The sequence below is a fragment of the Melanerpes formicivorus genome, unplaced genomic scaffold (assembly GCF_026170545.1).
Source record: "Melanerpes formicivorus ecotype bairdi unplaced genomic scaffold, bMelFor1.0.p_v2 SCAF_71, whole genome shotgun sequence".
Lineage (NCBI taxonomy): Eukaryota > Metazoa > Chordata > Aves > Piciformes > Picidae > Melanerpes > Melanerpes formicivorus.
In genome coordinates, this window is record NW_027142423.1 from 780,225 (window position 1) to 851,820 (window position 71,596).

At 45.3% G+C, this 71,596-nt stretch overlaps 1 protein-coding gene, 2 long non-coding RNA genes and 2 other non-coding genes across 5 annotated transcripts; 3 read left to right on the forward strand and 2 right to left on the reverse strand.

The window, feature by feature from the left end:
- Positions 1 to 343: 343 nt before the first annotated feature.
- On the reverse strand, positions 344 to 6,597 carry ARC (activity regulated cytoskeleton associated protein). The gene is made up of 3 exons (XM_068163193.1): positions 3,286 to 6,597; positions 2,536 to 2,704; positions 344 to 2,175 (listed from the first exon to the last, which is right to left on the reverse strand). Exon 1 carries the CDS (start codon positions 6,071 to 6,073, stop codon positions 4,859 to 4,861), a length of 1,215 nt encoding a protein of 404 aa, XP_068019294.1. The 5' UTR covers positions 6,074 to 6,597; the 3' UTR covers positions 344 to 2,175; positions 2,536 to 2,704; positions 3,286 to 4,858.
- A 188-nt stretch (positions 6,598 to 6,785) lies between these two features.
- On the forward strand, positions 6,786 to 39,214 carry LOC137453743 (uncharacterized). The gene is made up of 3 exons (XR_010990455.1): positions 6,786 to 6,850; positions 18,765 to 18,866; positions 38,814 to 39,214. It is a non-coding gene; the product is annotated as an uncharacterized lncRNA (long non-coding RNA).
- TRNAF-GAA (transfer RNA phenylalanine (anticodon GAA)) lies at positions 27,009 to 27,081 on the forward strand. The gene has a single exon. It is a non-coding gene; the product is annotated as a tRNA-Phe (tRNA).
- Positions 39,215 to 40,288: 1,074 nt separating the features above from the next.
- Positions 40,289 to 40,361, reverse strand: TRNAF-GAA (transfer RNA phenylalanine (anticodon GAA)). Its single transcript has one exon. It is a non-coding gene; the product is annotated as a tRNA-Phe (tRNA).
- A 27,630-nt stretch (positions 40,362 to 67,991) lies between these two features.
- LOC137453730 (uncharacterized) lies at positions 67,992 to 71,203 on the forward strand. Its single transcript, XR_010990449.1, has 3 exons — positions 67,992 to 68,036; positions 70,089 to 70,227; positions 70,637 to 71,203. It is a non-coding gene; the product is annotated as an uncharacterized lncRNA (long non-coding RNA).
- The last annotated feature ends 393 nt before the right edge of the window (positions 71,204 to 71,596 follow it).

Below are 71,596 nucleotides of genomic sequence, written 5' to 3' on the forward strand. Positions count from 1 at the left end.
GCTTTAATATTCCCTCAGTAACACCCCCCGGCTGAGTCTCATGAGAGCAGCAACCCACAGGGGACTGTTTCTCCCAGCCTCAGGGGCTACATTTGACTTGATCTGAGATGATAAACAAACCCCTTAAAAACACTTCCACATTTTCTCTATCCAACTCCTCCCCTTTGAAAGCCCAGTACATTTTTCATGTCCATCGCCCGTTTTTGCTGAGGAGGAATATTTTATGAGCCAAATAAAGCCCAAACAGCTGACAAGACCGCTTCTTCAGAGGGCAATAAACACTTGTGTCTCCCATGAACCAAGGAAGAGAGACCAGAAAGCAAGACACAAAACAATTGAAGCAGATATTTCAAAGTTTTATTATATAAATCTACAAAAGGCTTTGCTACCATAGCAAATAGAGTGTAGCACTATTCCATTGACAGGTTCTAGTGGCTTGCTATGATCTTGTAACTCCAACATGACACGTGAGGAATAAACTGCCTGATACAGTCAGATCTAGGGTGAGTGATGTCGGCTTACACAGACCTTTTGGCTTCATCCCCTATAACCTGCAGTAATTCAATGTGTTTGCCTTTTGTACAAGGTTGCTTTAATGAATAATATCTCTAGTAAAAATAAGAAAACCCAAAACCCTCTAAGGTAGTTTTGTCAGAGTCAAATGTAAAATTGCCTAAGGAAAACCAAAAGAAAAAGGAAAAAAGGGAAAAGAAAAGTTCAGTGGTCCAAGTCTGTGACAAATTCAGAGACACGACGCATACACACTTCTTCATTCACCTGACTCTGCCCCAGGAAAATAAACCACCAGTCCTTCCTGGAGAGGCTGGTGATATAAACCAGGGTGCTACAAATAAAGCTCCAATCTGCTTGGAGCAATAACTGAAATAAACAAAAAAAAAAAAGCCCCACAAAATCAGTCCAGGAGATACTCAGTTCTGCACACTCCAAAAAGTCAGCTGAAAATGCGTAAACCTCAGGACCCAAATGGCCAAGTAGCACAAACAGGTTAATTCACTAAAAGGCAGGAAAGCCTATGGAAAAATAAAGTGCCTTTTGAGGCAGCCCAGCCCCTCAAAGGGGACTGCAAAAATTAAGCATCTCAAAGTTCAACACCATTTGGACCTTGAGATGATGCCTGTGAAATCTGCCTTTCCAGGATTTTTGACATAATTTTCCAGTCCTGGTCATTTTTAGCTGAGCATAGTTGGAATGCACATTTGGCCCTATTGGCTGAGTTCAAATGCAACAAAACACCACAGAATTTGGTTAAGGTGGATTTGATTACTCAACAAATAGACATCCACTCCAACACACACTCATACCCAGGACAGTTGGCTCTGGAAGAGAGAGGAACCAACTTGACCTCTTCAGCTGAGATATGAACCAAAACTGTCTTGCTCAACTCGCTCCAGCTCTTGCCTTTTGCATGCCTCTTGTGCTCCCTGGGTCTGGATGGAAACAGTCACACCAAAGCCAGCACAAGAACTCCAGTTCTTGCAGTAACTCTGGCCCATGCAGATCCAGGAACAGCATGCTGTCTCACAAGTCTTCTTTCTGGCAAAACAGTTGGTCCAGTTGTGCAGGCTCAAGCAGTTCTGACAAGCATCTGGGTCGTGGGATGCTTCTCTGAACTTCCAGAGCCCTTTGAGGTTTGAAACTGATACCCGCATGAAATGAAGCTACCCTCAGCTCAGGAAAAAAGAGTTACAGCTTTAATAGCATGGAGGGTTCGTAGCCTAGGTAGGGTCAGTCATTTGGCAAAGTTAAACAGGATTTTTTTTTTTTTTTAACTGGTAAACTGGTGAAGATTTCTTGAGGTGAGTCCCAGTGGCCCCAGATTGCAGAGGTATGGTATTATCTCAACAGACAGTCACTACAAGCCCAGCATCCTTACTGTACCCAAAGCCCAGTCTTGGTTCTTCTGTTCTCCCTCTTGGTTTCTTTTTCCACTCTCAGCACTTTCTTCTGTGCTTTAGTTCCTGAACCAGCTCAGACTTCTTTTTGCCTTGTTGGAAATGGCTTTCCCCTTTCCTTCTGGTTCTCAGCATGTTGAACATAGCATTGCACTGCATTCAGGGGTCTTTGGTGCATGATTTGCCCTCTGTCTTCCTCTTTCCCAGAAAAGCAGGAATCTTGGACACAGAGAAGGAAACTCAGCAACAGCAGCAGGAATCTCTGTTAAAAATAAAAATGCAACAGCTCAGGTTAGACATGTAAAGTGGAGAGGATGGGGAATTTCTCAGGAGGTGGGGTCAAATTCAGCTGTGCCCTTTAAATGTCTGCAGCCTGAAGGTCCCACTAAGTCCCTGGTGCTAAGCATTTGCCAATGGTCCAGCAGAAAGTCATGATGTGCACTGTCCCCAGTGCATCAATCAGTGGGGCTGGTGCCTATCTGGTGGTGCCAGCCTCTTGCAACCACTGTGGCTGCAGTCTCAAGACCAGTGCAGATGTTTGCACCTGGGCTATTCAATGTCTTGGGTCAGGGCACTGGAGGGGCTAAGCAAGGTCCACAAGGGTAAGATGAGAGGTAATTACCAGTGCCAGTCTTTCCTTCAGACAGTGGATCCAGCAGCTGGTGGCTGGGGATCCTGACAGCATGTCTGATGTTGAGTCCTTGGTTTTGAAGCTTTTTCTCCTTGTCTTTCCTTCCAAATCCATAGCACTGTGAAGTGATTCCTTCTCAGAGGAGGATCTGAGTGAGTCACTGTAACAGAGAGAAGATAATGCTTGTAATGCACTCGGCCAACTCATCCTCGGCAGTGACACCCACGCCCCCACCACTCATCCCAGGTCATTAGTAAGAAATGCTCCCTTCTCTCTGCAGATACAGCTGCTGCCAAAGCACCTCACTCTGAAGAAGTGAGAGGAGGACCCCCACCACTCCTGAGATTGAGTCACTTCTAGAGAGGGTGCAGAGCAGACATGCATCTCCTATGGGCTCTGCATGGACCTGTGGTATGCTGTCACAATTGGGTACTCAAGACCAGAACTTCATGGGACATGTCCTTGGGCATGGTGAATGAAGAAGCTTCCCAGTTCCTCCCCATATTAATCAGAAAGTGCAATATACTGTCTTGTTTGGAAACTTTTCCCACTCACTGTCTTTTATTTCCCCTTGTCTGGGTCTTGGGTAGTCTTTCCCCCAACCCTAATCAATCACTTCAAATGCCTAATGCCTCATTTCAGATGTTTTTTTTTATCCCAGTGGGAGGTTCCTACTGGACAGGCTATGGCTAATTTAGGTCTGAAGGGTACAGAGAAGAGAATGCCAGAGTGCAGCCTTACCTTCAGCTTCCTGGAAGGAGGGACAGCAAAGGCTTTCCGAGCAACTGGTGACACTTGTCACTGCTGTAGTAGTGCCTGGAGCACCTCAGGAGCACTCCTGTTGCTGCATCCCTGCTGCATCTCTTGCAGAGGTTTTTATTTGTCCTGCTGGTGAATGCAGATGATTCTTGAGATGTGTCCAGCCTCAGGAAGCTTTGAACAGCCAAACTTCCCTCATCTCAAAGTCCTATCATCCGATGCCAGCCAAAGCAAGGTGAATGCTGAGCATTACTGCCTCAACATGGAAAACATCACAGAGTCCAAGTCCATCTCCATCCATGGCAAGATGTTGTAGAAAGTTCTTTGAGAACAGACAAGACTTTGTCCTCAGGTGCTTCACGACAAGGATGCCAAGCTTTCCAAGAGCATGAGTCTGTCTGTGCAAGCAGAAGCTCGTTGTTGTGCTGCATAGGCTAACACTGTGCTGGGACACACAGCTTCTCTTTTCACTTGCTGGGGTTTTTTTTTGGCTTTTACATGGCAAAAGCTCCTTTTGTCTCCACACATCAGCATGGACCCAAGCTGCTGCTCTGGGGATATTTTTGCTCTGGATTTAGCATGTGTTTGTTTGTTTCATTCAAAGCATAAAGATTTATTTCCCTTACCTCCCCCCACCCTCTCAGAATAGCTCTGGTGCCTCTTTTCTCCACCTTGACTCCCTCTTTTCTCCTGAAAAGAGTAGACTGTTGCCCCTTCAATAAAATGAGCTCAGAATTTCATTTGAAACTCCTGTTTCCTACAGAATGCACAGAAGAAAGTGCAGGGAAAGGGTGAGATTTGCCTCTGCACTGCAGCGGCCTTGATTGGAGTGAGCAGAAACTAAGCCAAGAAGTAAACCAGTAGGAGCCTCTTGAGAGGAAAAACCATTAAAGCAGGTATTAGGTGCAGGGAAATGAAAAAAAAGAAACAACACTCAAAATAATCCAGATTCTTAAAGTTTGCAGTTCCTGAAGTCATACAATTGCTTCTTAGAAGCAAACAAAGAAAAAAATAAATAATGACAAAATGTTATATAATCCTTTGGAGCAAGTCAGACCAGGAAATTGCCAAGTGAACAGAAGACCAATGGTAAATCATAAAAGGGCAAGGGTCAAAATACAGATGTCTCCTCAGGACAGACACCTCTTCAGAAGAGGGAGGAGAGAAGAAGGGAAAATCCAGATGGGTAGGAACCCTCAGCCAATTGCTGCACTTGTCCTTAAAAGCCACTTACTCTAAGTGGCTACTTCTGAAGTTGGGAATTGTCTCTAGTTTCTTGTCAGGGATGATATAAAATTGTCCATTCCCCTCAGTGGTGCATGCAGTGTCTCTAGCACCACCGTACTGCATGGCTTAGGTGAAGTGGGCAACCACATCCTGAGGTGCCTCTCCCCTATTGCCTCCCTCCCCCCACAAGCAAAGTTAATTCCTTTGCTATGGGCTGTTGGGCTGAGCACACCTCATGTCTTGTCTCAGCCAGAACCTCTCTCCAAGGAGAAGCCTCCTAAATAAGCCCCCTTCTAGTAACCCAGACTGCTGCCTAACCTGGATTAGCTCATATCACAGTAGCTGGGGGGCTGGGGGGCTCAGGTTGAGTCCCATTGCTTGGCACAGGACTGGCAGTGGTTGAGGGAGGCACGCTCTCTACAGAATCTCCTGACTGCACTTCAGGAGTCCTCTGTGGGCTGGGCTCATCAGAGTGGTCCATGTTGCCTTGGACTTCCTTCCCTCTTTGGATCAGCTGCTCTAAGGTCTTGGGCAAAGGATAACTCAAGAAGCGCTTCAGTTTGGGCTGGAGGGTGCCTACCACATACTGGATAATTTCCTCCTCATCTGCATCAACGTAGAGAGTCTGGTATAAGTCTCTCTTGCGCCAAAGGAACTGGTCCAGGGGCTCCCCCTCTTTCTGGGGCAAATCCAGCTCCCTTTTGATAGCATCCCGAGTCAGAGTCCCCTCACTGTACTGCAGGAACTCCTTCTTGAACTCGACCCAGTTTTTAACAGAGTCCTGCTTGTATTCCCACCACTTTTTAGCTGGCCCATTCATATGGTTCTGGATCTGAGACAGCCAGTACTCCTCTGTTCCACCCACCTGCTTTAAGTATTCCTCCAAGTGGCTTAAGAACTCCCGGGGATCCTCAAAGACCTGGGTCTCCACTGGGGAGGCTGGAGCATCCTCTGACACAGAAACCCACTGGTAAGAATCATGGGCCTGAGGGATGCTGGGCACCTCCCCAGGAGGAGGGGTCAGGGCATACATTTGGCTCATATCAAGTGCATAGTCATAAATCTCACCCTCACCTGGCCTTATCTCTGGGCCTCCCACCCCAACAGACACAGTCTGCTTGCCCTGGTCAGCAGGACAATATTTGCCTCCCATGGACTCCAGACGGTCCGCCCACTTCTCCAGACGGAAAAAGACCTCCTTCCAAACGTTCATCTCTCTCTTGACCCACCTCTCCAGATGGGCAATGGTTTCCTGGCATCTGGCCAGGCAGGCCTTAATGGACTTCTTCCATCTTTGGTTATCAGTTGGGACATGATCCTCTAAGTTATTCTCTAACTTCCCCACCGATTTCTGCAAGCCTTTTAGCTCACGCTCCACCTGCTTGGAGACCTCAGAGAGGAGGTGCCGGTGGGTCCTCCTGACATGCTCCAACATTTCTGCCCTGCATTTCCCTATCTGCAGGATCACATTGGGCTTGTTGGCAACTCCACGGTGTCCCTGGAAGGAGTGGATGCCGGCACTGGTGACATTATCCAGCTGCATGGCTCCGACCGTGTGAGTGTCAAACACAGAAAGAACTAGGTTGTAAGCCCTGGTACTAGAGTTACCTCCCAAAACCCCCACCACAACACTTCCCAAAAGACACACAGAGACTTCTAACCCCCCCTCAAAGGACTTTTGGACACAAACACAACCAAATCAGATATCACCACAGAGCGAGCAGTTTGGTCCCCGTGGATCCCAGAGAGAGTTGTAGCAAATTTCTCCTGGTGTCCAGCTGGAAACGCCGGTCTTACGTGCTCAGGGTGTCCCAAAGAGATCCAGGATCTTCAAGGAACAAGGAGAGGAGTTGACTAAGATGTCCAGCCCCACACGTGTGTCAGCTACCTGCTCATCCGAAGCTGAGAATCTGGAAAGGCTGAGAGTCTCTGCTGGAGAAAACCACACAGAGATGCACACTGAAGCTTGAAGCTGCTGCAAAAATCCTGGTGATTTCTCCTCTGGTAAAGTTGTGGATTCGAAAAAGAGAAAGAAGAGCTTTCACTAGAGATGCAAAGAGCTGCTTCTCTTCCCTGGCTGAACTGCCACTAGTGCAGGCTCTTCCATCTACTTATACCCCATACAGCTCAACATGTGGGTGGTGCTCTGCCTCCTCCTGCACTCTCAGCTCAATGTTCATTGGAGGAAAAGCAAGGCCGGTGTCTGTGGCAACCCAGAATCTTGGCAGCCTCTCCCCTCGCTTCCCACCCCCTCGCTCACGCCCCCGGACTCGACGCGAGAAGCAACTTGAAAGGTGGCTGGAGACAGTTGGGTAGATGGGTGAGTAATCGCACCTTCCGCCTTTCAGATTGCAGGAAAAACACTTATTCATTTCACAACTATTTACTCAGCAAGGTCACCATTAGCATCCTTCCCTCTGCCAGGATTTGCAGACGGGAGGGGAGATGAGGAGGGGATTCAGCGTGTCACACTAAGACAGACTCCCACCAGCCCCCCGCACAACCCCCTACGTGTGTGTGCACACACAGAGTGAGCTCACTCCTCATGCAAATGCTTGGGAACAGTGGCAAACCTGCAGGGAGAAATAAAAGGCAAAAGGAAAGGAAAGAAAAGAAAATAAAAGAAAAAAGGTGGGGGGAGGGGAGGGAGGGGAGGGAGGGGAGGAAGGGGAGGAAGGGGAGGGGGAAACTCTCAAAGGAGCCACTTCAATACAAATTTAAGCGCTCTGGACTTTCTAAAGCACTGGTAGGTGCGAGTCATCCCTACTGCTTAATTGCACCAGACCAACCACTGTCTTGAGAATATTCAGCTAAGGAAGGCGAGGTGGGGGGGGCTTGGGAGGGTATGGCATCCTGCTTTTCACACCAAATTAAATCCGCCCATCAAATTCTGTTCCCTACTTAGCCTGAATCAGATGCTTAATCAGTTAGCCAACCCACAAGCGCAGATGAAGCTACATTTGTTCTTTCCTCTTGACAAAGCAGGAAGAGCCAACCATAAAAGGAGTCTCCGGGTTTTATGTAAGCCAGAGATAAAAGGATTCCCTAATCTGAGAGAGTTCCCTGCCGGAACACCCTCATAGGGTTGCTGAGGATATCTGGGGCTTCTCGTCCTCTTCCTGTGACAGTGACCGGAGGCAGTGGGATGCTGATTCATGAATCTCAGCTAAAAGAGGAGGTTTAAACGTAGGGGAACTGAAGAGGTGCCCTGCCTCTGCTCAGGGTGATGCGCAGTGTACCAGGAGGCTTAGGATGGGTCCCTACCACTCCCACGGCTCTTGGCCATGTTTCCTGGTGGGACTGCAGCCAGGCTGATAAGAGGAAAATGCAGAGGATGGTCTTTCAGTGAAGCCCTGCTGAAAGGACATCTCAGGGATTTTATGCATTTGGTTAAAGCAGGGACCTCCTGCAGCAAATTAATCATAGAATTATGCAATGGTCTGGGCTGGAAGAGACCTTAACAATCACCTAGTTCCAACATCCCTGCTATGGGCAGGGACACATTCCACTAAACCAGATTGCTCAAGGCCCCATCCAACCTGACCTTAAACAATTCTAGGGAGGGGGTATCCACAACTTTCCTGGGCAACCTGTTCTAGTGTCTCAGAATCCTCACTGCAAAGAATTTCTTTCTAATCTCCAGTCTTGATCTCCCTTCTTCCAGTTTAAAGCCATTCCCCCTCATTCTGTCTATAAGACCTTGAAAAAAAGTCCCTCCCCAATGTTCTTGGTGGTGGCTAAGCTGAAAGGCATGAGGGAGAGGGCTGCACACTCCCTTTCCCCACAACATCTATAAAGGCATCTGTACCCTGCCAGATGATGGCACATGGAGAAACTCTACTGCAATATAGCTCTTTGGAAATGGAAGGGTTATTTATGGCAGCAGCAAGCTGACACGGTTTGGTTAAAGGTGGGGAGCAACAGTGAGTGTGGAAGGAGACAAAAGTGTCAGGATGTAAATGCAATGTTCTTAACCCAACAGGAATTCTCAATGCCACTTTAACATCACACACACACACACACCCCACCCCATAGCATGATAGTGATGATAGTGATTATCTAGAGAGCTTTGTCCTCTGCCTTGCTTACTTCTCCACCTCCACCCAGCTTTCCTAACTGCGAGGGTTTTGTCCATCTGTATCAGGGTCAAATGTCAGTTGCCTGGGGATTTGGGACAGATCTGGAGCCTTTTATACTGCTCTAGAAAGTCCGCCTTAAACCTACACTGCCAGTAAGAGATCAGGTGAATTGGGAGAGTCTGTTCAATCTCTATATCTGGATTAGTGCAAAGATATTATCCTGAAAGCTTTTCACCCAGGATCCCCATAGATGGCCTTTAGGAGATGCCAGTGAATGTGAGCAGTTTACAGGCTGGATTTAACTTGGCAAGGTGACTTGCTTTCAACCTCACCTTGTTCCATCAAATATCAGAATCTGAGATGAACTGGCTACAAAATGTACTCCACCAATTCTGTCTCTTTCCAGACCCTGCTTCCTCTCTTTCCTTGTTCTTTTATTTTCAGTGTGTGGGATACATCTCCCTCAGTGACCTCATTCAGCACTTAGGATTTCAGGATTAGTAAAACTGAAAGGAACCTCAGGAGGTTTCTGGCTCAGTCTCCTATTCTGAGTCAGCTGCTGGGTCAGATGAGGTGGTTCAGGTTACAGATCTTGAGAATTTTAGGGATGGGGATTGCTCAGCCTTCTTTGAGCAACCTACTTCAGTGCACGACTGTCCTCAAGAGGAAAACCTTTGGTCTCATACCCAGATGGAGTATGTCAGCAACTCTTCCATGGAGCTCTTCTCCTTATCTGTGTGGTGGTCTTCTGTGGGGGTGATGGGGAAGCCAGGAGAGGTGAGGAGGAGTGGGGGTTTTCCTTCTGGACCTTCTGGGGAATGACTTGCTGATTTTGACACAGTGACAAGCATTTCCTTTGTATTTCTAATTAAAGGAAGGTGTGTGGGTAGAGAAGGAGGAGATAGGGGAGCCGGAAGCAAAGGGAGGAGGGAAATGCAGAGCACTGGGAGCTGACAAAGAGGCAGTTTGAGGCAGACAGAATCTCCAGGCAGAGACAGACAGGCATGGAAGGACAAAAGCCATGGACTGGTACAGACTGGAGAGCAGGTTCTCATAGCAACAGCAGCTTTATCTCAGAGCTCCACAAAGAGCCCATCTCCCTAGTCACAGGGGATTTGGCAGTGGGATGGATGGAGGACAGTGCAGGACATGTGGTCCTCTGGGTGGCCACAGGAGAAAGCAAAAATGGAGGTGAGAAGTGAGTATAAGGGAATAGGAAAAAGGATGATCAGCGAACAAGGGTAGATCCCTCCAAAACAGCTTACTAGGAGCAAGGCATGGAGAGAAAACAGCAAAAGCCACATCTCAGAATCACTGAATCACACAGAATCACCAAGGTTGGAAAAGACCTCAAAGATCATCAAGTCCAACCTGTCACCACAGACCTCATGACTAGACCATGGCACCAAGTGCCATGTCCAATCCCCTCTTGAACACCTCCAGGGGCAGCACATTCCAATGGCGAACGACTCTCTCTGTGAAGAGCTTTCTCCTCACCTCCAGCCTAAATTTCCCCTGGTGCAGCTTGAGACTGTGTCCACTTGTTCTGGTGCTGGTTGCTTGAGAGAGGAAACCAACTCCCCCCTGGCTACAACCACACTTCAGGTAGCTGTAGAGAGCAATAAGGTCTCCCATGAGCCTCCTCTTCTCCAGGCTAAACAACCCCAGCTCCCTCAGCCTCTCCTCATAGGGCTTATGTTCAAGGCCTCTCCCCAATCTTGTTGCCCTTCTCTGGACACGTTCAAGAGTCTCAATGTCCTCCTTAAACTGAGGGGCCCAGAACTGGACAGAGGACTCAAGGTGTGGCCTAACCAGTGCAGAGTACAGGGGCACAATGACTCCCCTGCTCCTGCTGGCCACACTATTCTTGATGCAGACCAGGATGCCATTGGCCTTCTTGGCCACTTGGGCACACTGCTAGCTCATATTCAGCCAGCTGTCAGTCAGTACCCCCAGGTCCCTCTCTGTTTGGGAGCTCTCCAGCCACTCTGACCCCAGCCTGTAGCTCTGCATGGGGTTGTTGTGGCCAAAGTGCATCACCTGGCACTTGGATTTGTTAAATGCCATCCCATTGGACTCTGCCCATCTGTCCAGTCAGTTGAGGTCCCTCTGCAGAGCCTTTCTGCCCTCTAACTGATCAACATCTGCTCCCAATTTGGTGTCATCTGCAAATTTGCTGATGACTGACTCAATCCCCTCATCCAGATCATCAATGAAGATCTTAAAGACGATGGGGCCCAGCACTGATCCCTGGGGTCACCACTAGTGACTGGCTGCCAGCTGGATGTGGCACCATTCACCACCACTCTCTGGGCTCGGCCCTCCAGCCAGTTCCTAACCCAGCACAGAGTGCTGCTGTCCAAGCCATGAGCTGGCAGCTTAGCTAGCAGTTTGCTGTGGGGGACGGTGTCAAAGGCCTTGCTGAAGTCCAGGTAGACCACATCCACAGGCCTCCCCACATCCACCAGGCGGGTCACCTAATCATAGAAAGAGATCAGGTTGGAAAGGCAGGACCTGCCCTTCCTAAATCCATGCTGGCTGGACCTGAGCCCTTGGCCATCCTTCAGGTGCGCAATTATTGCTGCCAGGATAATCTGCTCCATAATTTTCCCTGGCACTGAGGTCAGTCTGACTGGCCTGTAGTTTCCAGGTTCCTCCATCTGACCCTTCTCATAGCTCAATAGAGATGGTGTCAATGTGAATTGTCTTCCTAGAGCTTTCTAAATTGCAGTAGATTAGGATCAGACCCAGAAAATTAGTAGAGAGAAAGAGAAAAGTCAATAGACTAATTACAGACAGACAAAAAGGAACATGTGGAAGCAAGCAGCAACAGAAAACTCCACTGCAGGGAGGGGGGACCAGATGAAGGGGACACTGAGTCATAGCCAGCACTAGCATCTTCCCCAGTGCTGTCACAACAGTGCTCTGCTGAGGACACAGTACACCCAGAGCCTGGTAGCACTTGCAATTTACATCTGTTCAGGATCTGGCCTTTTGCCACACCTTGCCTTAGAGCAAACTTGATGGGTATGGGGTTCTTTTTCTGATTGACATCCCTTTGCCACCTCATCCACATGAGAGTTTTTCTCGGCTCTACCTTATGGCAAGACGTGTAACTCCTTGGAGACGAGCCTGAGCTGTGAACCAGATGAACCTCGTGGGCGGGTGAGAAGGGGGGGATCCCAGGGCTTGGGAAAGTTTATGGTGCAGTTGATTTCTGCTGGGTTTTAGTAGTTTGTGTTTCAAAGAGCACTCCTAGATGCTGTATTAGCCTGCTGTCCTTCCCCAGTTATGTATTGCTACGTGCATTGCATTCCTCCTCTGAATCACTGTCTGGAGAACCTTGTCTTTCATCGAGTACTCTATAAAATGCCTGAAGTTAAGGTCTGAGGGCAATTAATCCCCTAGTTGTGTAGGAACAAATTTTTCCTGCTGGTGAACAAGGCACTTTCTCTGTTATCCTGTATCTGCCATGCTAGAATTTTCCCTTTTCCTTCCAGAATTGCTTCTACTTTCTAGAAGAAAAAAAAAAAAAGAAAGAAAATAAAAGAGAAAAAAAATCAAACAACAAAGCAACCAAAATCCCTTCCCTCTACCTCCAGTTCCCTCCTCCTTCAGTTCCTATAGATTATCCCCTACACTGGCAGAGAAAGCTGGCCAATCATTTGCTAGCAAAAACCCTCAAGAAAGGAATAAAATGAAGAGAACCCAAAATGTTGGGCTTTTTAATTTTATTAAATGAAAAGAAAAAAAAGGAGAAAGAGAATAACCCATTTAATTTGCACCATAGGCCTCTATTCATCCATCCCCAGCACCGGAACACTTTATTGCATTGATGCTGGCACTCACAACGCGCATTCAAAATGGTCCACGTCAGTAGCTCCATTGTTCCTGGCCCCCCATTGTCCTCCATGCCTAGGGCCCACATCTCACTTGCTGGGAGGGGTGGGCAAGCGAGTGGGAAATGGAAGGCAACCTGTTATCAATATTGACAATAATCCTAATAATAGTTGTTAGGGTTATTGGTGTCACTCCTCCTGGTGTGCCTGCAAGCTCTTTCCTGTCTTCTCCTCAGTGGGAAAGCCCTACTTTGGGGAGAAGATCACAGAGTGCATCAGGTCAGAAGGTGTCTTGGGTTGAGTGGACAGAAGCTGTTTTGCCCCTTCCGAAAGGAGTCAAATAAAAACCCTCTGCATAGGATTGGAAACTTAAATGGAAATAGTATTCACAAATATATGCAGATATAGAAAAGACTCAAATTCATATTCAGCCTTGGCACCATTCTCCAGCCTGGGCTTTTTCCAAAGCCTTCCCCCCAACCAGTCCAAACATCAGGCCTCAATGCCCCCTGCCTATTTTCCTTCTACCCCGCAAAACCAGGCCCAAATTGTATGGCTAAAACTGAGCTTTGCCAAGGCTGCAGAAGGCTGCAAACCTCCCCCACACTGCAAGAAGTAAGGGTCTGTGCTGGCAACAGAGAGAGAGAGAAAGGGCAGATTAGCCTGGGATGTTCCTTTATAGAGGGGTGCAGGGTGATGGGAATGACATAACAAAGATTACACTTTCTGGTGTTCACCTCTTCCTTGTACTTCTCTGGTACTTCTGGAAGACTTTTCTCTATGATCATCAAGTCTTAAACTCACCACAGAAGGGACTCTTGAAGGTCATCTTGTCCAACTCCCCTGAAGTGAGCAGGGACACCTCCAACTAGATCAGGCTGCTCAGCACCCCATCAAGTGTGACTTTGAACTTCATCAAGGGTGGGGCCTCAACCACATCTCTTGACAACCTGTTCCAGGTTTTCACCACTCTTACAGTAAGGAACTTCCAAACTAAATTTACTCTGCTCTGGTTTAAAACCATTGCCTCTCATCCTATTACTAAAAGCCCTTCTAAACAGTTCTTCCTCAACCTTTCTGATACATATCTGGTTTATGAAACCTCATTTGCCTTTATCCCACATGGCTGAGACCTGAATCTGATCTATGTTTGACTGTACACTTGACCCTCCCCGCTCTTGCCCCACTTTAGGATACCCCTCTAAGTGTTCTAGTAAAAGTTCCTCAATTTAGTGTATTTTTGCTCCTCCTCAGAAGTAAACACTGCAAATCACAGGTCTGCTAAATAAGGAAAAGCAGTGGGGTGGCTGTGAAGCTCACAGTCCTGGTTCTTCTCCCAGCATGTCTGGGCTGATGGAGTCCCACCAGTTCAGGAGAGGTGCACACCTCACCATCTGCCAGGGTGATGGACACATGCTACCCTCAGGACTCTTTATAGTCTGTGGAACCAGCACCCCACCCCCCCCACCCCCCCTACAGTGCTGGCTGTCTGTGTTTAACATTAACACCCCCAGGGCAAGGTCAGATGAGGAACCATGGGAGATTCCAGACACTCATGGAAAATTGGACATTGTCCTTTTGAATGGCAGATTGACAGACCATCAATCCATACCCTTGATCATATATATATTTATATATATAACACTCATTTTGTGGACATTGTTTCTTTATTTGCTTGTTTCTTATAATGCTTGGATAGTGATTTCCTCACCCATGGACCATGATCATCATTGAATCATAGGATGGTTTGGGTTGGAAGTGACTTCTAGAGGTCATTTAGTCCAACCCCCTGCAGTGAGCAGGAACATCATCTAAATCAGGTTGCTCAGAGCCCCATCAAGCCTGACCTTGAATGTCTCCAGGGATGGGACATCTACCACTTCTTTGGGCAACCTGCTAAGTGTTCCACCACCCTCCTTTGCTGGTGGGGTACAGGATGCCCTGTCCCTCTTTTAACAGGAACCTGAGTCTAACTCTTTGCAGTGGGCTCCACGAGAGCATCACAAAGGACACCTATGGTCACAACGAACACAGGATTGCTGTTGCCAGCCAAATCCCTATCTCCAGAGCTCTGCAAGCTGATGTCTGTCAGTTCTCAGCTAGCTGCTCTCACAGCCATCTTCACCATGACAGCACAAACTAGGCCACTGCTCACTTGTTTTGAGCCATCCTATCACTCAGTGGTGACTTGATTTACCTTTCTTCAACTTTTTCATTTTGCTTCTCTCTTTTTTGAAAAAAGCTATTTCCTTCATTTTGTATCCCCCAAGCATCACTTGTACCAAAGGATTTCCCCTGAGCATCCTTGCTGTTCCTTGCCAATCTCTTTGAGCCACAGGGAGCCACAGCTTGAGCTACTGCAGGAGTTGTGTCCCATCAGCTCAAAAAAAAAACCAACAGAGCTGCTGCCTCACGTGGTAATGAGGAGCCTGCATCACTAATAACAGAGAGGGTGATGTTAGGTCACTTCTGCAGGGAAGAGAGCCTCCTTCTGCACATCTGTATCCCAGTTTAATTCAACCACCATTTCCATTTCCTTTATTTAAGTCCCTGTAAATGAGAGAGATGGATAATTAGGGACAGCAGGGAAGCTCAAGGGGAACAGAGAAATGTGAAAAGCAAGTGGCAGGCTGGTGTAATTTCTTCTTTCAAAATATATGAGGCCCCAAACATCGCTAAAAGCCATATTAGATCAGGGCTAGAAGGATCTGTGGAGGGAGCTGCTGCATAAAGCTCTCCAGGAGCTTTCTCTTCCCTCCCCCCCTAAAAAAAAACCTTCAGTACAGTGCCACAGCTCCCCTGTACATCACAAACCTGCACTGAACACAACTGCTTGGTGGTCTCAGGCTGGAAATCACCATGTCCATGTGAACAAAACACTGCAAGGGCTTCACATCCCTTCACTGAGAATGGTCTTTGAGAGCATGCAACAAATGGGGGGGTGGGTGGGTAGGTAGGTGAAGGTAGTAGGGTAGTTATTTAGAGCTTGATACCTGGAAGGTCCATGGGGTAGAAGCTATAGGTCCCACATGAGGTGCACCTCCATGAGGAGGACAAGGACAGGGAAGGAAGCATCCTTTAAGGGCAGAGGATTAAGAAGCATATATATCTGAGAGAGAAGTGATGTTGATACCTGCCTGTGATTCCCCACATGATCATGGGGATTTACTCAATCTTCCTTCTCCTAGTAGAGGTTGTTTTTCAAGAGGTCTGGTCTTGGCTGTAAAGAAGACTGCAGAGAAGGAACCATTTCTCCCCACAGATCTGTTCAACTTTGGCAAAGAAAAAAAAAAAAAAACAAGGGAAAAAGGAAAAAATATTAAGAAAGAAAAAGGAGGGGGAAGAAAGGTAAAAAGAAAACATTTTTAAAAGAAAAAGCTAGAAAAAAGGGAAAAAAAAAAAGAAAACGAGAAAAAATAAAGAAGGGTGGAGGGAAGAAAGGAAAAATTAAGGGGGGGGGGGGGAATTCTGTCTGATTTTAGTGACAGATCCCTAAGGGCTGAAGAAAGATTTTTGAATGTTTCTCAGCCATGCCCTGTGCAGAGATGACCCTGCTGTAGGGATTCAGGGGTGGGACAGGCAGCACTGCACTGTTGCTGGGCTCCTGATTGCAGCCGGCTGGATGCTGGGGAGGTGGTGACAGATTGCTCCCAACACAAAAGCATTCAACTCTCCATGGATTCTCTCAGGAATGTTGCAACAGAGAGAGTGAAGGATGTAGGGGGAGATATAGGGGCATGCAGCCAACCAAGACAACGCTTCTTTGTTGATGGCCACCGTTTCTCCCCACTTGACATAGATGAGAGCATCATCAGTGACCTACTGAAAGAAATCCCATCCCACAGGGTGGGGGAGGATGTGTTATCCTGGATTTCCCACATCACCCCCCCATTTTCTATTTTCCAGCAGTCGGGTTTGGCTGCGGGGAGGAAGGGGAGGGAAAGACGGCAGCTCCATATTAATTGATTCCCTAATGAGAAGCCGGGCAGAGGCTGATATCCATCCCCACGGCCACCTCGCCGTGAGCCATCCCTGAATGAGACACCCAGGTGGGTGGGCGTGCGGGGGAGAAGAGGAGAGTGGGAGCAGGAGAGGGGCAGGCAGAAACGGTGGCAAAAAGGATGAACAGCATGAGTGTATGTTCCTGCCTTTCCCTCACCTGCCTGCAGACAGGGAAGGGAGAGCATCTGCTGGGTGAGCGTTGCAGTGGGGGAAATGGGGCAGGGCTGCAACCCCCGGGTGTTTCTAACATAGGGATGCTGTGGGCATGGCTCCCCATATGTGGTGCCTGCTCTGGAGTGCTTACAGCCATTTTTCCTCCTCCCTAGTCTCTGCATTGTGGAAGGGAAGAGAGTGCCCCTGCTCAGAGCCAGGAAGGCTCTCAGTGATGCTTAGGGTGCGTGTAAAGTGGGAGAAACCCTAGGATTTAGGGCTTTAGGGTCCTCAAGATAAACACATGCAGATCTCTCCTTCCTATTCACTGCTTGCTCTCCAAAATCATAGAATCATAGAATTACAGAATCAGAATCCTAGGATCATAAAATGGTTTGGGTTAGAAGAGACCTTTAAAGGTCAGCTAGTCAGACCACACTGCCGTAAGCAGGAACATCTGCAACTAGATCAGGTTGCTCAGAGCCCCATCAAGCCTAACCTTGAATGTCTCCAGGGATGGGGTCTCCACCACCTCTCTGGACAACCTGTTCCCGTGCACCAGCACTCATAGTAAGAACTTCTTCCTAATGTCCAATCTAAATCTACTCTGCTCTAGTTTAAAACTATTTCCCCTTGTCCTGTTGCTACATGCCCTTGAAAACTGTCTCTCCCCAGCTTTCCTGTAGCCCCTTTCAGGTACTGGAAGGCTTCTATAAGGTCATCATAGAGTGATTTGGAATGAAAAGGACCTTAAAAATTATCTAGTTCCAATCCCTCCACGATGGGCAAGGACTTCTTCCACTAGACAAGGTCACCCAAGGCCTCATTCAACCTAGTCTTGAACACCTTCAGGAAGGGGGCATCCACAACCTCCTTGGGCAACCTGTTCCAGAGTCTCACCACCCTCGTTGTAAAGAATTTCTTCCTGATATTCAGTATAAATCTTCCTTCTTTCAGCTTAAATCCATACCCCTTCATCCTACTACTACAAGCCTTTGCAAAAAGCCTCTCCCCAGATTTCTTGAAGGCCTCCTTCAACTACTGGAAAGCTATAAGGTTTCCCCAGAGCTTTTTTCTCTCCAGGCTGAACAACCCCAATTCTCTCAGCCTATCTTTGTGGGAAAGGTACTCCAGACCTCTGATCATTTTTGTGACCTTCCATGGACCTGCTCCAGCCAGTCCACATCCTTCTTGTGCTGAGGGCTCCAGAGCTGGACACACTGCTCCAGGTGAGGTCTCACCAGAATGGAGGAGAGGGGCAGAATCTGCTTTCTCAATCTGCTGGCTCTATTGCTTTGAGTGAAGCCAGTTTGTCTTCTGGGCTGCTTTGTGTGTGAGAGTAGTGAGATGGTGTCAGTTTTCCTGTGAGATGTGGGATATATGGCACAGGGTATGTATTCCAATATTTAAGTCTGGCAGGTCTGTACCTTGGTCTGACCTGATGGATGCTTGATCAGTATCCAAAATGACAAACCTCTTGGAGAAGACAGGTAGTTAGGTATGTGGAGGGCAGAGCTTTTCAATTGTGAAGAAATCACAGTTCATGACCTAGTTATAAGAGAGGTGTTTTGAAGGTGGTTTTCCACAGCTCCTGGGAAGGACACTCTACCTATGACTATCATGGACAGTGACAGTCTCCTTGTTAATCATGTTGTACAGCCTGGAGAAGGCTTTAAGGAGACATCATTGAGACCTTTAATTGCTCAAAGGGATCAACAAGAAAGATGGGGACAGACTTCTTAGCAGGATCTGTTGAGACAGGAGAAGGAATGATGGGTTTTCATTAAAAGAGAATGGATCCAGACTAGATCTAAGGAAGTCATTTATCATGCTGAGGATGGTACAGCACTGGACCAGGTTGCCCAAAGATGTGTTAGATGCTTCATCCTTGGAACCTGGTCAGGTTGTTGGGGCTCTGAGCAACCTGATCTAGTTGAAGATGTCCCTGCTGACTGCAGAAGGTTGGGCTACACGACTTTTAAATGTGCTTTCCAACCTAAACCAACCTATGATTCTATGAAGCATCTTGTCCTGATCCAGAACTTCCTCACAGGGTGTTCACCTAAGACACAAGGGTCCAGAGCAAGAAGGGATCTGAACTCACACCGTTCAGGCTGGCCACCCTTGTTCACCCACCCTGAGAGTGCCTTATTTCTTTGCTTAGCCCCATAGACCCCTCTTGAGTCTGGATGAGTTTGCACTGTGGCCTGGTAGAGCACAGAAGAGATGACGGAGGCTGAAAAGGCAATTACCCAAGAGCTGCCAGGTAAGGTCCTCCTCGACCTTTGAAAAGAAACATTCCTCTCCTTAATTTGTGGACTGAAAAACCAGCACATAAATTTTTCCTTCTTTCTTCTTCATCTCCTTGCTCCAAATATTTGTGCAGATTGCCTGTGGCATTTAGAACAGCTCAAATTACCTCAGTTAAATATCTCCAGTCTTTCCCTTTGTTCTCTTTTTCTTGCTCTTTTCTTCCAGGCAGCTGGAACACATTTTTTTTTTTTGATGATGATCTTTAAATACAAAAGAAAGAGAGAGAAAAAAAACCACTCTACCCCAAACACCCAACAGCAAAGACTCATGGAGCTTCATTTAGGATTTATTTAGAAAAATAGATGAAATATATAATGTGAAAAATAGAAAAAGACTCACTGCCTCTGTCTTCATCCATATGAAACAGGAATGCAGTCCTACTCACCTAGTCCCCCGAAGTCATAGGCTCACAGAAGGGTTTGGGTTAGAAAGAACCTTCAAGATCATATAGTTTCAACCCCTCTTACCATAGGTGGGGACATCTTCCACTAGACCAGGTTGCTCAAAGCCCCATCCAACCTGTATTTGGACACTTTCAGGGATGGTAAAAGCACAACTTCTCTGGGCAACCTGTTCCAGTGTCTCACTACCTTCACAGTGAAGAATTTCATCCTTATATCTAGTCTGAATCTCCTCTCTGTCAGTTTAAAACCGCTACCCCTTGTTCTATGACTACACTCCCTGATCAACAGTCCCTTCTCAGCTTTCCTGTAGGCCCTCTTCAAGTACTGGGAAGATGCAATAAGGTCTCCCCAGAGCCTTCTCTTTTTCAGGCTAAGCAACCTCAACTCGCTCAGTCTGATGACCATTTTTGTGGCCTCATCTTGCCCCACTCCAACAGGTCTATGTCTTGTGCTGAGAACCCTGGAGCTGGACACAGAACTGCAGATGGGGTCTCACCAGAGCAGAGCAGAGGGGCAGAATCACCTCTGTTGACCAGCTGACCACACTGGTGGGAGCATGGCCCAGGATGCAATTGGCTTTCAGGACTGCAAGTGCACATTGTTGACTCATATTCAGTTATTCACACACCAACACCTCCATGTCCTTCTCTGCAGGTCTGCTCTTAATACACTCATCACCTATTCGTGCTTGAGATTGCCTCAATCCATGTGCAAGATCTTGTACTTGGCCTTGCTGAACTTTGTGAGGTTTTGTGAGGTTTACACAGGCCCACCTCTGAAGCCTGTTCCAGTCCCACTGCATTGCATCCCTTTCTTAGAGTGTACCAATTTCACCACACAACTCCATGTCCTGAGCAAACTCGATGAGGGTGCACTTGGTCCTATTGCCCATGCCACCAAGAAAGATGCTAAACAGCTACCCCTTTCTGGTTTACAGGGCTACTGGAGCTGGGGGAGAAAGGGATGACTTTTGGGGCATGCTTGGTTTTGCAAACATGAATGTGGTGGTGTTCTCCAGGATGTTCCTTTTGCCTGCCCACATTCTCATCTTAACAATGTTTAACCCTCTTTACTGACCCTTCAGCTATACAAATTCCCTGTCAATCTGTTCTGGGAGAGAAAACTCTTTCCCAGCATCAAATTTGGCAGCTGCCTCATCCCTGTGCCTGATAGCATGAATCACCAGAGTTAAGTAACAAACCCATTTATACATCAAAATACCATCACTGTCCAAGCAATCATTCTTATGCCTCTCAATGTGAAGGTGAATACTGTGGGTTCTGCCTACATTCATCTTGTTCCCTCTCCTTTAATCCTTAATTTTCTTTCCAATAACTTCTGGATGTTTTTCAAAACAGAGAGAAACTTCAGGAGGGGGCTGGAACACTAAGTAAAGAGAGAAAATACTTGCTGGGAAGTTAAGTGGAGTCAGAAAATATTTGCTAATCCTCAAGAAGGGTTTGGGTTGTTTTTTTTTTTCACTACTAATTTTATAAGCTTCTGGGAAACCTCTAAGGGAATCTCACCAAAAGCCTTGTTGGCAAGAACAAGTGGATTGCCACCTGGTTTGTATATTGTTGTGTGATGAAATATCTACACACCCACACACACTTCAACACACCTCTTATTTTATTTTCTCGGTGCTGAGGGTTTTTTTCTGGGGGTTTTTAGTACACATTTTATTACTCTGGTTTATCAGCAGTTATTAAAAATGCAATTCCCAAGTGCATTCACTTTATTGTTCCCAAAAAATTAAGTTTTGATGGGTTGAAATGGCAGTAGGTATTCCTGAAAGAGAGATTTGGGGAAAGCAGAGTGCACAGTGAGCTTGTGGAGGTGGAAGGAGATCTGCACATTTTCTTAAGCCTGAAAGAAGCAACAGGGTTTGTTCTCTGAGCATAACTGCAAGGCTGATACATTCAGCCGTTGACACAAAGCAAATTTAGACACAAATTGTGTCCCTCAGTGTTTGACTCCAAGACAAAGCATTCTCCTGCTCTCTGGTCAGCCTGGATCTATGCAGGACACACCTGAAGAGATGGCCATCACCCCCTTTTTCTTGGACAGCAGTAAATGACCCCTCTTGAAAGGTCTGCCTCAAATACCTACCTTTGATTAGGAACAAGAATGTGATGAACATAGACCTTTGCTTTCCCAAATTACCCCATCACTCTGAGTGAAATACAGTCAGGATCTCTCAGATCTCTCTCTTTGTTTAACAGTCACTAGAGCAAACAGTAAAACATAATTTTCTGAGAGTGACTCAGACTTGGGGAGAGTTTAATCATAGAGTCACAGAATCGTTACGATTGGAAAAGACCTCCCAGGTCATCAAGTCCAACCAGCAACCCAACACCACTGTGCCCACTAAATTGTGTCCCAAAGTGCTATGTCTACATGGGTTTTAATAACACCTCCTGGGATGATGATTCCACCACTGTCCTGGGAATCTTGTTTCAATGCTTGATGCAGGTCTGGGGGTGCTGTATCTCCCTACTGGTGAATACATGGGTATTTCACTGCAGGGCAGACTGTAAAGGCTCACCTGGATACAGATAACATCTCTTAGGCAGCATCAGGACCACAGCCTGAATCTCACCATCCATAGTACGTGCTTCAAGCATGGGGATACTGCAGATAAGGGCAGCAGAGCTTGTCATTCACAGCCTGGATTCCTAAGAGCCAAAGTTTAAATGAATATTTTGAAGAACTCCCTTGTGATACAGCCCAGAAGTACAGCCTAATAATCTCAGCATCTTTTAGACATCAGACTTAAGGAGAGGGAAGGAAAGGGCTATATGACAGGCATAATTTGGAAGCCTGGCTTCATTAATTCTGTTTTTCAGATCTACATTTATCTCTCCAGAATAACAGCTGAGTTATCTCAGGCCTCATATTCCATCCTTTTTAGTACATCTCCTCAGAGCTATTGCAGGAGGTAGCAAGCACCCACAGTCCCCTTTGTGCCATTATCTCATTTTTCCCCTAACATATTAAACTGCCATCAAAGATGAGGTTTGCAAACATAGTTTGTTGCCTACTGGAGCCTTACATTTCAGAGCTATTGCTGTTGCTGTTGCATATTTTGTGGAATTATTTGCCAGCAGTCCATTTTTTGCTAATGGGCTCACTTGGGGGTCTGTGGAGCTGCAGGGAAAATGGAAACAAGCAATCTTCCTGCTGGGAGACCTTTGCAAACCTCACAGAACCCTTTTTGTTTTTTTCAGAAGCAGGAGTTCCATGTTCTTAATGAGATCATTTTGAGAAAAGTCTGAAAAAAAAAAAAAAGAAGACACAGAAGAGAAAATAGTGACAGCAAAATAGAGATAATCACTAAAAACCTGCTTTTCAAGTAAACTGGGAGCCCACTCAGTGTAATGAGACAGAAAAGTTTCGAGAAACCTCAAGGACATGTTTCCTTTGACACATCAGAACCAAGTCAGTATGTGAACAGCAATAGCATCTCAACCCTGCAGTTGTCTGTCATACCCCTGGTGCAGATAGATGGGTTAAGAGTGGAAAAATAGGACAGAAGCCCATTAGCTTGCTGTCAGAGAGCCTGCAACGAACACTTAAGATTTATGAAAAGTCTGATGGGCTGAGCTGGGTGAAAAAGGTCAGCTCTTGGCACCTCCATCTTGTGGGTGCATTCACATCCATTAAATAAAGCCAAAAACCATTGTGCACCCTGTGAAGGGTGATGAACCCCATGCTGACCTACAAAGCTCAGTTTCATGCCTCTCAACATGGTGATGTATATCAGCTGCTGAGATAACCAAAGCACAGAACCACAGAATGGTGGGGGTTGGAAAGGACCTCTGGAGATCATTTACAGTATCACAGTATCACAGTATTGCCAAGGTTGGACGAGACCTCAAGGATCATCGAGTCCAACCTGTCACCACAGACCCATGACTAGACCATGGCACCAAGTGCCACGTCCAATCTCCTCTTGAATACCTCCAGGGATGGTGACTCAACCACCTCCCTGGGCAGCCCATTCCAATGACGAATGACTCTCTCGGTGAAGAACTTTCTCCTCACCTCGAGCCTAAACTTCCCCTGGTGCAGCTTGAGACTGTGTCCTCTTGTTCTGGTGCTGGTTGCCTGGGAGAAGAGACCAGCCCCTTCCTGGCTACAACCACCCTTCAGGGTGGTCCAACCCTACACCTAAAACAGGGTCACACAGAACAAGTTGTGCAAGATCACGTCCAGGTGGGTCTGGAATGTCTCCAAAGGAAACTCCACAACCTCTCTGGTCAGCCTGCTCCAGTGCTCTGTAACCCTTGAAGGAAATAATATTGTTGTCCAGTTCAGATGCAACCTCCTGGGTTCTAGTTCATGCCCATTGCCCCTTGTTCTGTGTGTGGGCACCGCTGAAAAGAAACTGGTCCCATCCTCTTGACACATTACATAAGCAAGTAATGTGATGACTTTGGAAAGCTGCATCTGGCTGGTGCCAGATGGATCTTTTAAAAAGCACAGGCAGAGCAGCCTTGAGTGATAGGAAAACTGGAGGACTAGGAGGAGAGAAAGCGGAGACAGAAGGATCTGCTGTCATCTGTCTGCTATGGCCAAAACCTCAAACACCTCTGTGGGAGTGGTAGATCAAACAGTTGGTTGGTGGTATGAAATGACACCTCCAGCACATCTCTGCCCATCATGTCAGCATGGTTTAGCAGGCTGACACTTTCCTGATGCCTCAAGGAGCCAGGGCATGTGTATAAGGACATGCCAGAGTAGGTGTACAGAAGAACATCTAGTTCGAAACCCAGTCTGAAACATTTTCCATGAGTTAATGTCTATAGAAGAGTAAAACAAGAGAAAAAATCCTGTACCTTCATATCTCCAGAAACTCTCCTAATCTCTGGAGGTTTGTGGCTCAGGCACTGGATGAACCAAAGCAGACAGTTTCATATTCCCATGTTCTTTGTGGAGTGTTTTCCTTCCTTTAATCTTCACAGGCACCTTCTGAATGTCTGTGCACTTTGGGGATCTCTAATATAGGGCAGGGACTTGCACAGATAACCAGATGTTGTGTGAGAAAACTCCTTTTCCTTTGTTCTGAGCTTGGCACTTGCTCATTTCAGCTGAAAACCCTTCATCAGAAGATACAGTACCCAATCAACCCCTAATGACTTCTCCCTAGATCAAATAATATCTATCCTTTTGCTCTTTTCCCAGAGTGAATAACCATGGTTTACACACTGTTCCCTATGCAGAGTGACTTTATTATCCCTTCCATTGGTTAGGTGTTTTTCACATCCTTCCCTAGATGGAAACCCCCAAACTAAATAGTATTCAGGCTGTGATTGGAGCAGTTGTTTTTTCAAGGGGAATAGTAAACTTGGAGTATGGGGAGACCACACTCTATGGACCTCCTGGTGCAAAGGACACACAAGTGACTTGAAGAAATCACCAGAGGAGCATCCATGGTGAAGGACCTGTTAGAAAGTTTCTGCTGTAGAGGGGCAAAGTGGAGACAGAGATGGAAATGGAGACAGTTGTGCTGTGGGAGATAAGTGTCACAGGGACAGGACATTTTTCCAGCAGATCACGGTGTTTTTCTGTCTCTCTTCCATGACAGTAGATAGGCTGTCAGAACAGTTTTCCCCATTTGCAAAATGCAATACTGATGCAACACTGAGCTGGACATGTGTGTGTTAGGAAGAGATGCCCACAGTTCTGGCTCAAAATACCAATATCTGATAAATCCTGCAATTTTGGCTTGCCCACAAGACAGCTAGAGCTGTCCTCCCAACTTCACTCCTCCTTCCACTTCACTCACTCCCCATGGCAGAGTTGCCAATGGAGCTCCAGCCCCTAGGTCAGAAATAAGCCAGAATGACAGGTTTCATTTCTCTCTCTTCAATGAAGCTAAGCTTCCAACTTCTTCCATCTGACATGTCAAATTGGCAACACAAGCCTTCTTCCTGACAACTTTGCTCATAGACTTTAAGCTGCAATGTTCTCCCGTCTAAAGAAGCCAGCTTCCCAGCAAGTCAGCTTCTCAAAGTTCTAAATTAACTACAATGTAACACTTCCTTCAAGGAAGCATTCAGATATGAAGTTATCAGATCCTTCCCTTCATCATTTCCACCAGCACTGCTAGCATTTGCAAAGTGGCAGTGCAGCACATCTTTCTGCAGGAATTTTTGCACCCAGCTGAAGCTTGAATATTTCCAGCAAGGCAGAGTGGGTTGCCAAATACCACGGTTTCCATGTTGGGATCATCTCTTCCTGTCTGAGGAAAGCTGCTGAGAAATAAAACTGCTTTGCTTTCTGCAGTCACATTCTTTGACAAGGACAAAGCTGGTGAAGCAAAAATGGGACAGCTGGAAGGGCAGAAGAAAGTCATGGGTGAGCCAAACTTCCACACAAGCTGACCTGACAGATCTTCCATTCCCAGGTGGCCCCTTTTCACCCACTCCCTTAAAGCCAACAGGGCATAGGTGATGTGGGCTTTGTGGAGCGACAGCTTAGTCCACCTTCAAGAAAACCTGCTTTGAGGAGTGTTACCAGTGAAAATGTGGCGTAAGAATTATTCCTATCTTGTGTCTTTATCCACCACAGCCAGTCACATTTGAAGATTTTTGATAACTGTTGACCTTACTGGTCTCTGATAGTTGATGTTTGGGTTAGGTGTTTAAATATAGGCTGGCAATGTAAACATGAATATTGGTGATACAATCACAGGCAGATGCAGAATGCCAAGTGGAGCTTCTTGAATATGTCTGAGGAGAACAGACTGCAGCCACACTCATATGATCTCCTAGGGATCATCTACTTGTGTCATTTTCAGAGACAGAAAATTGGACAAGAGTATGACCTAGCAGGGCCTTTGATGTTCCAAGGTGCTGAGAATTCAAGCCATCTTCAAAGAGCTGAAAGATATGAGATGAGTCATGAGAAAAGGCTCCAAACATCTGTAGTAGGAGCTGTGGGACAGCTGGGATTGCTTAAGGTAATCATAAATAGAATCACAAAATCATAGTATCAGTCAGGGTTGGAAGGGACCACAAGGATTATCTAGTTCCAACCCCCCTGCCATGGACAGGGACACCCCACACTAGATCAGGCTGGCCAGAGCCTCATCTAGCCTGCTCTTAAACACCCCCAGGGATGGGGCCTCAACCACCTCCCTGGACAACCCATTCCAGGGCTTCACCACTCTCATGGTGAAGAACCTCCTCCTCATATCCAGCCTGAATCTCCCCACCTCCAGCTTCATTCCACTTAGGGGTTTTCCTTATTTAGGTGGTTTCTAGCTCTGCACTGCTTCTGCAGAGTAGACTGGAAAGGGAGGCTTAGAAGACAAACACAGAATAGTCTTTCAGCTGTATTTTAACAGCTCCTAGTTATCTGCTGGTTAAAGGCTTCCAAACTGGGGAAGAAAGGTTTTAGGGTAACCTGTGTATAAGACTTTCTGATGAAACTCTGCATTCCTCTCAGTGCTTCTGAAACCCCTGGTGGTTCAGCCATGCACAAAGTCCCATGGGACACCTGGAGAGGAGAAGACTCAGGGCGATTTCATTAAATATAGAAGGAACTGAAGGAAGGATGTAAAGAAAATGGAGGAAAGCTCTTTTCAGTGGTCCCTAGTGATAGCACAAAAATCAGATGTTCACTGAGCAAGATCTGAAAGAGAATTATATTCCAACAGTTTCCATGAAAATTCATGCCACAGAGGAGCTGAAGTAGCTCAGTTGGGAGAGCGTTAGACTGAAGATCTAAAGGTCCCTGGTTCAACCCCGGGCTTCAGCATTGCTCCCATGGAGGTTTTGTTATTTATTTTGTATTTTTCCTTGTGTCCAGTGCTTGTGCTCTTCAGTACAAGACAGACACGGGGCTATTGGAATCCAGCAAAGGGCCAGGAAGATGATGAAGGGAATGGAGCATTTCTTTTATGAGGAAAGGTTGAGAGAATTCAGCCTGGAGAAGATAATTATCAGGAAGTAGCCCATCAATGTATATTTTGCACTTGAAGGGAGGGTGCAAAAAGGAGGGATGGAGGCTCTCTTCACTGGTCACCAGTGACAGGATCAGAGGCAGTGGGCACAAATAGTGCAACACAGGAGTTTCCCTATGAACAGCAGGGAATACTTTTTATTGTGTGAGTGACACAGCATTGGCACAAGTTGCCCAGAGTAGTTGTGGTGTCTTCATCCTTGTGCATATTCTAAAGCTGCCTGGATACAGTCCTGGGCAGCTGGCAGTAGGTGGCCCTTCTTGAGCAGGAGGTTGGAGCAGAGGACCTCCAAAAGTCCTTTCCAACCTCCATTCTGACTCTGTGAAAGTGGGATAGAGTTTTCCAATGCAAGAGCTTCAGCAGAAATTGTGATTTAAGGGTATTTTTGTTTCCTTAGTCTTCAACTTCATGTTCCTAGTCCTATGCATGGACTACCCCATAAAGAAGTGGTAACGTTGGCTCACTGGTGTATGGGGCCATGCAGGAAATCAACACTGTCAGAAGGAGTTAGTTCTAGTCTGAATCCCAACTGACTTCAAAGCAATTCCTTTCCCTAAAATTTGTCTTTTCCCAGGCTGAAGAGTTCTGGTGTGTCTACCTGTTATTCTCAAGGAAACAGCTCCAGATCTCTGATGAAGCCTTCTAGCCCTTCCTGAACCTTTTCTGCTCTTATGCTTGTCTTTACAAAATGATGGTGATCAATGTGCAGGCACCCCAAAGAGTCCTGTAACTGAATAAATGTAGGGTTTGTTCTGTTCTTCATCCCTTTCTGATTAATCACTGATCTGTGGAGTTGTTCAGGCAAACAGCAGAGATAAGCCTTGAACCCGGCCAGAAAACAAAGAAGTGAGGAGCTTTGATTATTGATTTCTGAAAGATCAACCCCAATACTCATCTGGTCTCTCATGCATAACAGAGCAGAAAGCCTTTTCTTTCTCTCTTTCATTCTGGTGATGTTCTTCAGCCTTTAGATGCAACCCCATCATATCCCACAGCATTTCCAGAAGACAGCCTACTTCTTCAGGGTGTGAATAATCACTTGTAAATCAATAACATCATGACCTGCTTAAGATTTGAAGAAATATCTCTTCAAATTTTACCCTGGGTCCTGCTGGGCAGATGCCTCCATCAGCAGTCATTACTCACTCACTAACTGGTAGGGCCAGATCATACACTGCCCTCCTGCATAGCTCAGGAGAGATGGCAGCCACTCATCCATCATCACCTTTTGCAGAGCTGAGGTACTCAGACAGGATCTTCTGGTTCACTAAATAGAAAGTGCCTTCCCTTTGATCCTTTATTCCCACTATGTCTGTCTGCATCTAAATTAGAAATGAACTTCCTGGTCCCCAAACAGGAAGAGAGTAGGTCAGAACCCCCCTGCACAGTCCATGTGCAGGATTAAATTAAATCAAATTTGATATATATATCTCATTTTGTTGCAAACCCAGACCTCACACGGTTGTGTCTGTACATCCCAGGCGTTGCCCTCAGATTTAAGAGCAGCTTTCACACTGTGACTCTGCTGCCCTGCTCTGACCTCATCTACCACACTGCAGAAGTGCAGCCTTGAGTCCTAAGGGCAGAAACAAATCATACAACTCATGAGCCACAGAGCAGTGGGAGGGCACAAGCTTAGTGTTTAAGCAGTCTTGCTCAACAACATTTTGACTTGCTGCTAGACTCAGGGCAGAACTAGTGTGCTGGAAATTTAATGTACAAGCATAGAATCATGGAGTCATTAAGAAAAGACCTCGAAAATCATAATGTCCAACTGTCAACCCCACTCCACCATGTCCCACCAAACAATGTCCTGAGATTTAGATCAGTACCTGGGGTTGATCACTGCCCATTGCTTCCCCACACTTCTTAAATGTGCCAACTCATGCCCTTCAGCAATGTCCAGCAGATGGTTGTGGAAACCATGATTGGGACATAAGGAACCTATTTCTGTTGGGGTGGTGATGGAAGGAGGTTTTAGCCCTAGGAGAAGAAATGCCCTACCAGGTGTCCTTAGTTCCACTGAGCAGGAAAACACAGCTTTATTTCCTTTTGGCACTAAAATTCTCCCTGCAGAGGATTTGGTATTTCCCATCATCTCTTTCCTTGGCAGGCCACTGCTACCCTTATCTCAGGCATACTAGAAGAGCTTTCCACAATGAGGATAAGCATTTGGACTAGAGTTATTTTTATTATGGGTTGCTGAATAGATAAACCACAGCCAGCTGAGGAAATCCTCTGAACTGAAAACTGTTGAATGGTGGCAGCTATTTTTAGGGATGGAAGAGGCTTGGGAGGGATATGTCAGGTGCATTTTCCCTGTTCTTATTCCTCACTGGATATCTAGTCATGGACAGTGTTGGAGGATGCAAGGTCTCAGCCAGCATTCTTGTTCTCATGAAGGTGCTGATGACAGCTGGGCTCAGGTTGCACCAGGGGCTGTTTAAGTTGGATATTAGGAAAAAATGCTTTCACTGAAAGGGTTGTCAAGCCCTAGACAAGTCTTCCCAGAGCAGTGATGGAGCCACCATTCCTGGAGGTGTTAAAAAACTGTGTAGACATGGCACTTTGGGACATGGTACAGTGGACGTGGTGGTGTTGCGTTGAGGGTTGGACTCGATGAACTTAGAGGTCTTTTCCAACCTTAATGGTTGTATGATTCTATGATTCCATTCTAGTCTCTTCTACCTGAAACAATGTCACCTTAAGCCTCAGTTCCGAAAGTTTCCAAGTTTCCTTGTGTTTGGCTCAAAGAAGGGTTAAAATCAGCAGCCCTGCACTCCTTTCTGTGATGAGGCAGGAGTCGATGAAGGTGAGCGCAGGATGAATAATAGGGAGCATGGCAGGCAGCGTGGGGGTGGCTGCCCTTCCAGCACCTTCACCCAGCCCACACACACACAAAGCTCTCTCCTCTCACCCCCTTCAGCACTGGAGCCGCCACCTTGATCAATCAGTGCATGTCAGATCCTGATCACCACCCTTCCCTGGACTCCTGCCTGTGGCTCTCTTTCACAAACACTCGCAGCTCTGATGGTGCCCTTCGGCTCTGATTCTCTGCTTTTTCTAGTGATTCCTGCCTCTTTCCCTTAACACCTTCAGTCCCAGTTTGCTACTACTGCCCTTCTCCCCCATGCCTCTGACACCCCTGTCCAGCTTTACCACCAGGAGCACTGGTATAGATTGGTCTGTAGGCATCCTCCCTGAGGCACCAGAGAGAAATCTTACTGCTGCCGAGATGCAGGAGGCTCCACTGAAAACTAGGTAAGTATATGCAGAATCCTCAGAAGGAGCTTCAGATTGTTTCCTCTAGAAGAGGGGAAGAAAAAAACAAAGAAAGAAAAAAAAAGGATAAACTGGGAAAAAAAAGAAAAAAAAAAAAGGAAACAAAACCAACAACAAACCAAACCTGGAAGGCATGTGGTCACTGCAGGAGCCTGGCAGAGGTTGTTTGTACCTATGGGAAGCCACCCACTGAAATGACTGAATGTGGATAACACCAGGGGTTCCTGCATTTGCACTGCTTGCTGGGTTGTATTTGATGGGGTCAGGTAGAGTATCTCAGGCCTTTGATGTGCAGTCACTGGAGAATCGCTGCTGCCATGTCAGTATGGCTGCCCTGATGAAAAGGTCATGGGGTGAGGTGTGCACCTTGTCAGCATCACTTCTCTACACTGTTGATTATTTTTCTGCTAGTTTACATTCTCATGGAATGCTTCTGCTATTGTTTTCTGTTTCATGGAATTACAGAGGTCTTTGGGAATCATTAAGATTAAAAAAGACCTCTAAAATCATCAAGTCCAACTATTAACCCAACAGTAATGTGACCACTCAATCATGTTCCAAAGAAGATCTGAAAGATCAATTAGTTCCACTCCTCCCTCCCCCACCATCATAGGCAGGGATACCTTCCACTAGACCAGATTGCTCAAACCTATTGCAATAAATGGGCTAACTAATGCACATCTTCTTTGTCCCTTCCTCTTTCAAAGACTGGATGGAGAAGGCACTTCTTTTCTTCATGACCCAGTTTCATCCATCAGAAGTGAGGCAAAGCCACTTTGAAAAGTGCTCTGAGACAGAGTGCTGGTCAGGCATTGAAATAGGCTGTGCAGGGGGGTGGCAGAGTCACCATCCCTGGATGTGTTCAAAAAACATGTCACTTCAGGACATGGTTTAGTGGGCACAGTGGTGTTGGGTTGGTAGTTGGATTCAATGATCCTAGAGGTCTTTTCCAGTTGAAGCAATTATCTGAGTCCATGGAGAGCTGGCTATGACAGAGACAGAGGCAGACAGCTCACACTGACAATAAAAGGCATTGGCAACCCTGAGGATTAATTTTCTAAGTTACATGGAAACTACAAGATGAGGGAAAGAAAGGATTATTATTTGCATGCCGTGGGAGCAATAATCCTGCGATTACTACTCCAGGCATAAAGACATTAAGGCTTGGTTTGTGCTGCAGTGCAGAACTCCTGGGGGTGTAGCACCACCATGACATGAGCAGACAGCTTGTGTGTGGTCCTAAAGGCAGCCCATGGTTTTGTGTACCTGTGTGGAGACCAGGCTGTGACCAAGACCGTTCATGATTGCATTAAGAGATGCATCCTTCAGTCCTTGCATCAGTGGATGGACAGGAACTGCCTTCTAGGCCCTCTGACAGTGTGTTCAGCCATGCCCTTTCTCAGACCATCAAAGCTGCTGAGGTTGGCCTCTAACATCTTCTCTTCTGAAGTCTGAACCACAGAACTGTAGAATGCATTGGGTTGGAAAGGACCTTTAAAGGTCATCTAGTCCACTCCCCTGCAGTAAGCAGGGGTATCTTCATCTAGTTCAGATTGCTCAGACCCCCATCAAGCCTGACACCGAATGTCTCCATGCATGGGACCTCCACTGCCTCCCTGGGCAACCTGCTCCAGTGTTTCACCACCAAGTATTCTTCTTAATGTCCAGTCTAAGTCTACCCTTCCATTCAGATTATGTAAGAAACCCTTGGAAAATGCTGAGTTGGGATTTCATCTCTCTGTCTAAAGAGTGTCCAAAATTGGGGTCAGGTCATGTCAAAAAAAAATAAGGAAGGAAAGAAGACAAAAATTCCTCTTTCAGATGCAGCAGCTGCCCAGGACCTGCTCTGAACACTGAAGGGTAAAACTGGGGAGTGACACAATCCTTTGGGGATCCAGCTTACTTCCTCAGAGGTACTAAACTAAACAGACAGTCAAAATACCTTTGAAGGGTTTTAGCTTTAGTATCTATGGCTGAATAATTAATTTCAATTGAGATTGTTATTTGGGCTGTTAACTTCTGGAGCAACGGGCTCCCCTTTATTTTTGGTTTGAACAGCAAAGCCTAATTTTATTTGTGACTGCAGGGCGCTAGTGTAGGAAAAGGAAAGAACATGAACAGTACTCATTACAAGTGGAAGTAGGCTGCTTAAATATGCAAATTGTGTTCAAAAAAGCCCAGGGAAACAGGAGCATGGAGCTCCTGCTGTCGTTTATGAGATAGGGAGATTTTCATTTCCCTGCCCAAAGTGGAATTCAGTCTAGACCCAGAGTGAATACTCTTCTGATAGCTTTGGGGAGCAGCCAGGAGGGGACAGATCAGGGAGAATTTGCTAGTCCATGCAGAAGTCATAGAATTGCTTCAGTTAAAAAGAGGCCTTTAAGATCATCAAGTCCAATCATTAACTCAGCACTACCAATTCCATCAATAAACCATGTCCTTCAGCACCACATCTCTATGGCTTTAAAATCTCCCCAGAGATGGTGTTTACACCACTTCTCTGGGAAACCTGGTCCAGGGCTTGACAATCCTTTCAGTGAAGATGTTTTTCCTGATATCCAGCCTAAGTCTACCCTGGTGCAACCTGAACAGGTGTCCTCTTGTCCTGTCACTTGTTACTAAGTAGAAGAGACCTAAACCCACCTCACACCAATCTCCTTTCAGGGAGCTGTAGATAGTGAGAAGGTCTCTCTTCAGCCTCCTTTTCTCCAGGTTAAACAAGCTCAGTTTCTTGAGCTGCTCATCACAAGCCTTGTGCTCTAGACCCTTCACAAGATTTGTTGCCCCTCTCTGGACATGCTCTAGCATCTCAATGTCCTTCTTGGAGTGAGGGGATGAATTCTGAACACGGAGTTGGATGTGTGACCTCACAAGTGATGAGTACTGGGGGACAATCACTTCCTTGATCACTTTCTTGCTAGCCACACTATTACTGATAAAAGCCAGGATGCTGTTGGCCACCTGAGCCCATGCTGGCTCTTCTTCAGCTGGCTGTTGGCCAAAACTCCCATGTCCTTTTCCATCAGTCAGTTTCCAGCCAGTCTTACCTAAGTCTGGCTTCACTTGGGTTCCCAACCAGCCACTGTAGCGCAGAAAATATCCTTTGCAAAACTCTGCAAACTTGGGGAAGTAGTTAAAGTCTGGGAATCCAGTACAGGAGTGATTTTAATTACTAGATAGCATAGAAGACTTTAAACAACACTTAGTTCACTTTTTTAAACCTATTTGGCTTGTGCCACATGGGTTGGAAATGTCTCCTTTGCTTTGGTCTGCAGAAATTCAGCTATGACTTATAATCTCTCATTACAAGCAAGTGGAAATGTCTAGAAGAAAGCTTGGTCTGCTGAGTGTTTTGCATAGGAAAAGAAAAAACAGATATGGGAGCAGTGCAAGTTCCACACAAGCAGCAGGCAAATAAAACTAAAAATGAGCAGGCAGTAGAAATAAATGCAAAAAGAAACCCCAAAACATCCTCCTAAATGAGCAAGATCACTGGCCATGGTCAAAAGATGCTGGAGGGGTCTTTTATCCTGCAGGGATTTTGGTGTAATCAATTCTCATTTCTTTTCACCCTGCCATGGGGAAACTCCTCAAGTCATTTTGAGTCAGTGTCTCTGCCTCCGGTATTTTCATGCCAGCCTGGTTATGTGGGTGATTCTCTGCTCTAGTTTTCAAGCAGAAGTTCTCACAAATTGATGGAGGAGGCTTTGGCACCTCCACAGAAGGAGCGAGAGAGAGGCAAAAAGAGAGAGAGAAGTATATGGAGGAGGAGAAAAGAAATGGGCTTTTCAAAAGCATAAAATTAGCATAGAACACCGCGGCAGCTTTGCTTTACTTGGGCTGAGCGAGAGGCAGGGCAGTTGCCTGCTGATTTTAAAGCCACCCCATTAAACATCTTGCTGGGTGGCCACAGATGTGCTGGGTTGCCTGTTGCTTGAGGGAAGCTGTTTTTGCAGCTCCAGTGCCAACCTGAGAGCTTGAAAAAGCAGAGTTCAGATTTTATCTTGGCTACAAATTTGATATGCAAGCTTCCTACTGTTAGAGTCAATCACAGGGGGGGGAAAAAAGGAGGAAGAAAAAAATTGGGGCAGAAGGGGGTTGGGGGGGAGAAAGGGGGGGCAGGGAGCAGGCAGGAGGCATGTATAAATAAAACAGGAGTAAAAGGCTTGCAAAGTCACTGAAGGTGCAACTTGGGGTTTTTTTCTCCTGAAGAATTTTAAGCCTTAAGGTCTCACATCATCACATCTGGCTTAAATGGAATCACAGAATCAGAAAATGGTGGGAGATGAAAGGGACCTCTGGATACTGTCTAGTCCCTTTCTAAAGAAGAGTCACCCACAGCAGGTTGCCCAGGATAACACTCAGGTGGGTTTGGAATCTCTCCAGAGAAAGAGACTCCTCAACCTCTCTGGGTGGCCTGCTCCAGGAGTCCAGCACCCTCAAAGCAAATAGGATTTATCCTTACATTTCAGTGGAACCTTCTAGGTTAGAGTTTGTGTCTGTTGCTCCTTGTCCTGTTACTGGGCACCACTTAAAAGAAACTGACCCCATCCTTTTGCCCCCTGCTCTTTAGCTGTTGATAAGCATTGATAAGGTCCCCTCTCAGACTGCTCTTCTCAAGGCTAAACAGCCCCAGGGCTCTCAGCCTTTTCTCCTCACAGAAATGCTCCAGGCCCCTCAACATCTTTGTACTCTCCACTGGACTCTATCCTGTTTCTGCTGAACTGGGGAGCCCAGAACTGCACCCAGTACTCCAGATGCTTTTCCATTCTCTTAGTATAGTGGAGATAAAAACCATCACTTTTGCAATTTCAGTGTTTCTCCAGGGAAAGACCTGTTAGCTCAGGGTTTGGAGAGGCAGCTGGCTTTCCCCACTACATATGGTAACATCTCAGCTGCCTGATATTTCTGGAGGTACCTGCACGCAGCCATAGCCCCACCACATGTTCCAGTGGCACAACTTGAACTAGATGATCTTTGAGGTCTCTTCCAACACAAACCACTCAATGATTCTATGCTTCTGGGAAATTACCTGGGATTTGTTGCAGGCTGCAACTCATACGCACAGCTTTTGCTACTCGGCTCATGTGTCGGATTGTTTAGCTTGTAAACTTGCGTAATTGTTCCTAACCAACCCTTAGAAAAGGATCTTGGCATATTGGAAATGTAAATCTTATCATAGAATAGAATCATAGAATCAATAAGGTTGGAAGAGACCTCAAAGATCATCAAGTCCAACCTGTCACCCAAGACCTCATGGCTACTAAACCATGGCACCAAGTGCCACATCCAATCCTCTCTTGAACACCTCCAGGGACAGTGTCTCCACCACCTGCCTGGGCAGCCCATTCCAACAGCTAACAACTCTCTCTGTGAAGAACTTTCTCCTCACCTAGAGTCTAAACTTCCCCTGGTGCAGCTTGAGACTGTGTCCTCTTGTTCTCGTGAATATGGAATGCTTCACCAATTTGTGTATCATCCTTGTGCAGGGACCACTGTCTCTCTGTTAGTTATATCAAACTGAAAGCAGTCCAGGAATTGAACTTCTAAAACCACACTTGCAGATCTCTCAGTCCTGACCAACCTTAGCCATCAAGTCTGCAACCAGACAGAGGGAAAGCATTTGCTTCTAGCTCAGGCCTGAGCCACAGAATCATATAATTAGAATTGTTTCATTTGGAGAAGATCTTTAAGATCAGTGAGCCTTTACTAAATTCATGGATGGCATGTAGTCAACTCACTAGAAGAAATATGTTCTTTTCTTAGTTGTGGCTGGTTAAGAGGAGGCAATATAGATTATTTTTTTTCCCTACCAACCCTGTAAATATTCCTTCATTGGTGTGCAACAGGGAAAACACAGTATGGCAAGGCTGCTAGAGCCTGGACTTCCTAGGACCTTCCTCTAGAGATCTTTCCAGATGAGCAGGACCTGAGATTAAGAGATAATACTTCTAGAAACATGATTTACTAGCTTGTGCTGATGAGGAATTAAAAAAAAGCACATGTGGGAATCAGGTGCCAACATCCCCAGTGTGACCTGTGTGAGCTTCAGCTATGGTGGTATGGAAGTGAGCCATGACTTCCCCAGGTGGTTCATACATGTTCTCTTGGAGGACACTGAACATATGCAAAGTCAAAATATGAAAGAGGAGTGACAGGAGAAGGAGGTAAAACACCACAAACATCTTAACACCTGCAAATATGCCTACAACCGTCTGCAGTGTTGATCCTCCAGCGGTGCCAAGAGATGTGTCCCATTCCATGGCTGGCAGCTGTCTAAATAAATATCTAAAAGATGGTCTCACAGTGTAACCAAGTCAATCTCCCAAATATGGGAGATTTCCTAAGGAATATGATTCATCAACCTAAATGATTCATCAACCTAAGTGAAGACCATGCTGGTAGGGATGCTGACACGCCTCTTTGAACTCTCCTTGTCCTCCAATACTACATACTCCCAGGTCAGGTTCAGACCAGAAAGTCCCTCACCAAATGCAGCTGTGGCATTTCACAGGATCACACACACGCTCCTTTCACCTCTCTCAAGGAAAACTTGCTTTTCCCTCCAGGTGAACATTTCTCTTGTCATCTTCCAGGTTGGCTCTATCTCAGAGGTGGGTGGACTCGGCGTGGAGCTGAGTGGTGGCCAGCCGAGCTGAGTTGGAGGAGGCACAGACAACCATCGAGGAAGCACTTGGAGATGTGTGGCTAGTCATTCCTATTCCCTGCTAAAGGCTTTCTGCTCTGGGGGCCATGGCTTCCCTCCTGTGTCCACCTTCCCCATGTCATCCACCTTTGCCAAGTGATTTTATTGTTGGGGAGGACAGGAGAAGACAAGTTGGGAATATGTGGAGGACATTTTAATATGGAGTTGAAGGAAAATCTAAAAATGAGATTACTAAACAGGAGGTCAAAGTGAGACTAACTGGGAATAAGTGGAAAAGGCACTTTATATTGGTTGGTCCAGATGCTTTGTGCATCCTTGGTGTAGACTTCTTCAGGAAAGGTTGTTCCAATAATGGCTTTAAACTGGGAGAGGGTAGATTTAGACTAGATACTTGGAAGAAATTCTTCACTGTAACACTGGTGAGACACCAGAACAGGTTGCCCAGAGAAGCTGTGGAATGTTTTCAAGTTCAGGTTGGATAAGGTTTTGAGCAACCTGGTCTAATGGAAGTTGTCCCTGCCCATGACAAGGTGTTGGAACTAGATGGTCTTTAAAGTATCTTACCACTCCAACTATCCTATGATTCAATGTTTTCCAGTCTCATCCTCTTTTTCACACTGTTTCCACATTCTTCATGTGATCTTTCAATGTTCTGAAACAAGTTGTCCTCTGCTTTCTTATCATTCCCCCCACCCCATCCGATCAAGTCTGAGGTAAATTCACCTCAAAATCATAGAATTTCCAAAGGAACAATCTCCTGAGCACAGCTTTTGACGTTGATGCCATCATTTTGAAGGCTGTGTTTTCCTGGAGAGCATGACTGTTCCTAGCTCTTGCAAATAGAAGGAATTAGAGAAAAAGGACTTGAGAGGTGTATGAGTAATACAACATCATCCTTGGGAACACGTGCTGGGCTAACACACAAAAATAAGCTGAGAACAGACAGTACCTTCATCTGCAACTTAACTCTCACCACACTTGTGGAAGGGAAGGCAGAAGTCACAGCTACAGCTAAAAAAAAATGAGGCACAGCATTTTGGTTTGCACAGATTCTTCAGTTGGTTGGATGGAGAGTTCAGGCTTTGTTGTGGGTTGAATTATGGAATAAAACTTCATTTAAGTGCATAATAGAAAGACAAGATTATCAATTCCATCAATTACCCAGTAGAAAAATCATGGAATTATAGAATCATAAAATTGTAGAATGGTTTGGGATGGAAAGAGACCTTTGAAGGTCATCCAGTCCAACTCCCCCACTGCAGTGAGCAGAAACATCTTCAACTAGATCAGGTTGCTCAGAGTCCCATCCAATCAGACCTGGAAAGGTTCCAGGATAGGGCTTCTGTCACCTCTCTGGGCAACCTCTGCCAGTGTTTCATCACCCTCATTGTGAAAAAATACTTCCTTGGATCTAGTTTAAAACTCCTTCTTTTAGTTTAAAACCACCACCCGTTTGTCCTGTTGCAACAGGACGCAGAAGAACAGGGTTTTCTGGTACACTTGGACCTGCCCATGATGTTTTCAACTTGGCTTTTTCTCATCTCACTCCTCATTAACAGCCTCTTCCCTTTCTTGTAGCCAGATATGATGTAGTATTGACTCCAGCTCTTCTGTGGACCTCCCCTTCAGTCTACTCCAGGGCCACCTGACCAAGACTGGACACCAAGATCACCCTGCTACCCGCAGACATTGTCACAGCAAAGTGATCTCCACTTGCAGAGAGCTGGCATACATTCCACCCGCTGACTTCTCCACCTCCAAAGAAAGCTGCAGCTCTGTGAGGGGAACAAGCATACCATAGAAGGGAAGAGATCTCTGCCAAGTGCTTCAGAAATGGGACACAGATGGTGTCTTAAATGAGAACGGAAGTTTATTTGGGGGCTCTGTGCATGACGTAGCAACGGATGACAGACACCAGGACTTCAGAGCGGGTGATGAGATAATTTTGAAGCAGTCTCTGTCCACAGAGCTATTAGCTTCTCTGGGGAAAATAAAAATAAAAATAATATGAAAAAATGAACTCAGTAGATGGTTCTCTAAGGATAGGAACCCATAAACCTACTTTCATTTATCTGTAGGTCTGCTTCTTCTGATACTTGAATCTCAATCACAGCTGTTTGTTAGCTGGTGGGTCAGCTTGGATGGTTGGTTGGCCAGGTGGCCACTGCTAATAGAAATTTATAAGAGTAATATAAGCCCTGTTTTCCCCTACTTTGGACACAAACTTCTGTCTTTGTCCTTCATTACACACAAACTGATTGGAAGGAATCTCTGGAGATCATCTGGTCCAACATCTTGCTCTAGCAGGACCACCTAGAAAGAGTTGACCAGCTCCGTACCCAGCTTTTGAAAACTTCAAAGATTGGAGATTCCACAATCCGTAAGGGCAAGCAGTCCTAGGTACATCCTATGAGAGATGTTTCAGTTCCTTCATCAGCTTCATAGAATCATAGAATGGTCCAGGCTGGAAGGGGCCTCCAAAGGTCATCTAGTCTGACCTCCCTGCAGTCCGCAGGGACATCCCCAACTAGAGCAGGCTGCCCAGGGCCCTGTCAAGCCTCACCTTGAATATCTCCAGGGAACGGGCCTCAACCACCTCCCTAGACAACCTGTTCCAGTGTTCTACCACACTCATAGTGAAGGACTTCTTCCTGATAGCCAATCTAAATTTGCCCTTCTCTAGTTTGAAGCCATTGGCCCTTGTCCTGTCACTGCAGACCCTTGCAAACAGTCTCTCCCCATCCTTCCTGTAGGCCCCCTTCAGGTCCTAGAAGGCTGCTATCAGGTCTCCCTGGAACCTTCTCTTCTCCAGACTGAATACCCCCAGCTCCCTCAGCCTGTCCTCACAGCAGAGGTGCTCCAACCCCCTGATCATCCTTGTGGCCCTCCTCTGGACCCTCTCCATTAAGTCCATGTCCTTTCTCCAGACCTGCACACAGTACTTCCTGGCCCTTTGCTGAACTCCCTTCAGTAGTTCCATGTATTCTATTGCACTCAGTCTCTCTTGTACTGAAGAGCCCAGCACTGGGCAAAAGAAACATTCACAACAACACTGCTGAAGCCCGGGATTGAACCAGGGACCTTTAGATCTTCAGTCTAATGCTCTCCCATCTGAGCTACTTCAGCCCTGCTTTGATGCCAATTTTCCCAAACCTGTTGGAAAATAATTAGCTGATGTTAGCTTGCCTCATTCCCAGATTCTCTTTCCTTTTAGTGCTGTTTGGATAACAGTTGTGCTCATTATTATGGCTCTCTTCCACAGGATTGGACTCATCTGGGATGCCACAGCCATTCCCTGGTCCAGAGCACATACTGCTCATTGAAGAATAGAGATCAGAACTAGATGGACCACAGAGGAATGATCTGTGGTCATAGAATCATCGAATCCTACAATGGCTTTGGTTGGAAAAGACATTTATGATCTTCAAGTCCAGTTATTAACTATCATGTCCCTCAGCACCACGTCTCTGCCTCTTTTAAACACCTCCGGGGTGGGGATTCAACCACTTCCTCAGGGACCCTATTGCAGTGTTTAAGAACCCTTTCAGTGAAGAGGTTTCTTCTAATATCCAACCTGAACCTCCCCTGCTGCATCTTCAGGACATTTCATCTCATCCTATCACTTCTTACCAGGTTGTGTATCCACAATGGTCTGACATATCCAGAACACCAAAATCTCTTCTCTGTAGGGAAAGGTTTGGCCATGCTGGTAAGAAATAGGAAAGTGGGGCTCCTTGCAGTACCTGAAGACCAAGGTCCACATCATAAACCACAGATAAAATCTGGAGTTATACAACAACCTTGATGTGAGAACCAGCCAAGAGCATTTGCATGGAATAGACATTTCTAATATCTGTTCTCAGAAAGATATGGAACCTTGGAGCCTGACTAATCCTTTCACATCAATCTGTCTCTCTCCAGCTAGGGAATAGGAGTTAGATGTATGCATGGGAGATTTTACCCCAGCCCACCAACTTATGCTCCAAATGAAGGACTTTCAGTCTCATATTCACATCACCCCAAAATACATATGTGAAATGCACTTTGCCATGTCTGCTGAAAATGCTGGTAGTGAAAGGTGTCAAAAAAAACCCCATTTAATCTGGGTTTGAATGTTCAAGTTGACAGCACCAGATGTTTCCTCATGGAGACTTATTAGGTAAGAGCTCCTGATTCCTAGGGCTCCCAAACTAGGCTATGGAACCTCTTGCAATATCCATACATCCAGATTGTACCCTAAATCTTTGCAAAACCACATCCAAAACTGAATCCCCATCCTGATCCTACTCATGTCCACTGACAAACTGATCACATGGCTGAGGGGCTCAGAATTTCTCTACTTATGAGCTGTGGACATTTTTGGACAGCTGAGTGTTGCTACAGAGTTCCTGCTTCTTGTTCATGTACTCTTATAAATTGTTTCCTATATGTGACCTAGAAACATGCCAGATCCAGGCCTTGACATCATTATAGTGCTGAGAACAGGAACACTTAACAAATCCAGGGCATCTCTAGAGACCATGGCCACCAGATAACCTGACCCAAAAACTAATTCCTCTGTTACATATTCTGTCTGGTAGAGATGCTGACATGAGAGGAACCTAGAATATTGCTCAGAGATTTGAAGCCACAGAGTTAGGTCTCAAGTGAAAATGACTCACTCACCTCCCCCTTGACCTCCAGATCCATAAGAAGAAGGTATTTGGGGGGTTGCTCCAGTAAGGCTTTCCAATTGCCCATGAAAAACAACAGGGATGAAATCTTGTAATCTGCCCCCCACCAAAATCATCTACAAACCAAAACTGTATGTTCAGAGCAGGTCTGGTTGTTATTATCTCCAGGAGATGCTTACAGGAGCAGTTTCTTGAGCTCAGTGACTAAGGATCCTACAAACACAGCTTGGATCAGCCTGCGGGAACAGAAAACTGTTTTGGATATATTTGGCATCATTTGTAAGCTGAAGGAACTGATTGTTTAGCCAGATACTTTATTACATGGTTATTGTGGGGTCCATCATAAGTTTTCCCTTGTATGCAAAGCTGTGCTTTGAAGGGTTACTAATGTCTGGAGTGAGGGCCTGCTCCAGATTTATTTCTGTTTTAAAGGCTCTCTGTTTGAAACATCAGCATCTCTGACACTCTTTTGCTCTTCCCTGAAGAGCTGTAAGCTGTTTAGCATTTCCAGCACTGATGATGATTAACAAACTTCTGGTAGACCACATGGGGACATCAGTATGGGGTAACAAAGACTGCAAGAGAAGACCTACTGAGCCTGGCAGGACTTTTTTTCTGCAAACCCCAACAGTTTGGAAAAGATTCCTGGAGCAAAATTCATCTCATCTGACTTCTTAAAAGGCTGATAAAGCAAATCTCTACACCTGACCTAATCACTGTACAGAACTTGTAGAAATGGGAACACCGGTGCTGAGTTCCCAAACTGAATCTCCCTTCAAAACCAAACCAAACCCCTTCAATGTCATCTCTGGAGGGTTCTGTATGACACCTCAGAGACTATCAGCATATGAATCCAGAAAACTGAGCATCCTCTTTCTAGCAATTCATATCAATATCAACATCAGCACTGTTGTGAGATACAACTCTACTCCCTGTAGCCACTCCATAAATTACATTAGCCAGTGACAATCACAAACGGTATCACCACTACTGGCTTCAGCTGAAACTCCTTTCAGGGAGTTATAGCTAACCAGAAATTCTCCCCTCAACCTCCTTTTCTCCAGGCTGAAAACTCCCTGTTGCCTCAGCTGCTCCTCACATGACTTCTGCTCTAGACCCTTCGCCACTTCGTTCCTCTTCTTCAGACACACTCCAACACCTCAACGTCCCTCTGGTAGTGAGGTGTCACCACATGAGTTTGTTGTTTTGCTGTCCATCAGCTGCTAGAAAGCCACGGTCTGCAGGAGCTATCCTGAAGTATGCTACATGGAGCTGTCCTGTAGCATGCTACAGGGCTCAGGGACTACAGATCATGTCACCAGCTTTTGCACAGTTTTAATGAAGCTATATCACTCTCTTTCACGGAGGAGCCAATTTATGGAGTCACTCCATGAGGCTTTCTAGAATCTGTGTTTTGCCCACTGAGGCTGGGTCATATGAAAACTTCCTCCCAATTTAATGAGAACAGCTCAAGTCACTTCTTCTGAGTCTTCACAAATCTCATTCACTTTTTGACTCTTCCTGAGCTTTAGGGGTGGGGGGATCTATGCACTGGGATTCAGGTCTATCTGATAGGAAGGAGCAGAGCAGAGGAAAGCCTTCTCAAGGTCAGTGGTGCCACCTAATGGGAAAATTCCCAGGGAATCAATTGCTCGGAAGTTCAGTCCTTAATTGGAGTGTTGCTAGGTGATGTAGGGATGGAAATCAGTAGCTCTGATGTAAGCCTCTCTTTTCTGCTGCTTTACGACCATCCCTCCGTCAATCTAATCCCTTTTCCCCAATGTCTGAGTAACATGCATGAGACCTCCCCAGAAAATCCATTCTGTTTCCTGCTTAAATCCACTCTCAGCAATCCCTGAAGCTACTGAAGCATTTTTGTGATGCTCAGAGTCTGTCTGGAGAGGAAACTCTCCCAGATTTTATTATTATTATTATTATTATTATTATTATTATTATTATTATTATTAAGAGCCAAGTGCAAAACAAGAGAGAATGAGGGGCTGCCGAGTTGGGACCAGGATTCTCCAGGTTTTCTCTGGGTTTTCTCCTTAGTTACACATTTTGCAAACGAGAGGTGAGACAGACTCTCTGCATTGCACCCTCCACGCACTACTGCAGCTCAGCAGCATCCAGAGTCAGATGATGGCTCTGCAGAAGACGCAATAATGTCTCAAAAGCAACTTTTGGGTTCCGACATGGCAACCCCCCTGCAGCCACTTCACATCATAAATAATCATGAGAGTGGGCAGGAATGAGCTGTGCAGCCTGTCCTGGTCTCAAGGGATTCCTTTATTCCCTGGCTCTGTTGTCTTCTCAGCACCTACACCTATTTCCACATGACAATCTTGCTCACCACGGCACCCCTGCTGCCTTCAGTTAGGAGGAGTGTGTCACCCTGGTTAGAGCAGGGTCTTGGTCTAGCTCAGGTCTCATCTGTGTTCTACCAGAGATGAATCAGAGGTTTCAAGCTGTCTCTGACAAACTTTCTTGATTTCAGTCTCTTTGAGGTTGAACTGGTATTTCCAAGTCTTTTTTACCATTTCTTCCAGGGATGGAGGTATCCAAACACCAAACAAAATTATATTATGGTCTGGGTCTTTTTAGTCTGAAAAGCAGAAGACTGAGAGGAGATCTTATTAATGTTTTAAAACATCTCAAGGGTAGGGGTCAAGAAGAAGAGGACAGTTTATTTTCAGTGGTGACCTGTGATAGGATGAGAGGCAATTAATACAAACTGGAACACAGAAAGTTCCACCTAACCATGAGGAAGATTATTTTTACTGCAAGGGTGATGGAGCCCTGGAACAGGCTGCCCAGAGAGATTGTGGAGTCTCCTTCCCTGGAGACTTTCAAGAGCTGTCTGGAAGCGTTCCTGTGTGACCTGCCCTAAGTGACCCTGCTTTGGCAGGGGTGTTGGACTCAATGATCTCCAGAGGTCCTTTTCAACCCCTACAATTCTATGTTGAAACATTTTTTCTGCTGTTCTTTGAGAGAGGGCACAAGTGCAGGTATAGGGGGCACCCGGTCCTACTTTCAGTGCCTCATTACAGGCAAGATTGCACTCCCTGTGCCATTTCATGGCTGAAGAAGGGATTGACATTGGGGGCAAAGGGGAGAAACCTGCAATTAAGCAGGGTCAAATCATTAATTCTAGCAAGGAACTAAGTGCTCTTGGTAGTGATGACTCTGCAGCTGTGGTTGATACTCCTCAGAGCCTTGAATGCTCCCTGGTAAAGATATCTGAGCACCAGTAGTTGTCCTCAGAGCTCAGGTATTTCCAGTTATCTTTCTTTTCATATCCCTTGCCTTAGAATCATAGAATCATTTTGGTTGGAAAAGATCTATATGATCATCAAGTTCAAACACTACCTACCTCCATCAAGTCAGGTGCTAAATCCTGTCCTTCAGTACCATATCTATTCATCTTTTAAACACCTTCAGAGTGTTTTAACACCTTGAACCTGAGCATCCAGAAAGGAGTTCACCTATAGGAGCTTTAGGGTTGAGAAGTCTGTGAGTCCATGGCATGATGCTCAGGGGGCTCAGAACCCCAAGTAGTTGGGCAAAAAGGGGCAGAGCCATGGAAGAGTGATAAGGTGTGAGAGTCATGCAAAGGTAAGCCTAGTTCTCACTTAACTTGCTAGACAAGTGTTTTAATGCTTCACTGTGTAGTGACTCCAGGAGTCTGCAGACCCCTAAAACCAATATTACCTGAAGCATGTGGATGTCAGGCATGGGAGTGAGGGTAGAGAATGAGTATCTGGGAAGGACTAGAGAGGAAGAGTTCAAGGCTCTCAGTTTTCACATGAGTGGCATTCAGTCAGGGTTAACTCAATAAATACTTCCCTCTGCCTCCTTCCTCTAGCCTGGGAGCTATGTGGTGTTGGGAAAGGTTAACTGGGCACCTTCTGTCTGCGACCTTACTGCACCTGGGAGGAGAGGATGGATGTATGATGCAGTGGATAGGATCCCATGAGTCAAGACAGGCATATCCTTAGGTTTTTTTTAGATGTTGGGATCGTCAGCTGGAGTTTGAAGCAGTTTAACCCTGTCTGTACAAAAATTCCCACCACAATAAGAATCATCTCTAAAGTTAAGTTCCTCCAAGCACCTCTGCTAGATGAAAGGAGAAGTCTGTGGTTAGGCCAGTATAATTTTTACATTAGTGCCCAGATCCTGCACCCCTACACCGGGGCTAGTGTTTCAGGCAGGATACCGGTGGGTGTCACCAGCTTCTGCTGCCGTCACATTTAGTCACTTATAGCAGGGCAATTCCAGAGTCTTACCTCTCTGCATCCCTCAACCTGAAGCTCTTCATCCCCATCCCTGGGGAGTTCAGCTGTTATTCCCATCCCTGGGAATATCCTGCTAATATTCCACTGGCTTTCTTGGGCTTGCATGTTTTAAAGTTCTTTGGCTCACAGCCTGGCCCTGATATCACCCTTTCCATCCTTCTCCCATGCACAGACCATGCAACCCAACAAGTGCTTATTATCTTAGAGCTGCATTGCTCAGCTCCTCTACCCTCCCTGAACTGAAGCTGCATGTAGAGGAGGGGCTGTTTCAAAGTCAAAGCTTCAGTGCAACAGCTCTCACGTCCTTGCTGGATGTGCTTTTAGGAGAGCTTTGGGACATGGTTTAGTGACCATTGTGGTGTTGGGTTGATGGTTACACCGAATATTCTTAGAGGTCCTTTCCAACTGGAACGATTCTATGAGAGGAGACTATGAGGGGAGTGACTGACCATCCAACAAAGCAAGAGAGAATGAACATCAGGAGAACCCAGGCTAGGAGCAGCCTCTTTCCAAATGACAGATCCCCAGGGGTTTCTCTGGTGGAACACCAGCTGGGACACTGGCATAGAAAACAGACTAGGGAACTTTTCAATTCTCTAGACTATTATGTCATATGCTGCACCACAATATGCAATTGTTTAACTAGGCTTAAATCACTCTAAACTACATCAATTGCCTCCAATAATCCCCTTTCTCTCCAAATGCTGACACTTTTTTTATTCCAAAACACAGCAATCTTGCTATCTTCCATATAATTGTGTAACATATGTGGCTCCTGGCTGCCTCTTCAGTAAATAGAAGAGTTCTGTTCCACAGCATGTACCAAGTTGCACATAATTTTCTCTGTTTTAAATAGAAAGGCAGTTGGAAATGATTGGAGGGTAAATCTATGCTTAAATGTAAAGGGTTTGGGACCGAAAAAACCCCAAACCCCACAAAGGAACAATTCCCAAGTCTAAATGGTTGTTGTTGAACAACTCAACTCCTAATCACAATCCCTCAAATTAGAAAGAACAAAGTGTATGTTGTTTGGTTATGCTACTGCTTGGTGAAACAACTCCAGCTTCATCACCAGCCCTTGTGCAGGGGCTGTTTCAGAGAACACATGGAGAGGACCTTCACCCAAAGCCACATGCTGACTGCATAGTAAAGGTGGATCTGGGAAGTTAGGCAATGGGTACTATTTCTTGCTGTACTTGGCCCTCCTTAGCCCAGAAGGAAAGTCAGAGCCACCATAAATTTGGCTTAAATTTATGGCCAATGTCATCTTACAAAACTTTGCTGCTTGAGACATCTGTGAAGTAAATTGTCTCTCGATTCTATGCTTCCATGATTCTATTGCATCTGATAGTTCAAGGGAAGATAGAATTTCAAGTCTCCAGTCTGTCTGAGAAGACCAGAACTTCTAAAATCAAGATACATGCTCTGCTAGCCAGGCTGCAGGCATCCTGGAGAACTGTAGTTTGGCCAAATAAAGCTGGCTCACCACTATTAAACACTCATTTATCGTACCATCTTTAAACTCCAGCTCCCTGTGTAGAGCTTTATCTTGATGCCAGAGATGGGCAAGCATTAGATTTAGGGCCAAATCTATTTCATGAGCCTTCAAAGTGTAGCTCCTATTGTTTAGCTCTTACTTCATGGACAGCTATGGGCTTATGTAATGATTTCCCAGCAGTTCAAATCCACATCATTATTTAGTCCACAGCTTCAACATGAAGGATCCCAGTTCAGTGCATGACTTCCTGTACCCTTGCCTAGGTGATTCCACCAAGTGGTTTCTGATGACTGAGTTAGCTTTTGGGGCAGGATTTTGAGCCTTGAGAGCTGTGGGTGGTACTGGCCTTGGGCTGCTGTGTGTCAGAAACTTTCCCTTCTAATTGTGTGTAATAAGAGGCTGGAGGGCATTCCCAGAGAACGTGGAGAGGATCAAGCCCTACAGACAACATAAACCTGGCAGAGCAAAGACTTTTAATGAATCCATCTCCCCATAGTCATTTGGACATGTGGAACATGGGGAAAATTGACCTTCTCTTTGCTAGGATACTAGAAGGGCATTGATTTATAGCTAGGGAGATGCACAAACAGTAAACAACATAATGACACTAATAACCTAGCCCCAAGCCATGCAATTGATTCACCATGGCTAATGCATCCAATGTGAAATGGACCTGAGTGACAACCCAATTTGATGGGAAGATTGGCTGATTTAAGGGGGAGCAGCACTGACCCAAAGTGACTTCTAGCAGTTTATCTGGTTCACATGTGGCCAGAGAGACATGGGTCCAGGATCAAACATTCATCCAAGATCTAGACACAAAGAAGCTTTTTAGTTTCCCCTGGGGCTCGGGGAAGTCTATGATCTCAAGTCTTTTTTGGAGATGCTGCATATCTGAGCAACCAGAGGTTTGCAGGAGAGTGGTCAGAACTCTTGACACATGAACTTTTCCCTGTTCAGAAACTGCTTCAGGATCAGTGTTCAAGCCTTTCTCAAGTTCCCCTGGTACTACTTCTTAGTGTCAATAAACCCTCTGGACAGGCTGGATGCCTCTTGTAAAACAAGAATATCCTGTGTAGAGCTCTAAAGGAAGTTTTTCCTTCCTTCTCTCCCATTCTCCATTTTCCAGTTTCTCCTGTAGACAACAAACTTTCAGTCTTACAGAATCATAGAATCCTTTCAGTTGAAAAAAGATCTCTAAGATCATCAGGTCCAGCTGTCAACCCTACAGCACTGTGTCCCAAAGTGCCGTGTTTACACATTTTTTGAATAGCTGCAGGGATGATGACACCACCACCTCCCTGGGCAGCCTGTCCCGAGGCCTGAGCACTCTTCTACTAAAGAAATTTTTCCTAACATCTACCCTAAACAGCCTGGTGTAAATTGAGTCCATTTCCTCTTGTCCTATTGCTTGGGAGAAAAGACCAGCCCTGCCCTGGTTCCAACCTCCTTTCAGGGAGCTGTGGAGAGCCAGCCAGACTCCCCTCAGCCTTCTTTTCTGTAGCCTAAACACCACCATTTCCCTCAGCCGCTCATCCCATGACCTGTCCTCCAGACCCTTCACCAGCTTCAGTGCCCTTCTCTGGACACACTCCAGCACTTCAATGTCCTTCTTGGAGTGAGGGGCCCAAAACTGAACCCAGTATTTGAGGTGTGGCCTCACCCATGTCCAGTACAGGGTCAGGATCCCTGCCCTGCTCCTGCTGGTCACACTATTGCTGATCCAGGCCAGGATGCTGTTGGCCTCCTTGGCCACCTGAGTATATTGTCTTCAGAAAAAGAATAAAATCCAGAAGCTTTCCAACCACAAAATGACTGCACTCTGGCTTCAGAACATTGTGCCCCAGGTGGGAAAAGACAGTGAGAAAAACCTGTAAACAGAAAATAGCAGAGCAGCTCCCACTCACTGAAGCTGCAGCCTCCTCTTCTGAAGGAGGCACACAGATGAGTCACAGCAAAAAGCATCTCACTCCCCACAGTGCCGGGGTTCTGCCTTGCCCACCTGCCTTCCCCCGCCGACAAGGTGGGTAGTGCAGTCCCCCAGGCACTGCCTGTGAGTCAGGAGACCCTGAGGAGTTAGAAATGTCTCTAAAGAGTGAGGTAAAGCCACCTGTCATCTTCTGTGTATCTGATAGAGAATCACAGAATCAGAGAATGTTTTGGTTTGGAAGGGACCTTTAAAAGTCATCTAGTTCAGCCCCCCCTGCAGGGACATCTGCAACTAAAGCAGGTTGCTCAGAGCACTGAACAATCTGGCCTTCAATGTTTCCAGGGATGGGGAGTCAGTCACTCCTCTGGGTAACTTGGGCCAGTGTCTCATCACCCTCAACACAGAAAATGTTTTCATCCTCCTAGTCTGAATCTCCCTCTTTTAGATTCAAAACATGACCTCTTGTCCTATCACAGTAGCTCTGATAAACATTCTGACCCCCTCTTTCTTATTGGCCTCTCTAGGTACTAAAAGGCCACAGAAGGTCTCCCTGGATGCTTCTCTTCTCCAGGCTGAACAAGCCCAACTCTCTCAGCCTGGGCTCACAGCAGAGGGCTTCCAGCCCTCCCATCATTACTGTGGGCTCCTCTGGCCTCACTCCAACAACTCCATGTCTCTCCTTTGCTGAGGACTCTAGAGCTGGCCCAGCTGAGTAGGTGGGGTCTCAGGAGAATGGAGCAGATGGGCAGAATCCCCTTCCTCCACCTGCTGCCCACACTGCTGGGGATCAGTTCAGGACATGGCTGGCTCTGGGCTGGCAGCACACGGTGCCAGCTCACATCCAGTTTTCCATCCACGTGCATCAACAAGTCCTTCTGTACAGGGCTGGGGATATGATTCTTCCCTCTGCCCTTCTAGCCATCAGAAGGGCCTTATTTGGTATTTTATCCCAGCAGCACCCTGGCTTGAAGGGGTGAAACATGGAGGAGAAGCTTCCATCAGAGTCTTTGTACCTATGGGAAGTCTATGATCTTGAAAGCTTTTGAGGATGCTGAATATCTGAGCCACCTAAGATTTACAGAGAGGTGGTCAGACCTCCTGGCACATCGACACATTTTCCCTATGCAAGAGTTCTTTCAGGATCAGTGCTCAACCCAAGAGTAGTGTGAGGAGAATATTTCAGGGATTAGCTGCAGGTCAATACTGCTGGCAACTAGTAAGCAAACAGATATAACTAAAGCTGTGAATAATCTTTGTCCTTCTCTCTCTACAACTGCCTGAAAGGAGGACTCTCTTTCTTAATTAACTAGTGATAGGATGAAAGGAAATGGCTTCAAGTTGTACTATGAAAAGTTTAGATTGGATATTAGGAAAAAATTCTTTCCAGAAAGAGTGGTCAGGCACTGGAACAGGCTGTCCAAGGAGGTGATGCAGGCACAATCTCTGGAGGTGTTCAAAAACCATATAGGTATGGCAGTTCAGGACATGGGTTAAGGGCCATTGTGGCACTGGGTTGATGGTTGGGCTTGGTGATCTCTAAAGGTCTTTTACAACCTTAATGATTCTATGGGTGCTCCCTGCTCATTTTATGCCTCCTTTAATACTTCTGGTATTTCCATATCTCATGGGAATTCAGAGCCTCATTCCTTGAACTGAACTCCGCTTGAGAGTCTTGAACTGGGGATTCCCACATCTGAAAACAAAGCTATGAGTCAAAAGGCTTCTCTACTATTTAATATATATGAATCTGAAGGAATAAAAATAAGTTTAGCTTTCTGTCTCAGATTGCAAATTATTTCAGGCCCAGAACTTATGCCTCTGTTAGCAAGGTATTTTGCCCCAGACTTAAAAGTGAACTTTGGTTATAAGCCAAATAAAGGTCCTTCTGATGGCTGAGAGGATGGAGGGAAGAAGGACCACCTCCCAGAATTCACACTGTCTTCAAAGCCACATATTTATTAAGTTTTACATATTTCCAGCCATGTAGCTACTGATCATCTAGGAGGGGACAGAAAATTAAAGAAGGAAGAAAGATGTTGTTAAAAAGATTTGAAAACAAGCAAACCCTGTTGAGTGTTGCTCTATCTGTTCCTCTTCCCAGGAATTATTTCTGTGTTTTATTGAATCATAAAATCATTAAAGTTGGAAAAGACCTTTGAGGTCATTGAGTTCAACCTTTACACTCTATTCTCACAGTCTTAAGGAACAGACCCCAGCTAACTGCAGAATTTTGCCTGGTTGGTTTTAGCCAGCCTTTTATTTTTAGCATCTCTCCAGGATGTAGAAAGCCTTTAATTTTCCCACCATCCTGATGTAAGCAAGAGTGAGTGGCAGCAGGTAATGGCCACATCCATTAGGACACCAAGAGACAGAATACTTCTCAGATCACATGGAGAACAGCTGACATCTCCCTTGGACAGTGAAGCCTAACAGTTGTTAAGTGTCCTGGTTTGAGATAGAACTGATTCTGTTCAGAGATGTCACTTCTCAGCTCAGTCTCTGCTCAGTGAGGGCACTTTCTGAAGTTCAGGGCAGGTTTGCACAGCCAGTGGCTGCTTCTAGCAGTGAGAGCACTGACTGGGAGAGTTCCTGCCAAGGGCTGGGCTGCAGAAAGGATCTGGCTTAGACTTGCTCCTGGGCAGGCCAAGGGCACTGCCAACTCTTGTGCACCACAATGGGGTGCAGTAAGTCAGAAATGGCACCTATGGGGAGGAGAGGACAGGACAGGGGACCCTCAACTGAACAACAAGGGATTCCATGCCATGGATGTCATCTTCAGGATAAAGCTGAGGGATCACCAGGGCAAATTTTCTTCAATAGCTGGTGACTGAGAAGGATTCTGTCCATTCTGTCTTAGATCCCAATCCATGTGTTCCTGAATCTAGTTCCAGAATCCATCTCCGGAATCTGATTCCTATCTGCTGTTGAGTCCAGTCTGGGACTTCCCCAGCCCAAACCATCAGGGGTAATGGTGACACAATCACAATCAGGGGTTGAGTTAGACATTTGGTTTGTATCTATTTGTATCTGTTTAATTTTATTGTTATTGATTTCATTAAAACTAGTTCAGTTTCTTTCCCAACCCGTCAGTCTCTCTCCCTTATTCCTTTTCTCTTCCCTTTGGGAATGGAGACAAGTTCATAGAGAATATTATTATTATTATTATTATTATTATTATTATTATTATTATTAGTCACTCATTTGGTGTCTGGCCAATCCCTCACCCTTGACGCCCACAAACCCTGAACAATACAATTTTGGACTTCACCAGAGTGTTGTTCCTGTAGCCCTGGGTATGACCCATCATCCCTTGGGAGGGAGTTGCTGTGTACTCTGTGGAGCATTCACCATTCCCTCTGGGTGGTGTGGGCAGTGTGGGTCTCCTCTCCACTTGCCTTCCAGCACCACAAAAGTAGCCATCTTCTGCTGACTCAGATGGTGAGAAAGGGCCTGGGGATTCATCTGAGAGTTTTTTTTCCTTCCTGAGACAGGAGGAGAGAAGCTGTTAGCTCTCCACACATGGGGATAAAAAAGAGGATGAAAAAACAAACACCAAAACCACCTTTCTGTTGCTTAACTGGCTAAGCTTGAGAAATGCCAGCCAAGTATTGTGTGTAGGGAAGAATACCGACACACATGCTCGGAGGCAGATCTCTATTTCTAAACTAAAATGACTCTTTTCTCAGAACAGCGCAAATATCTGTAAAGCTTTGGACAGATCTGCAGCGAGATGATATTTTCCCAGCAGCAGGAGGAGTCTCTTTTATTGGCAGAAGGCTGTCATGCAGGACATGCCAGCATCTCTTCATATCACACTCACAATGACATCGTGAAAACTAATTGCAATAATACCCACACGCAGCTGCTGGGCTTCCCTCAAGAGAAGATGCAGCCCACACATGGTGTAGGTGGGTACATGAGATGTAGGTCATGGCACACTGCTTTGCTTTGTGAGGGCAACCTTCCTGGTGAGTGACTGACAAGTGTTTCCTTTTGCATCTTCAGCAAGTCTAGCAGACACTGTTAGCTCCGAGGTTATTTAATTACAGCCAGTGCGTTAGGACAAGAAATGAGAGATGAGTTTGTAAAACTCAGAGCTGGATGAGAAATTCGAGCAAGCTTTCTTTCCAGTTCTCATCTAAACAGTTTCTACAGCTTATTCTCCCTAGTCAGTCTCTTCTTCTAAATAATAAGTGATAGGACATGAAATGGCCTCCAGGTGCACTAGGGAAGGTTTATGTTGGATATTAGTAAAAGTTTCTTTACCAAAAGAGTGGTTGAGCACTGGAAGAGGCTGCCTGGGGAGGTGGTGGAGTCATCATCACTGGAGGTGTTCAGAAAATGTGTAGACATTACACCTTGAGACATGGTTTAGTGAGCATAGTGGTGTCAGGTCAGCAGTTGGACTCGGTGACCTTAGAGGTCTTTTCCAACCTTAATGATTGTATTGTTCTGTGAGTCTGGGTCAAGGACACTGTAGGCTCAGAATGTGGAGGAGGTTGTATGGTTCCTAGCATGTCAACAGCCTGAATCATGATAGGGGAGACCTTTTCCATAGGTAAATCTTTTTCCTGGTGTATAAATAATTAAAGGCTGGAGGTCATGAGGATGGGGCTGGGCTATTTTCAGGGGTGCCCAGTGATAGGGCAAGGGGTAATGGATGCAAACTAGAAAATAGGTTTCTCATTTGAACTGGATTAATGCTTAGGTCTGCTTGATTCTTGGGACATCACATATGTACAAATTACAGTTCTATCTATCCTTTTCCACTATCTTTCTCCTTCAATTCTTACAGAGCAGTAACTGAATTTCTATTTATACTTCCCTACATAAAGAGACACATAGTTAAAACCTCAAATTCAACAGAGAAATGACTGGGTGAAGAACATCCTGCAGCAAGATTTCTTATGTAGGCATCAGAGACCTACTGGAATTTACCAAAGGCAGAGCACAGATTGCAGATTCTCATTCCTCAGTCCAATTTAACATGGTAAGTTATTAAACTAAGCCATAATTTAAGGGCAACTAATAGAGGTTCTATCTTTTTTTTTTTTTTAGTTAATAATGTTTTTATTAAAATCCTAATACTATGCACCAGAGAAATTGATGTGGTCACAGCTATGAAGGACATAGAATCATAGAATCAGTCAGGGTTGGAAGGGACCACAAGGATCATCTAGTTCCAACCCCCCTGCCATGGGCAGGGCAGGGACACCCCACACTAGATCAGGCTGGACAGAGCCTCATCCAGCCTGGGCTTAAACACCCCCAGGGACAGGGCCCCAATCACCTCCCTGGACAACCCATTCCAGGGCTTCACCACTCTCACGGGAAAGAACTTCCTCCTCACATCCAGTCTGAATCTCCCCACCTCCAGCTTCATTCCATTCCCCCTAGTCCTACCACTACCTGAGATCCCGAGAAGTCCCTCCCCAGCCTTCCTGTAGGCCCCCTTCAGATACTGGAAGGCCACACTTAGGTCACCTCGGAGCCTTCTCTTCTGCAGACTGAACAGCCCCAACTCCTTCAGTCTGTCCTCATAGGAGAGGTGCTCCAGCCCTCTGATCATCCTCGTGGCCCTTCTCTGGACACGTTCCAGCACGTCCATATCCCTCTTGTAATAGGGGCTCCAGAACTGGACACAGTACTCCAGGTGGGGTCTCACCAGAGCTGAGTAGAGGGGGAGGATCACCTCACTTGACCTGCTGGCCACACTTCTCCTGATGCAGCCCAGGATCTGATTGGCTTTGCGGGCTGCAAGTGCACATTGAGAGCTCATGTTGAGCTTTTTGTCCACCAGCACCCCCAAGTTTCTCTCCTCAGGGCTGCTTTCCAGCCAGTCACTGCCCAATGTAGTGTAAAGGTCCATCTCAGAGGCACTAAAGGATTCCATTAAACCTAAATTCTTGAGCACAGATGAAAAATACCTGTTAGGTAAATTTAAAATTATTCTGAGTTTGTGTTCATTTTACAAATTAGTGAGTCTCAGACAGACAACCCAAAAGCTTAGCAGGAAGCAATAAAGCTGTAGGAGACAAAGCATCTAATTTAAAAATAAAATCTTTGGATTTTCTGATTGGGAATGGCATTTGTTCAATCAGAATCATTTTTTAGCAGAAATCAAAAACTGAGCAATAAAGTGAAAGCTTTATCCACTTTTCATTTTAGCAGAGAAGAACAATGATTGATCAGACCCTATGCAAAAAATATGTTTCTTGGCTTTTTCTTTCTCACAGATGATGCAGACTACAAGAAACATAATAAATCAATTTCCCACACAGCTCTCTTATTAGGGAAGTTAATCTCTGGGTTGTGAAGTATGTTTGTCACAAATGAAGACAAAGGATCTGAACAGAGTTCATGTCGCTTGCATACAGAATTACAGAATCCCAACACAGTGAAGGTTAAAAGAGACCTCTGGGGATCATCTAGTCCAAGCCCCCTGCTAAAAGCAGGGCCATCCACAACAGTGTGCACAGTACCAAGACAAATGGGTTTTGAATCTCTCCAGAGAAGGAGGCTCCACAACTTCCATGGAAGCCTGGTACAGGGCTCCAGCACCCTCACAGTAAAGACCTTTTGCCTTGTAGAATCACCTTGTTTGGAAAAGACCTTTAAGGTCATTATGTCCAACTACACTACAGGGTCTGCTGAGCACCACATTTCTGCATCTTTTAAACACCTCCAGGGATAGGGATTCACCTCCTGCCTATCAGTATTTGATGACCCTCTCCATGAAGAAGTTTACATTGACATGGAACTTTGTGTGTTCTAACGTGTGCCCATTGGACTTTGTCCTACCACTGAGTACTACAGAAAAAGGTTCCCACTTCTAGAACTTATTTGGATGTCTATCACTCCCTCAGACATCAATATGCAGAGTGGTTAGCTGTTCATTTCAGTATTCCCCACATAAAGCTTCATAAATTGTCTGGTCCAGACAGCTCCAGAAAATAGGATAGTGAGCCAGTAAGGCTCCCCACTTCTCCAACCAGTTCCTCAATATGTGCATAATTTCAAAAGCTGTGCTCTGAGAAAATCACATTCCCATCAGAGATTTATGAAGTGAACTTGGAGGTGCTTAGGGAACTGGGATTTCTGTCTGCACATCTAGAGGCATGCACAACACTTCTGTTTCTACTTCTTATCAAGGTAGAGTACACACTATACATCTACAATACCAGGGAGAAAGAGGCTGAGGGAGCTGGGGTTGCTTAGCCTGGAGAAGAGGAGGCTCAGGGGAGACCTTCTTGCTCTCTACAACTACCTGAAGGGAGGTTGTAGCCAGGTGGGGGTTGGTCTCTTCTCCCAGGCAACCAGCACCAGAACAAGAGGACCCAGTCTCAAGCTGCACCAGGGGAGGATTAGGCTGGATGTTAAGAAGTTCTTCATAGGAAGAGTGATTGGCCATTGGAATGTGCTGCCCAGGGAGTTGGTGGAGTCACCATCACTGGCGGTGTTTAGGAAGAAGCTGAATGGGATGCTTGATGCCATGGTATAGTTGATTAGATAATGTTGATTGATAGGTTAGACTCAATGATCTCAAAGGTCTTTTCCAAACTGGATAATTCTATTCTATTCTATTCTATTCTATTCTATTCTATTCTATTCTATTCTATTCTATTCTATTCTATTCTATTCTATTCACATTTCACTGGCAAACTGGCTACTCTGAGTGTCAAGGGTTAGGGTTGGACTGGCCACTGGATGAATGACAGGTACCCTCTAAGAACTTCTCCAGCTTCCAAAAAGGAAGAGAAAGGGAATAAGGGAGAGAAACTGATGGGTTGGGGTAGAAACTAAACCAGCTGGGATGGAAATAAGAAAATCAAGATAAAATAGGTACAAAGGGAAGTGGTGGAGGTATTTAAAAGACATGTAAATGTGATGCCAAAAGTTGCAATTTAATGTTGGACTTGGTAGTGTTGGCTTAACAGTTGGACTTGGTGATCTGAAAGATGTCTCCCAACCAACATAATTCTGTGATGCTATGGCACATTCTCCTGTATCAGAGCTTGGACTAATTCCATATTTCACAGTATCACAGTATCACTAAGGTTGGAAGAGACCTCAAAGATCATCGAGTCCAACCTGTCACCACAAACGTCACGACTAGACCATGGCACCAAGTGCCACGTCCAATCTCCTCTTGAACACCTCCAGGGATGGTGACTCCACCACCTCCCTGGGCAGCACAGTCCAATGACTAATGACTCTCTCAGTGAAGAACTTCCTCCTTGCCTTGAGCCTAAACTTCCCCTGGCACTCCTGTGTGCAAACAGTGTAGATGGTCACCACAAGCTAGCACATGCTAAAGTGACCTTCCTAGGACACAGGTGTAACAGCGACAATCTTATGGAAATCTGCTGAAGCCAGCATGTTCCAGTACAGTCAGAACAGAGACAATCATATTCTAAACACTGGGGGAAAATAATATCAAAATATTGTCTCTAGCAGCAAAGTCACTGTCAGTGCACAGACTCAACTTGATTTTCAGGACTGTGGATGAAGTAAAGCTGCTGCCTAGAATATTCCAGGAGTTGGTTTCTTTAACATTCTGTTTGCTTCAGTATCTGGGAGCTCCTAAGATGACAGTTTATTTGTAACCTTCTCAACCTGATGCCCATCAAGCAATGAAATGCACCCTTGGGACATTCTTTTTTTTTCCCCCTTTTTCCTCTCCTGTCTCATATTTTTGTTCCTTGATGCATTTCAACAAGTTTATAATAACTCTGTTTTGCCTCACCACTTTGATTGCTCCCCTCCCCAGGTTATTTACCAAATGGAGGCACTGCTGCAGAAAGGGCAAACAGATTAAGGAATTCAGAGCTCCAATGTACTGAGAGGAAAATTGCATCTCTCTTTGTACATGCCAGAGCAACAAGGGTGAGAAAGACACGGCAGTTAACCTTTGCTCTGCCTTCTGGATCATCAGTATATAGGAGAAGAAAATAATCACTCTTTTCTGATGTTGCAGAGTACCTTCAAGCATTCTGGCTGCAGCATTTCCTCAGCCACCCATCTCTAGAGAACATGTCATGGAAATTACAGTCTATTTTTATCTCTTACATTTTACTAGGCATGATGTGTGGGCCACTGTTGGAGACAGAATCCTTCCTAGACACACATTTGGTCTGAGAAAATGTTGCTGTAAATTCCTCTCTGTAGAAGATGAACTACAATACCTGGATGCAGCAAAATTCTCCCACCTTCTGTGAGCCCCAGGCTCAAACCCAAAATATATCAGCTGTGTACACAGGAAGTGTTGTAACATTCCCAGTTCACCCATTGTAGCACGTCTCATTGTGACAGTAAATGTTCCAAATAGAATTAAGCTGACCTAAAAACATTTCTGCCAATTGAGGCCACAGGTGTTGCAATGCAAAACTGGGGAGGGACTTTTTACAAGGGCTTGTACTAATAAAACGAGGGGGAATGGAGTTAAGCTTGAGGAGTGCAGACTTAGACTGGATATTAGGAAGAAATCCTTTACAGTGAGGGTGGTGAGAAACTCAAACAGGTTGCCCAGGGAGGTCGTGGATTACCTCCTCCCTGGAGGTCTTCAAGGCCAGACTAGACAGTGCCTTGAGCAACCTGGTCTAGTGGAAAGTGCCCCTGCCCACAGTGGGGTGGTTGGAACTAGATGATATTTAAGGTCCCTTCCAACCCAAACCATCTTGTGATTCTCTGAAATATTAGAGAACTTCTGCAGCACATAAGGTGGTATTCTAACTTGTAAAAAGCTACTGAGTGTCGGAAGCTATTTTGGGATCACATTAATTCTAAGACGTCATGGAACACTGGGGACATTCCATGGGACTTGAGGGCTTCTGGACATTTAATGGAGTTAAATGCTGGGCTGGAAAGATTTATCCTCAGCAGGCAACATCACTGTTAATTCAGAAGCTCATCACAAAAAGAAAATGCAAAGTTAAAAATATTGCTACAGCATCAGATGACTTTGTTCCCTGAAAAGTAGGTCTTGTCAAAGAAATATATTAGGTTTTGGATCACATTTCATGTCTGGTTGATAAAGAAATTCATGATGATATAACCTACTTCGACTCTGCTAGATTGTAACCATGTGCCTTCCAGATTGAAGCTGTTGTCATATAAAGTGGGGGGTGGCAGGGAGGGGAAAGAAGACACATCCTACATCAGATTGAATGAGGAGAGGCTGAGAGACCTGGGGTTGTTTAACCTGGAGAAGAACAGACTGAGTAGAGATCTTCTCAATGCTCAGCAAGAGCTAAAAGGTGGAGGTCATGAGGATAGGGTTGGGCCATTTTTAGTGATGCCCGGTGATAACACAAGGAGTAGCAGACACAAACTGCAACCCAGGAGGTTCCATCTGACCAGCAGGACAAACTTCTTTACTTTGGGGTGCTGGGGCACTGGAATAGCCTGCCCAAAGAGGCTGTGCAGTCTCCTCTGAAGAGATTTCAAACTCATCTGGATATTGTGATCCTGAGCAACCTGATGAGGGTGATCCTGCCTTAGCAGGGGGGATTGGTCTAGAAGATGTCCAGAGGTCCCTTCCAACCCCTACAAGTCTGTGATTCTGGGAAACTGAAGTTAGGTGAATCTAGCTTTAAAACAAGACAGGAGTTCCAAAAAATAAAGGCAGTTATATTTCACAATGACTTAAGGGGAGTTGGTGGACTCAACATTCCCTGGAAGATCTAAGAAAAGAATATAGAAGAGACTTAAGTCATAGTCAGGATTTTCAATTTCATGGTCTTTTTAAAAGAGGCCTTCTTTATCTACACGAGGAAGAAAGCAAAAATCATTCTCATTTCCATGGAACTTGAAGCTCCTGTATCCCAGAAGCTGCTCAGCAAATCTGATGCTGTTGTGCATTCCATTACTAGCTGGCAATTAGCAAACCCATTAAAATGCAAGTTAATTAGAATGCTAATTTAACTGAGCAGCTGCAGGTGGCTCCCAGAACACCCAGCTCTGGGGCACATCCTCCATCTCATTGTCCAAGGCTGGGAAATCTCAGTCTTTCTAAATCACAAGCTTTGGGGAAGCCCCATCAGAGCCATCTGCTCCAGAGCTGGAGACAGTACCACAGCTACAACAACACTTCTCTCTGGATAAACTCAACAAGAGATCAACAGAATGAGTGGACTGTTCAGTGGATAAGGAATTAGTTGGATGGTCAATGGCAGTGGTGAATGGCTCAATGTTCAGATGGAGGCAAATGACAAGTGATCTCTCTCAAGGGTCTGTAGTGTGATAGAACAAGAGGACACAGTCTCAAGCAGCACCAGGGGAGGTTTAGGCTGTGTGTTAGGAAAAAATTCTTCACAGAAAGAGTGATTTGCCATTGGAATGTGCTGCCCAGGGAGGTGGTGGAGTCACCATCACTGGAGGTGTTTAGGAAGAGACTGGATGGGGCGCTTGGTGCCACAGATTAGTTGATTAGATAATGTTGGATGATAGGTTGGACTCGATGATCTCGAAGTTATTTTCCAACCTGGTTAATTCTATTCTGCAGCAAAAGGAGCACAGTAAGACCAGCAAGATGTGCTGGGTTTATGGTTGGACTTAATGAACTTAAAGATCTTTTCCAACCAAACCAATTCTGTGATTCTATAAGATCCATTCTGGGGAACTGTTGATCCTGCAGACCCAAAGAGTAAATCCCATTTGATTGTGACCTGGTGTACAGGAGCATTTGAGAGGGAAACTCAGCCATCTAGCGTCCAGATTGCAAAGACAGTCAAGGATTTAGACATTTACAGAGTTTTCTTCCCACAGCTCTGATACTTGTGTCTTGTGGTTTCAATGATGAAAGATTTGGGTCCATCCCAGCTCTCCTTCTGTGAGAGATTTAGGTAGCTGTGGCAGCACCTGTGAACTTGAAGTGCAGCTATACCTCTGCCCCTTCTGATGCTAATTCAAGTCGAATCTTCCAGCGCTGAAAGTTCAGCATCATTATTAAGATGAGAACCTTTGAACGCAACCACACACCCCCAGCCCTGCACACCACACACCATTGTACTTTCTTTACTTCTACTTCTAATTACAAAGCATTACTCACAAGAATGACAGATTTTATTATTCACTGTTATAACATTTCTTTATTCTCTGGTCCTAACAATAAGAAAGTACTGGGGGGGGGGGAAGAAGTTATTTGAGAAGAAAAAATAAAAAGACAGAGGGGAAAGAAAACCCCATAAAGAATACCCCTAATTACAAATGACTTAATTTTAAGAGAGAATTTTGATGCCAAGACATTACTTTAGCTCAATTTGCCAGTGTGCTTGAAACTCTTGCTATGTTTGACTTCTCTAATAAATGCCACATGAGGTAGTTCTGTAGTTATGTTAAAATTTGTCACACTCGTGACTAATTCCTCTTAATTAGACTTAATATATTTTTTTTTCAGATTAAAAGAAGAAGAAGAAGATACCATCAATTAAAGTGAAGTCAAGTAATGTGTTGATTGGATGAAGACGTAACAGCTTAAGTGTTCTTGTAGAAAGTGATTCAAGTGAGAGTGGTTTTACTTTCAGGCACTTTGCTTGTCACACGCCTGGGTCCTGCTGTATTTTACACCTCATGCTGTGATCCCTCCAGATTTTCTCTACATGCATACTTGCAGGTGCACACACACATGAACCAATTTTCTTTAGACAGACAGCCAAGACAAGCCTGTGAATTAAGATATTTAAGCATTCAGTAGCAACATGAAACATTTTGAGGACATCCAGAAGGGAAACAGAGTCCTTGTCCCAATGATAAAGAAGGACAATGAAGCTGGCAAAGGGTTTGGAGAACAATTCTTATGAGTAACAGTTAAGGGAAATGGGAGGCTGAGAGGAGAACTTATTGCCCTTTACAACTCCCTGAAAAGAGGTTGTAGTGAGGTTGGTGTTGGTCTCTTCCCTCAAGTAATTAACAGGATGATAGGAAATGACCTCAATCATACAATCATAGAATCATAGCATCAACAAGGTTGGAAAAGACCTTGAAGATCATCAAGTCCAACCTGTCACCCAAGACCTCATACCTACTAGACCATGGCACCAAGTGCCACGTCCAATCCCCTCTTGAACACCTCCAGAGATGGTGACTCCACCAGCTCCCTGGGCAGCACATTCCAATGGCTAACAACGCTCTCTGTGAAGAACTTTCTCCTCACCTCAGGCCTAAACTTCCCCTGGTGCAGGTTGAGACTGTGTCCTCTTGTTCTGGTGCTGATTGCCTGAGAGAAGAGACCACCCCCTCCTGGCTACAACCTCCCTTCAGGTAGTTGTAGACAGCAATAAGGTCTCCCCTGAGCCTTCTCTTCTCCAGCCTAAACAACCCCAGCTCCCTCAGCCTCTCCTCATAGGGCTGTGCTCGAGGCCTCTCCCCAGCCTCGTTGTCCTTCTCTGGACACATTCAAGAGTCTCAATGTCCCTCTTTAATTGAGGGGCCCAGAACTGGACATAGTACTCAAGGTGTGGCCTAACCAGTGCTGAGTACAGGGGCACAATCACTTCCCTGCTCCTGCTGGCCACACTATTCTTGATGCAGGCCAGGATGCCGAGTTGCACCAGAGGAGATCTTAGATGGACATTAGAAGAAAATTATTCACTGAAAGGGTTCTCAGACCCTGGAAGAGGCTGCTCAGGGAAGTGGTACAGTCACCATCCCTGGAGGTGTCCAAAAACGTGTAAATGTATCACTTTGGGACATGGTTTAGTAGGTATGGTGCTGTGGGGTTGATGGTTGGATTTGATCTTAAAAGTCTTTTCCAGCCAAAATGATTCTATGGTTCTCTATTCTACAATTCTCTGATTTTTTTTACTACAACTGACATGTAGCACTAACAGCAAAGGAAAGAGCAATGGGCCTTCATCCCTAGATAGCCTAGGAAATAACATCTGAGAAGGCAGATTTTTGGCATCAACTTTCAGCCATATATCTGGGACATCACTTGGGTTCACCCTGTGCCACGTCACAATATTATGATGATGTTTTCAGGACTTCAGGTTGCTTGGACAGAAATGCCTGAAAAAACACCTCTTTAGGTGTTAAGATGAAAGCTCTATCTTTGGCCAGCTCTATTTATTCTGTGCTTAAGATTCCTCTCATTCATGTGACAACTGCCTTCAGCATAAATTAACTGCCCCAATATGGTGTCATCTTAACCCAGATCTTTCCAATGTGTCATTGCACTTTATATTTTAGCATCATGATGGTCATGCAAGGAGCTACTCTGAGGTACTGCCATTGCACTCTTGCTCATCTTGGCTTGAAAAGACCTCCTTGGAATTTCCTCTTCTGCTTTTTATATAGGAATCCTAATGCAAACTTACTGGCTTGACTCTAAAGAGCTAAAAACAAGTAGATCCTGTAAAAACAAGTAGGTCCTGTAAAAACAAGTAGGTCCTGTGAAAACTATCCAGATTAAAGCTATCCTTCAACACCGGCTCTGCAGAGGTCCTTCAAGGCAAAGCAGCCTTTGGGGATGGCTGGTGAGCCTCTTTCAGGTAATTGCCAAAATTTGTTTGCAAGCAGCTAGTCCACTCTAAGCAGTTTGGGTCTTCAAACAACTCTTTTGGGAAGATGGGTAGGAAACTAAATGAGGTAGAGAATTTAGTCTTAAATTTCTTCTTCTCTTTCCAAAAGTGCTGAGTGGCTAGTTCCATGCTAATGAACATTGTTGTTAACATCTGAGTGACCTCCCGAAATACTTAGTGAAGCAGCACACTTGGGCCCCATGTGCTTTGCCAGTAGCTGATTTATAGCAATTTGTGAAGAATCCAAGAAGAGCAGGGGTGGAGCTGTGCCTCAAGCAAAGCCATTATTTTGAGACTTGTTCCTTTCAAGCTGAAAGGTGGAAATTCTCAGCAGAAGTTCCATAACTTGATAGCTGACAATGCAAAATCAGTGAGGAATGTTTATTAAACCTTTATGACATGTTATGGTGCTGATATGGTTAGACTTGATGATCTAATGGTTGGAACTGATGACCTTAGAGGCCTTTTCCAATCATGGTCATTCTGTGACTCTGTATAAGAGAAGATTAATACTGAGACCATCAAACCAGGTATATGAGCTGAGTGCCACTTCCCGAGCAGAAGAACACTGGAGCCTTCTCAGACTGCATTAGTACATTCAATTCCCAACACTCTGTATGAGGAATCTGAACTTGAAATATGTCAAAGAAACAGGGCCATAACTCTTTGGTATCATAGAACCAAAGAATGATCTGGATTGGAAGGGATTTCTGCAGGTCATCTAGTCCAACCCCCATGCAGTAAGCAGGGACATCCCCCACTAGATCAGTTTCTCAGAGCCCCATCAAGCCTGACCTTGAATATCTCCAGGGATGGGGCTTCCACCACTTTCCTGGGCAACCTGTTCCAGCATTTCACCACCCTCACAGTAAAGAACTTCTTCCTAATGTCAAATACAAATCTACCTTTCTCTAGTTTAAGGCCACTGACCCTTGTCCTATTGGTACATGGCCTTGTAAACTGTCCCTCCCCAGCTTTCCTGTGGGCCTCTTTCAGGTACTGGAAGGTCTCTATATGATCTTACACAGTGGCAGTAACCGTGGAAAGACTTGGTAAGGATTCCATAGCAAGGTAGGAATAGAAAATGTTGAGACTTTGTGGTTCATGTTAGTGTATTTAATCCTGAAGTAGCTTGTTTCTGTCTTTCCCGCTGGAAGATCTCCACCAGTCTTAACAGTTTAATGGGACAAAATCTGACTGTGACAATATGGATTTCTGGAAGAGTTCAGTGAAGAAATATCTCTGGACCAGTTTTGGCAGAGCCTTGTCAAAGCCTTTTGAGGCTTCCATCTAGGCTTCTTTTAGAGTGATGCCATCCAAGACAAGAGCTGGGTCAATAGGTTAACTCATAAGCTGACCAAATGGCTGTCCTGTCATCCCAGACCCAAACGTTGCTGATGTTTTATTTCTAGCTTGAAGCATATAGTTACCTCATCTATTTCACCCAAGAATGGTCAAAAGAAGACTAGTTGAATAAAGACAAGGTAAAATTATGAAGCAACTAAAAAGGTCAGCTCTATGCTGACAAAGATATGAAGTCAAGCTTTGTTCAGGACCTGTGCCAGCAGACCACTTTGACTCACAGTTGTAAAAAGGTACCTAATCAATAGATCAGTTGTATGGTAAACTCCACATGAATAGATACTTGACTCTGACTCACACAAATTGCTTATGGTGAGAAACTCAGCTTGGCTGGTTTAAGCCCTATGAGGAGAGACTGAGGGAGCTGGGGTTGTTTAGCCTGGAGAGGAGACTCAGGGGTGACCTTATTGCTCTCTACAACTACCTGAAGGGAGGTTGTAGACAGGCAGATGTTGGTCTCTTCTCCCAGGCAGCCAGTGCCAGAACAAGAGGACACAGTCTCAAGCTGCACCAGGGGAGGTTCAGGTTGGATGTTAGGAAGAAGTTCTATACAGAGAGAGTGATTGCCCATTGGAATGGGCTGCCCGGGGAGGTGGTGGAGTCCCCATCATTGGAGGTGTTCAGGAGGAGACTTGATGGGGTGCTTGGTGCCATGGTTTAGTTGTTTAGGTCGGTTGGATTAGTTGATGGGTTGGACATGATCTTGAAGGTCTCTTCCAGCGTGTTCTGGTCTATTCTATTCTAGTCTAAAGTTCAAGCTATTTTTCTAGGCACTGAACAAATCTTTTTCATATTAAACTGCTTCTCCCTTATTTTTGCTTCCCAAGGATACATTCACTGACTAGAACTAAGAGTTTCTTCTCATGTGGAGCACAAAGTTAGTGGTTCTGCTGACAATCTGCAGTCCATCACACAGCTACTGCAATACTTAGCTCCTGGATTCTCTGAAAATGACTGAACTGCCTGTTTTCATCCATGCAAAGTTCCCATATCTGGGCAGTACCAAGACCCTTTTTACTGTCAGCCAAAGAAGGGAGATACTTCAAAGTCAGTCTGAAGAAAGTGTGCAATGCTCTGGTGAAGTAAATAATCTTCTGGAAGTGACTCTTAACAGCTAACAAGACTTTAACTTTCACACAGTGATTCATTCCCCTCAGTGCAGAAAAAATCCAGATATCACAGAATTAACCAGGTTGGAAAAGACATTCAAGATCACTGAGTCCAACCTATCACTCAACACCATCTAATCAACTAAACCATGGCACTAAGTGCCCCATCCAGTCTCTTTTTAAACACTTCCGGTGATAGTGACTCCACCACCTCCCTGGGCAACACATTCCAATGACCAATCTCCTTCTGTGAAGAACTTCTTCCTAACATCCAGCCTAAACTGCAACATTGTTTTAGAATCATAGCATCATAGAATTGTTAGGGTTGGAGGGGACCTCAAGGATCATCTATTTCCAACCTGTCATGGGCAGGGATGCCTCACATCAGATCAGGTTGCTCACAGCCACATCCAGCCTGGCCTTAAAAACCTCCAGGGATGAGGCTTCAAACACCTCCCTGGGCAAACTATTCCATGGTGAAGTATTTCTTCCTGACATCCAACATGAATCTACCCATTTCTATTTTTTTTCCACTCCCCCTAGTCCTGTCATACCTAACACTCTTAAAGTCCCTCACCTGCCCCTTTATCCCCTCCTCAAATCCCAGAGCACCTGTGCTCTATTGGAGTCTCCTCCCACCCCAGGTGTGGCCACTTTGCCCTCCCCACCCAATCCCCTTTTTAATCCCCTCCAGGAAAGGCAGGAGCCCTAAGCTGAGCCCATCTGGGCTGAGGGATCCTCCTCTCATCACTGGTGAGTGCCCATGGTGCACACTGGGTGATGGTGGTGGTGACAACAAAGGCCGGGGGGCCTGGTGGCCCCCCGGTTGTTAGGAACACTATTCATTGTTACTCCAATATCATCCACGGGTGCTCCTTACTCAGGCTGAGCTCCTCTGTGTGGTATTCCAGCTGTTAGGAAGAGGTTTGATGGCTCCTCTAATATCTATCCTCTGTCTCTTGATTTATATCTTTCAATCTGTCTGGGTCAGAAATTGCTTTATAAAGCCCCACAGCTCCATGGTCCTTAGGTCTATGCCTAGAGATGCAAGTGCGATGAAGATGCAGTTCTGGTATGACGATCAGGTGTCAGGTAGAAAGGAAAAAATTTCTTAGGCATTTCTTCATGTCTCTGGACTTTTGAGGTAAAAATAATCTATCTCTAGGTATGACTGGATTATACAAGGACACATTGACATTCTATACATCTTATGAATATGCAAAGCATGGTATCTTCTGTACTATTATATCAGCTTGCCAGATAGGGTGGCATGCTTGCGAGACCCTTTGTCCCAGAAGCAGGAGGCCGAAATGGATTTTCAAGTCAATTTCCTTGTATGTACCCCTCTCTTTTTTTCTATTTTTCCCCAAGGAAGGTTGGTACAGATTTGCTCTTTCCCTTCAAGATGGAATTATGTAAGTACCATCCTACACATGCTAGATATTATCTTCTAGAGTTATAGGTTACATCTTTCTGCAGTCTATCCACTCATATTCCTATTGACGTTGTCCTGCTTGCCTAAACAAAATGTGCTAGACTTATTTACATGTTATTGCTTTTATTAGTTTATTCTGTAGGAGACTTCTATATTAAATATTTGTCTATAAGTGTGTGTGATTTAAAAGTATGTTTAATTTTGAATTTGGAAGAATTACTCTCTTCTCCACACACAGCCTATGGAAAATCCTGTTGCAGAGACACAGTCAATTGCTGCTAAATTGGAATCCACATATTTCTTCCAATAATTTTTTAATATTACAGAGACATACAGCTTCTACTTGAAAGAATCTATCCTCTAGTTCATGGAGGATAGTTATTGACCATATCTAAAAAGGAAAATCTCCTGGATTTAATAAGAAAAGAAAAATAAAACCAAACCAACCAAAAAAAATCATGAAAACAATATCTATTTTACAATATTAACTGAACAGCATTTGACTACATAGAATCAACCAGGTTGGAAAAGACCTCAGAGATCATTAAGTCCTACCTATTACCTGACAACTTGACATGGCTTCAAGTGCCACATCCAATCCTTTTGTGAAGACCTCCAGAGATGGTGACTCCATCACCTCCCTGGGCAGCGCATGCCAAGGGTTAACGACTCTCTCTGTGAAGAACTTTCTCCTCACCTCGGGCCTAAACTTCCCCTGGCACAGCTTGAGATTGCATCCCCTTTTTCTGGTGCTGGTTGCCTGGGAGAAAAGACCAACCCCCAGCTGGCTACAACCTCCCTTCAGGTAGTTGTAGACAGCAATAAGGTCATCCCTGAGCCTCCTCTTCTCCAGGCTAAACAACCCCAGCTTCTCCGCATAGGGCTTGTGCTCAAGACTTCTGCCCAGCCTCATTGCCCTTCTCTGGTCACATTCATGTATCTCAATGCCCTTGTTAATTCATATTTGGTCAAGCTTCTTAATCAATGTATGGTTTCTGAAGAGGACTCTGTCCATTCCTCCTTTGGTCTCAAAACATGGGTTCCTGAATCTAGTTCCAGAACTCGGCTCCTGAATCCAGTTCCCATCTGCTGCTGAGTCTCTCTGGGATTTCCCCGGTGCCTGCCCACAGCATCAGTGGTGATGGTGGCACGGTTGCCATCAGGGGTTGGGTTCAATACTGGGATTGTATCTCTGTATCTATCTCATTCCATTGTTCTTATTTCCACCCCAGATGATTCAGTTTCTTTCCCAATCCATCAGTTGCTCTCCCATCTTCCCTTTCTTATCCCTTTGGAGATGGAGAAGAGTTCAAAGATAGCATCTGTCATTTGTCTGGTGGCCAGCCCTGCCCTAACCCTTGACATTAGGACATGAGAGAGGAGTCTAGTGGCTGCTCAGAGCACCAAATGCATTGAGGGGTTGAGCCATTGGTCCCTCACTCTCTCAAATGTTTTGCTTAATGCAAAAGAAAAAAGAAAGCAGATAAATTATATAATGCATACTCTTATTTCCTTCTTGAAAGGGAAGAATATTCAGTCTACTCTGCACCAGCAGAGACTCATCCTTGTAAGAACAAACAACATGTAATCATCTACCAAGAGAAGGGAATGATGTGCTGCCTTCTGTCTGGATTGCCAGCAATTTGCCTGGGGAAGCTGTGTGCTTGTTTACTTGAATACTTGATATGTGAATATTGTCCTTCCAAGACAGGCAGAATTGCCAGGGAGAAGATATTCTTACCCCTGAGAAGATGATGATCGGCCCTTTTAACCTAACAGCTTGTTTCTGTCAGTGGCAGGGCTGGTGACCTCCCAAAGCACATGCAAAATCAACCTCTTTGCCAGCTTTTTGTGTGATTTTCCTTTAGTCACAGTGTGACATTTTGCCTGCATCCCAGCTCAGGTAGCAGTTGCACTTGTAATTTCTCTCAAGTAGCTTGGCTGCTGGGTTATGTTTATTCATGTCAAGTTCTGATTATTATTTGTTCTTTTTTTTCCTCCTTTCTTATCCCTGTGTCCTACCCTTCCTAAGCAATCTAAATGAAAAATCATCTCAGGAGAAATTCAGTTTACTAATGGCAGGCGGTAAGGCCACGTGAGGAGGACATACAGAGCCTGAAAAACAACGACAAAAAAAATCAACCAAACATATAATCCCTGCCAAAACCTGGGTAAGTAATTAATCAACAGGATGTGGGCACCAAAACCTTTAAGAAAACCCCAACCTACTACCCAGCAAATAAGACCAATTAGCAGACCTGCAATGCATGAACCAGAGAGAAGAGGAAACATTCTGAGGTTTCGTTTGCTGATCTTCTGGGCATGATGTAACACCAGCCTGGAGAAATATGTGCTTTTATGTGCAAAAAGACAGGAGGAGATGAGAAAGTAGCTCCTCTGATGGATTTCCTGATTGCACTGTACCCCCCAGAGTGTAAAGATTGGTATTTTTATTGTTTTGTCCACTATCCTGGCCAGAAATTTAATGGCTATCATTTACAGAGATGATAGGATATTTAATTTCCAGAACAGGTTTCTTTTGATTCACTCTTCTTTTATTTTTCCTTCTTTTAACTTTAGCTTATATCTAATCTTCACCATCAATATCTGTATATAGAAGAGATCTTTCTACACCCTGATCAATGGAAAAAAAAAAATGGAACTCATAATGAATTAACTTTAGGCAGCACTGAAGCATCGCAGTAATTCTCCATTGGAAGTTCTGTCTCCTGAATTCTGAAGGTCAAAGGCTGAAGGCTATGTGACCTTCAAGATATGTTTTTCTAACTTGCTTTCCTCAGGCTACAAACTTAGGCAGTTCTTTTTCACATCTGTGCAGCCACACAAAGAGCCATTTACCCAAATGTCACTGTATCTGACAAGGAGGAAGAATTTCCAAGTTCTGTTGATTTTTTTTCTACTGTAAAAATCGTTCTTGAGTGAGCACAACCCTCGCTAGAGGAGTCATCCCTTTGTGTTGACTCAAAACTACACTGGAAATCAGTGCACTGATGCTTGTTGACCATCACAAAATTTAAATAACCTCTGGAACACATCAAGGAAAATTAAAAAGGGACTGATGTTACACACTGTGCATAAAGGTTATAAAAAAACTTGCCACTAGGGCCAAGCATTTGTAAATGAGGCACAAAAGCTAAATAAAGGATATGAAAAAAGGAAGGTTTGTTACTCCTATTTTAATGATGGGCTGTGAAGATAGGGAAGGATCATGTGATTTTTCCAAGGTTATGCACTGGCAGACAGAGAAGAGTTGGGCAGAGGGGAACCTCATGAAGTTCAACAAAGGCAAGTGTAGGGTCCTTCACATGGAGAGAAATAAACCCCTTTCACCTGTACAGGTGATGGATTGACCTGGTGGAAAGCAGCTCTACAGAGAAGGACCTGGGAGTGATGGTGGACAGAAAGTTCATCATGAGCCAGCATTGTGCCCTCATGGCCAAGAAGGCCAATGGTACATTAAGAAGAGAGGCCAGCAAGACAACTCCTCCACTCTGCCCCAGTCAGGCCACATTTGGAGTA

Excerpts from the sequence above, each read along its gene's own strand:
- ARC (XM_068163193.1), bottom strand. The coding sequence starts at position 6,073 with ATGCAGCTGGATAATGTCACCAGTGCCGGCATCCACTCCTTCCAGGGA.